The sequence below is a fragment of the Tachypleus tridentatus genome, chromosome 12, assembly GCF_004210375.1.
Source record: "Tachypleus tridentatus isolate NWPU-2018 chromosome 12, ASM421037v1, whole genome shotgun sequence".
Taxonomy (NCBI): Eukaryota; Metazoa; Arthropoda; class Merostomata; order Xiphosura; family Limulidae; genus Tachypleus; species Tachypleus tridentatus.
Window position 1 is genome coordinate 64,624,604 of NC_134836.1, and position 58,080 is coordinate 64,682,683.

Genomic DNA, 58,080 nt, shown 5'->3' on the forward strand with positions numbered 1-58,080 from the left:
AGGACAATGATCTGGCAATGAAAGATACTTAAATAGATGAATGTGGCGATGAAGCAATGTTCATGACAAAAGTTATAAAAGCTCATGAAGTAATCTAATACTACACTGATGGGTCATTTAAGAAAAACTGCCTAGAAATTTGTCCCAAATCATTTTATTCTAATCAATATCGCCACATAAGAACTGATTCATTTTAGTTGTAATCAATATAACACAAGAACTGATTCATTTTAGTTCTAACCAATATGACCACATAAGAACTGATTCACTTTAGCTCTAATCAATATAGCTACAGAAAAAATCTGCAAGAACACAAAGTCTTGAGGTAAGTAAATCTCGACAACGCCCAGCTGGTGTAATACAGCAGCTTCATTCAATGGAATATATGATTTCAATCTGCTCTCGAAGACAAAGCTCATGGATCTTGATTGTCTATTTACTTTCGATGGATAATTTATGAACATACATGTAACTGGAAAATTGTAGACAACTTGTTTAAGTCCAGACTGTCTGTTTTTATGACAGACTTGCCAAAATTTGAAAAGACATGGCGAAAGCTGCATGTCTGGAACTTGCAATTGATGCAGTATCTAACCTAAATCAGATTTTGAACTTCACCAATGTTTATTATTCTTTTCATTTTATTGCATATTTAAGTTGTAACTGAGCCTTTGGACAAGGTCACACTGTTTTCTTCGAGTCAGGTCAATACGAGTGTGATACCTGTAACACTGAAAACCATGGATTCTTACGTGTAAAAAGTTAACAGTTTACTTAAAAATGACTATTATGTGTTTATCTTGACCTTTAAAGGATCATAAGTGATCGGGCATGACAAGTTATAAGCAAAAATATTTACCATACTGAAGATACAATATTTTAATAACATATTATTCAAATAGGGGGCTTTCAAGAATTTTTCTCATACGTCTCTTTCTCCAGGTTCACCCACATTTTTTATGACCCTACATTAAATGAATGCTCTAAAACAACAATACATTCCTTAAATTTGGGCCAGGTGCCTGTATTCACTGTAGTCTAAGTATTTTTTAAGATTATGACAATATCCAGAAAAAATTAGCTTAATATATATGTAGAGCAGAAATTTGTTATTTATTCGGAGAGATACACATAGAGGCGGTTGCCAAAGAATAGTTAGGTGGTGATTTTTTATTTCTTTATTTTCCTTGAAAGCTTCATACATTATTTAAACCAGCCATACACATGTTGTTGTAGCTCGCAGTCTGTCTGTGTTGCAACGTCATACATACAATGAATACGCCAATAACCAAACATGTATACCATTTGAAATTCGTAAATAATGCATTGAGAAAGCTCATAAAATCGTATAGTTTGAATTTTGATTCATCACTATTGGACTCAAAGCCATATTGTATGTGAAATCCCTTCGAAAGGTCAATGTAGAACTTTATGTGGATGCGCTTAAAAGGCTGATGGCATGGTTCTTTGCCCTTTATCACATACACCATTTACGATGGTATTTTTTGATTCACATATGGAACAACAAACGCTTCTCAAACTCACTAATCAGTGTATTAAGACGATACTCGACACTAGTACATTTCGCTGGTTAACAGATGAAGGAAGATATAAGCATTTGAAGAAGTTGTTTTGTTCAGGTACAGCAATGACATTTGAAGGGCGTTTGACAAAGTACTTTCTTAAGTGTTCAGCTTACTTCTTTCATCGTGTCTTAATAATCGCTTGTGGGCCTTAGCATGGTATGGTTTGTTATCATGTTGCAATGAAGAATATGCTGAGAAAGTAATATTTATATCAAAGATGTCATTTTACGAAAGCAAAGTACTAATTCAGCATGCGAAGCAGACTGTACATCAGCCACAGCCACTAAAGTACTTCGTTGTGCTACAGCTTTAATATATTAATTTCAGAGTCTCTTTGTATGTAAACTTTTGATCGTTTCCTCTCGCATGATTTTAAAATAAACTGTGATGTATTGGTACTTCACATTCAACGAGCGCGTGATCACGTCTACTTGACTTGTAATCAGTCATTAAATTTGCATAATCTTTTATGCGTGTTTCTAGTCAATTTTTGTTAGAATTTCACGCAAAGCCACACGAGGGCTATCTGCGCTAGCCATCCATAATTTAGCAGTGTAAGACGAGAAGGAAGGCAGCTAGTCATCACTACCCACCGCCAACTCTTGGGCTAATCTTTTACTAACGAATAATGGAATTGATCGCACATTGTAATGCCCCCACGGCTGAAAGGGCGGACATGTTTGGTGCGACGAGGATTCGAACCCGCGACCCTCAGATTACGAGTCTAACCCATCTGGCTATGTCGGCCGCGTTTCTAATCAGGTTGATCTAATATACGTTGAACTACATTTACGATATTTAAATAAGTATGCAGCATTACAACATTAGTTGTTTCCAAGAATAGGCCTTCAGAAAATGCAATCTACTATCTAAATCTCTCACGATTTATTTATTTTTACATTCAATAAAGATTATTTAGTACCGTTTTATTTTAATAATTTATGATTTTTATTTTATTTTTCAAAGCTTTACGTTTGATTTCAAATCTTATTAATTATTTTGATATTGTGAATTTATTTTGATTGGTAAATACAAGCTATAGCTAGCTTTAAATGAATAAAATAAGTGTAACTTTATTATTTAAAAAAAAACATTCAAAGTTTTTGTTGCAAGCTACTTTCATGGTATTTAAAACGTATTTCCCTACTTGTCTGAATTGCAATTAAACAACTACCATATAAACTTTTATAGCAGTGGGATTATATTTATTTGCAGGATATTTAATTATATGGTTTATTATTATACTTATCCACAGGTAACGTAAGAGTTGTTTTAAACATGAAAGTAGATTAAAGCATTTTTTCAGGTTCAAAGCTAAAATATCATACATGAAAAACCGTAACTATAAATTAGTTACTGAGTAGTTAGGAATATGAATAAAAGAACGTGCAAATTTGAAGACTAATAACAAATCGGGTTTACGTGATTCACGCGCAGTGAACGTAATGAGTAATACATCACAACTTATTTAAGATTCTTGAGAGAGAAAGTGATAAAAGTTTACGTATGAAAGAGACTTTTAATTAGTAGATTAAGGCCCTAACTCAATGATGTGAACTCTGCAGTTAATGTATTGTTGCTGTTTATCAAAGAGGACATGCGAGCACATCTTGAAAATGTACAAAAGACCTTGCAATTGTTTTAAAGCAAAATTGGTTTGTCCAGAGCTCTGCACTTGTAATAAATCACAATTACTACAAGGATTATTGTGACGGACAAGGAGAGTTTGATACTAGATTTCCTACATCTTCAAACTGAATATATCTTCGCCTTTTATGGTAAAATATTAAATATAAAACCAATTATAAAGTGAACACAAAAATAAAATCATTGTTTGGTTTGTTCTGAATTTCGCGCAAAGCTGCACGAAAACTATTTTCGCTAGCCGTCCTTAATTTTACAGTGTAAGACTACAGGGAAGGCAGCTAGTACTCACCACCCACTGCCAACTCTTGGGCTATTTTTTACCAACGAATAGTGGGATTGACCGTCACATTATAACGTCCCCATGGCTAAAAGGGCGAGCATGTTTGGCGCGACCGGGTTGCGAACCCGCTACCCTCAGATTACGTGTCGAGTGCTTAATCACCTGACCATGCGGTGTAATGATTTCACATTACCCCCGTTTTCAAGTTAACCCCCGGTAATATGAAATCATTTTCAGAGTACCGGGGGAGTAACATGAAATCGACTTTAAATTATCCCCCCCTTGACCCCTTGATTTCAAATTACCCGCTCTTCTAACGCCAAAATGACAAACATAATGATTGCTTTTAATATTTGTAGCGCGTGTCGAGTACGTATCAGTGCATGATAATAGGCAAAAGGCCTATTATTTTTTTATTAAAATTGATGATTTATATAAGATAAAAGGTATTTTAAGGGCTCGTCCTTCATACTGCCTTCATTCAATATATTGTAATTTATACATATTAATTTTATATTTCTTTATGCGCACTGAAATAAAATGAGTGATTGAAAGTTTGTTTGTTTGTTTTGGAATTTCGCACAAAGCTACTCGAGGGCTATCTGTGCTAGCCGTCCCTAATTTAGTAGTGTAAGACTAGAGGGCAGGCAGCTAGTCATCACCACCCACCGCCAACTCTTGGGCTACTCTTTTACCAACGAATAGTGGGATTGACCGTCATATTATAACGCCCCCACGGCTGGGAGGGCGAGCATGTTTGGCGCGATGCGGGCGCGAACCCATGACCCTCGGATTACGAGTCGCACGCCTTATGCGCTAGGCCATGCCAAGCCCCGTGATTGAAAGCATGAGATATAGAACCTGATAAATATTCGAGTTTTTACATTATTATTAATGTGTTGATTTCATTTACACACACTGAGTGCGATAAAAACGTCTAGCATCTTAACAAACCGTTAAAACGTGTATATCGGGGATGAAGTATTTTGAAATTAAGGGGGGGTAAGATGAAATCGATTTCAGACTACCCCCGGGGATAACCTGAAATCGATTTTGTCCTACCTCCCAGTAATATGAAAACGAATTCAAACTACCGGGGGGTAATATTTACAGGGGGTAGTTTGAAATCGGTACACCGGGTCGAAAAATCATGGTAGACAATTGAGTTGTCAGACTATTCCTTAGGCTTAGACTAAACTTAACGATGAACATATATTGATACATTTGTTTATTTACAGTTACATGTAAGCACAAAGCTCACAATGGGTTATTTGTGATTTGTCCATCACGGTATCGAAACCCGATTTCGGGTATTGTAAGTCCATAGACATTCTGCTGTGGCACTGTAGGGCAAACATATAGGAGAATGAGAGGGCGACAACTGTAAATGTTTTTATTTTTATGGATGCTCTTAATGTTTATATAACGTAAGAGGTGTCACGCATTGTGCGTTTTGTACTTAACATAATAAAGTTAATATTGACTTTTCTGGTAAGTAATTAGTTTCATAAAAAAACATGTTAAATGTTCTAAAGAACAAATCACAGCAAATTCTATTTTGTTGACAACTGTTTAATCAATTCTTTCGGTTCGTTAAAATAACCTAATTGCAGAAATGTAAAAATAAAAGTTGTTTAAATTTTGAAAGTTTTTTACTGAAATTAGGTTTAATGCTATCATCTTAAAGATAGAAAACGTGAACATTTTGAAGATAAAAGTATCTGAATACATGTGGAAAGGTCACATGACTCTTTTGATTTTGTTTTCTTCCTTCCAACATTTTTTCTGAGGTCTTGGTCTTGAATGATACTCTCAGACTACTGGTGTATGGCAGTAGGCATAAATAAAACTGTGAAGTTGTCTTATTCTGAGGAGATGTTTGTTCTCTTCATTTTCTAACTCTTGATAAGTGATGTTAGGAGGTAAGGGGCCAATAAGAAGGTTATTTTTGTGTAAAATAGTAATATTAGCTTCCGATTCTATCTATTTAGAGCGATAGTAAAAGTCAGCATGATAATGACGATAGCTAATTAAAATATACGTTCCTTAAATACTGCAAGTCTATTCTATTCTACGCTTTGCTGACGTATGTGCTAGATTAACTCAGCTCGTTATCCATTAATTGGATGTAGATATCTTCTTTTAGTTTTCTTTCTATTGTAGTTCACATCTAATTATTTTTTGCGATATTGATTTCATTTGTTTGTTTGGTTGCTTTCAAACACAAAGCTATATAATGAGTTATATGTTCTCTGCCCACTGTGGGTATTAAAACCCGATGTTTGTTGTTATAAGTCCTCAGACTTAACACTAAGGCATTGAGAGGAATTATATTTTATTATATGATTTTCTTCTGTAACATACTGATCTGTTGAAAATAGATCAGCAATATAAAATCCTGTGTTGTTATCATACTCCTTAGCTTTGACTTCTTTTTTTTCTCTTATGTGTGTTGTATGTGTGTTTTGTTTTTGCAAAACCACATCGGGCTATTTGCATAGTCCACCAAGTGAAATCAAACCCTTGATTTGAGCGTTGCAAATCCGTAGACTTACCACTTTATTAGCGGGGGGCTTTTTCTCTTATGTATTAGACTATATTCACAATTAATGTTATAAATGTTATCTTTTGTTATACACTGAATATAACCGCAATTGCATTGCAGCTCCTGATGTCTGCTCCAAAGCTATGCTGTTTGCATATTCTCAGTACGTAGTAAAGAAAGTTTCTGTCTTACTATTCTGTTAAAGTATCTGATGGTTTTGCTTCCTAGGCAGGTGAGATAATGAGAATTTTGAGAAAATTGTTGTTCGGATTTCACAAAAAATGTTATTGAAAATCTACATCAGTCGTTATTTAACGTACTGTGGGTTATTATCAATGGAGTTCCGTTTAATTGGACTAATGTTCCAAGTTGTGTGCCTGAGGGATCTGTGTTGGTACTATTTCTATTATTTTGTTACTTTAAAGGCCAAGTTTATTGATGATACAAAATATCTGTCGTTTGAGTGACAAGCTATATGTAATGATTTTGCAGAAAGACATATGTGGGTTGGTTAGTTGGACAAACATGTAACAGATGGTATTTAATTACAATAAATTTAGGGTTATGTATGTTTGCTATCATAAAAATATTCCTAAGATACTTAATTACGTGGAAGAAGAAAGCAGTGTTTGGAGTTTTGTTTCATAAAGCTTTAAATAACAGAGTGGTAAAGCTGAGAATTATGTACAAGGACATTGAGTATAGACTCAGAGAAAATGTAACTTTATTGTCTAAGTCTCTAGTTAGGTCTCATTTAGAGATCTGTGTGAAGTTTTGACCCATAATATTATTTTTAGTTGTTAAAAATGTTTCAGAGAAAATATACACTCTATTACTAGAGGTTATGCAGAATATGTATTATTGAGTTAATTCTGAGTTTCCTACCTTACTGAATTGGGGGAAGAGATGATCAGAAGTTTTAAAGCAAAAAAACCTGATGTATCGGTATAAGGTTCAAAACAAACAAAAATGTCTCCGCCATAAACGACTACTTATAAAACAAAAAAAATACCATCCCTCTGTATAAGTAGAGAAAATGTTAACAAGAAGAACTTCTTTATCCTTGTCATTTGGTTATTCTATAAGTAAATATAGCAAGGGTATTCTGACCAGGTATTCTCAAATCTTTACACGACTAATCTTACTAGAGAACAAGTTTAAGAAATTTTTCAACGACATGTCATTTGGGAGAGTTCCAGAGCATCTAAAGGAAATGACTGTTTTAGTGTGTAACTAAAGAATTCTTCAGTAACCTCTTTCATTGGAGAGCTCAGATACACAAAAAGAGTGTATAAAAATTTGTTGAAATTTTGAAAATGTGTAATTACCTCAACAATAAGGTAGCCAAGTTCATGTGTGAATCTCTGTCAGTTGTCTGATGCATTTTGGACTGCCATTTTTTCCTCCTCATCAGCTAATTCGAGAACATCTGATACAATGCTCTGTTTGTCAGAAGAAATTATCTCATCCATGCCTGATTCATAGTAACTAGCTTTCAAGAGACTCATTGATAACGTAGAACAGCTTGTTGATGTGTTCAACATGTATATATATATACAACATATTAATACTGAAATTCGTAAGATCAAGTTGCTTGCATCCTGGCATTGCCTACCACAGCAGTACCCAATCATTAGGTTTAAGTTTTCACTTTCTTTATTATTAATCGTAACATCTCTAGTGATGCATTGTCGCTTTACCCATTCACTAGTGTCTAAATTTATGTGCTTGTTCTTTTCAGGTTTTGTACAGCCATCTTTAAATTTTAACTGATAGACTAGAGTGAACGCAATTAATCTACATATTTCAGTTAATACTTTTATGCATCTGCACTGGATAGGGGTCATACATAAGAACTATAGAGATCTTCATTGTTTTTTGTGTTGTTTTTTTTTTGCAAATTAAACAGGTTTTAAGAACAAATAGCTGATTACTGTTCAGTTGCATGGTATTTTATCATGATCTACAATAGATGCTTGGTTGTTACAATAATGCTTGGTCTGAGCAACACCCGAGAAGAAAATATACATGGAAACGTCTTGGAGATAGTGTTAGAAAACCAAATTGGTTACATCACCATAAGTAAAAGATTCACAAAGGCAGCAAAACAATAAAATCGAACGCAGGGGCTGATTGCAGGAGCGACCATGCACTGTTGTGTGCATCACCAAGAGAAGATTAAGAAAACCTAATAAACAAAAAGTAACAAAGAAGCTTGATTATACAGTTCCAATGGAGAAAAGATCCAATTAAAGAAAGGTATACAATTACAATTAAAAACCGTTTTATGAACTCGAAGGTAAAAGAAATATGTTCAAATGAGTAATTTTTAATGAATCACTAGTCGAATCAGCCAAGGAAGCTATTCCATTAAATTTAAGCAAAGTAAACATAAATGAACAATGTAGGAAATCCATGAGCCCATGGAAGATAGAATGGAGTTGAAACTCAACGTAAAGAAAGGTATAAGAAACGTGACAAAATAATTCGATCAATGTTCAATAAAGAACAGGAAAAATTACTTAATGAAAAAATGCAGAAATGTAAAACGAAAGGATAAAGACGTTGGATTAATGTATAGGAATATCAAATATATCCAGGTAAAGGAGAATGTACATTTGATACATCCTTTAATGGATGTATTAAAGGTAAGAATTGTGATGTAATTATGGAGTAAAAACAAGCACTGAAAAGATAGACGAAATATATCGAAGATTTATTCCACGACAGTTGTGAAGAAAAGTCATTTATTAAAGAGAACGTGGATGGATTGACAAATTTTAAGTCAGAAGTATGAACAGTTATGAACAGTTATGAACAAAATGAAAACGAATAAAGTTACACGAAAAAGATGAAATTGCTGTGGAACAAATAAACTGTTTGGAAGAATTTGGTTTAGAAAAGTTAACAACTGCTACCAATTAGTTTTGAGAAAGTGATGAAAAATCTGGGGAATTCAATAAACCTATCCTTATTGCACTCCTCCTAAACATGGAGTCATCGAATGTGAACACCATCTGACCACAAGCCATTTGACAAAGATTTTATTAAAGGTGTTAATGATGATAGCTAAAAGTAGAATAAGACTGAATTATGCAAAAGTTCAATGTTGCTTCATTGAAAATCGGGGTAAAAAAATGGTATCATCATGGTACAAATATTTTTGGAGAGGGAATAGACATGACGAAGGAACTTTTCTCATGTTTTATTAATTGTATAAAATATTCTGATACAGTCAAACATGTAGAGTTAATGAAAATGCTGGAAGAGCTGGACATCGATGGCAGAGACTTATGAATTTTAAGAAACCTTTATGAATACCAATCCGACGCAGTGAATACATAAAATGAATTAAGTGATTTCATCCCGACTAAAAAAGGCGTAAGGCAAAGATATATCTTTTAACCTGACTCATTTAATTTGTGCAGTGAGAAAATCCTGACGAAGATGAAGGACTTACCAAAGAGGATTATAATTATCGGAGGACAGAATTTGAACAATTTACTTTATATTGATGACATAGGTTTAATAACTGATTCAGAAAAAAAAAAGCGGTAAAACTTTTTGATAAAGTTGTTAGTAAAAGTGTGAAGTAAAGTTTAGGTATTAACTGAGTGAAAACAGAATTATGTAATTACGAAAATGATCATTTCTGTACACACAGAAAAGGAACAAATAAGACAGATTAATAAATTCCACTACCTGGAAAGCTGGATAGCGTCAGATGGTAAATGTAATCATGTGATAAAATGCGGAATAGGATGGCAAAAGATGCATTCCTAAAAATTAAAAAGATATTGAAAAATATTAAAATTTCTATAGGGATGTGGTTAAGGGTTTTGGATTGTTCTGTTATATCAATTATCATGCGTGCATTAAAATATTGAACAATATCGCCAAGTATGGAAAAGAGAATCGAGGCAATTGAGTTGCTGTTCCTAAGGCAGATCTTAAAGACCAGTTGGACAAGTCACATCTCAAGGGAAGATAGTCTCTCAAGAGCATATTGCAGGAGAAAACTGTTAACTAAAATAGGAAAAAGACAGTTGGAGTTTTGTGATGACGAGCTAGAATTTCTCAAACATGTAATGAGAAAAGAAGAAATAAAAAGACTGATTGTAAGTGGAAAGATTGAAAGAAAGAGAGACAGTGGACGAGAGACGCTGACTTATGTCAAGAGTCTGTCTAAACGAATGAATATATCAGCATTGGAAATTTTATGTTGAAAGAGAAGAGATCTGTAGAAAACCATATTCGTCAAGGTCCTGTTTATATATGGTATTGATATATATATACAGAGAGAGATCATATAGACTGCTAACGACGACAGTGATTAAAACAGATTGCCATCAACTTACACTTAGGAAGACAGCTAGTTAATTATGCCCCTTGCCCACATTTGTGCTACTCTTATTTGATTGAATACTGGGAACTGACCATCACTCTGACAGTGAACTCATGCTCCTCAAAGTACAAACATGTATCATATCAGTGGGTCGCTAACCATGAATATTCGGATTTACAGCCCATACACGCTAACCCTAAAGTCACGCCCAGCTCAAAGCAGCAATTACACACACACACACACATACACACACTGAAGCCCTTTCAGCCGTGGGGGCGTTATAATGTAACGGTCAATCCCACTATTCGTTGGTAAAAGAGTAGCCCAAGAGTTGGCGGTGGGTGGTGATGAATAGCTATCTTTCCCTCTAGTCTTACACTGCTAAATTAGGGACGGCTAGCGCAGATAGCCCTCGAGTAGCTTTGCGCGAAATTCATAAACAAACCAAACCAAACTTACACTAAGTACTTACTACTCTCGAATTGTAAGTGATTTAAGAAAGTGAAAATGTAAGTTACTTGAAGTAGTTGGTCATCTCAATTTCGTTCATAGATGTTGATAACACAGTGTAATCCATGAAGGACATGAAAACAAATTACATATCAGTGCGTCACAATGGTTAAAATTAAATAAGAAATTCAATAAAGCAAAAATAAGATAAAATGTCACTAATTAAATAAACTTAAGACATATAATAAGTTTAAAATTCTCTATATGAAGATAAATAATGCAACATACAAATAGGTTCTCAAGATATACACAGCAATTTAACATTTATATCCACAAACACAGTGATGTGTTAAAGCAGTTCACATGGAGAATTAGATTCGCTTATTTATTCTAAAAAAGAAACACTTAATTAGAATTACAATTACAGAAGATACTAACAACAGCTTATCAGAAGAAGACAGAAAAAAAAAGACTTCAAAATCAAAATGAGGTCAACAGACCAAAGAACTATGAAATGTAAACCCTTTCTATCGGAAAAACTGCTTTCAGAAACTCAAAAAATTACAACACAAAAACAATCCAACCATTAGACTAAGGTTACATTAATATGATTTAGATAAAAATCCATATAATTTCAAACCATAAAATAGTTGAAAATAGCTAATATAATAAAATAAAGAGTGATATAATTCAACAGCTGGCACAGGTATATAAGCTTAGCTAACTCGTCAAGAAAAAACCAAAAGGAAATGGGAAAAGAGACAACTAAATAACTAATAGTACCTACAACATGACCTTCTACGTCTGTATTTTATCTAAAATTCACATCTCACATTTAAAAGTATGTACATTCGTACACGCTACATTATTATTCCGGAGTTCATAAACCACCTTTTTAGGAAAGAAACAACAATATAATTTTGACAGAAACAGAAAAAGAAGTTCCCACTTCTAAACGTGTTAGTCACAAACTCAAATAACTCTTACATCAAGGGGGAGACAGGAAACGTACAGAATTATGTAAATATCTGGAGTTTAGATCAAATCACTCCAAAATTGTAAACGTGAGTGTTGTAGACTACTCTAGTGTCAACAGTGAACAAGATTTATAATGCATAAGATGACATGAACAATTTAACAACACGTCACCACTATCCTCCTTGACAATGGATGCATTTTTGATAAAAAAATTAAGACGATAAATAACGCATGGAAATGTAAAAAACCATACGTGCAAAATAATTTTAGAGGCCTAAACACAGTGCTGTCGCTGTTATGTACATCAACCCACCCTGAAACGTGTCGGAGAACAAAAATACAATTTACAATATCTCTTGTGAATACAGACTCAATACTTTTGGAGAAAATACCAACAAAAGTGACAGTTCAGTGGAACAATGGACATAAAAATTTGTAATACCAATCTAGATGTAACAGCCCATAATTTTTATGGAAAATTATGCCCTAAAATGTAGTGAAGGGAATGTAATAGAATATGAGAAACAAATGTGAAGGAGAAATATAAAATAATCCTTCAAAGGAACTATTGATTATCTTAGGCAAACTGGGTTAAGCCGTTAGCTGTACATGTTTATCTGAAGTGTGGAACCTTTAAGACCGAATTATTTCAAATACAGAGCCAGTATATTCAGATTAAAAAAAAGAAAAATAGAAATGTCGAGTTTATGTCGAAATAGCGTACAAATAAGATCATATGGAAAATTAAGATTTTTTTCTACACATTTAGAAAAATTGATCTGATTGCCAAAACGAAAGCTGTTTAAGAATATATTACTTATGGCAGTAGTAGTAAAGAATTCTCATGTATATTGAAAAGCAACAAAATCAGGCTGAAGAGATTTTTTATTAAGGATTACGAGATTACCTGAGCATCTAATTACTTTTCTTATCAGTTTGTACTTGAATGAAGTTAGGAGAAGTGAGGTAAAATAGAATCATACGATATTTATTCTTGGATGATTAGGAAATAAAACAACATATTTATTGGCCTTTAATTATATTTAATTATTCAATTAATTAAATTGCTAAAACTGTTCAATATCACATTAGTTTCTATGGACGAAGATAGAACAATATAGAAGTGATTAGAGGTCATCTACTCTTTTTTTAGTAGTTGGAAAATTATTAGTGTTAAAGAAAATCTACAGAAGTGTTTAGATAATTTTTCCACTATCACGGATTTAGAAAGGTAAGGTCATGTCTTAGAATCTGTTCGTTTTATTTTGAAATGTTACATATAATCAGTACATAGATAATGCAGGGAATTCTGCACTTGGTCTTCCAGAAATTTCAAGAACGTATCAGTGAAAGTAAAGTATAAGGTGTAATGATATGTGAAACGCATTTTATTTATTATATCAATTGTAGATATCAATTTCACTTAATAACTCGATTCATCAACGATTTGGATAAAAAGGTATGAAACGAAAGTATTTATACCATCTGTTTACATAAACAACTCAAATTTTTATCAAAATCTTTTGATAAGGTGCTACTTAAGATACTTCTTAAACAGATTCTATCTGTTAGGGCAGAAGAATAAGCTAGTTAAATAGAATGAGGATTAACTGAAAGGTAGAAGACATGAATTTGTTATAAGTGAAGTAACATGAATATGAATTCATGTTATAAATGATTTACTTTGGTATTCTGTGATAGGCCTACTTATGTGATATTTTCATTAATGACCTAAATAACTAGTAAATTCATATAATTTGTAGATAGTATTAACTTGCTGGACTTTCAAATCGTGCTAAAGTTGCTGTAAGTATACAGATATATTTCAACCATTCGGTGAGCTGAGCTAAAACTTGGCAGACACCTTTTAACTTTAATAAAGTTGGGTTTTGCATATTGGTATCACAAAACAAATTACTTTTATTTATTTCCGAAGAAAATCTAGGGAGAGGGAGTTAATGAAGAAGCACATCTGGATACAGCCACTATGGAGATTTCAAATCCTTCTAAACAATACAGATTGGAGAGTAATGAGAAAAATATTTCAGATTGCATATATTGAAGTACATTTGATTCACTTCAAAAGTTATTAGTTAAACGTTGTTTCCAGCTTATATTTAGTTTTAGTCAACTTATTTAAGAAAGATGCTGATTTGCTGTGTAACATTCAGAAAAGACTAAAAGAGGTTGTTGTATGAGGACAGGCTGAAATTTCTTGACAAGTCTTCACTGGATTGAGTAAGATTTAAAGCTCATTAAGACTTTTAGAATTCATTATTCTTTATAATGTTTTCTAAGCAGTAGAACTACAGAGTACAAATTTAAGTTAGGGAAAATTCACTCATGGTCCCAGCTAAGACATTGTTACTTTTCTAATAAGATCAGCCTATGAAATTGAGAAGATTGGATGAATACTTTGAGATCATAATTGGATATGAAAAAATATATATATTAACGAAAATTGTATTATAAAATGGGGTAGTCTTAACATATAACTTGTTTTTTCGCTAATTAGATTAGGAATGAGGTTTTTAAAGAACTACTTATAAGCCTAGTTATCTTTCCAGTGGCTCATCGATGAGTCTGCAGATTCATGATGGTAAAAACTAGGTTTCGATACACGAGGTTGGCACAGCACAAATAGATAGTTTTGTAGTTTTGTACTTAATAGCAAAGAAGCAATAATAACTTTAACTGAATAACAGATATTCAGAACCTTCTCTCAATGACAAAAATAAATATAGGAAAGCAGGTAATTCAACTGTTCTAAACCAACCATATAAAGTAAAGTCACAAAGGTGTATCATCATACCTAAGAACTACAGGGATCTAACTGGAGTAATTTTGAAAATTAATAGTGTCTTTGCAATTATTATTTCCCAGATAAATTTCTCGAGCCGAATTTTTCCGACCAAAAACAGTGTTTCTAAGATTGACCTTGAATATTATTCACAACCCCTGCCGATGTTTTTACAGGTAAAAATGACCGTCGAGAACAAAAAGCATCTTTTATGGATCCAGTTAATCAAACCAAGGAATTACTATTTCAACATTTATAGAGAAAGTTTAAAAGCTTGTTGTTCATTTTATTTTTCGAATTACTTTTTGACCATAATAAAGCTGTTATTATTTTAGTATAGCACAGTCACACGATCCTGCAAACTGAGACACATGAATTTTATTTATGTAATCAATCTTATGTTTTCAAAGAGAGACAAATAAGATAAATAAAACCAGTACCAGTAGAATATGGGTTTCAAATATCTTGTACCATTTTCACGTTTTACTAGATAAAATTAACGATTCTCAACATAAAGGTACCGATTGTGTTCACTTAGGAAAAGTTGTTTTATAAAGACATGGTCATCTTAAATCTGGGTTCTACTCAAAACACTTTACATTTGATGTACATTGAGGAATACTTAACAGAATGTTACACACAATTCTTGAAATTTCAAAACACCTTTTATTTTTTTGGTGCAAGATTAACATTAAAACAATATGTTCATTTATGTCAAACAGTGGTAGATCAGGTTGTGGAAAATTTCTCCCAGATGTTCATTGTTGCAATGGTTGTAATTTTTTAATGGTCTTTCTTAATATAAAAACATGCTCATTTTAGAAAGTATGACTTGCAATTATATTTTCACTTTATCTTTCCACGTTTCAGCTAAGAGTTCAAACGGACACATTTTTAGTTCCAATTAATTCCAATTTAACAATCTTAAAAATAAGTTAATAATATTTTAATAGAATGAAATAGTTTAATAATAATTTAATAAAATAAATTAATATTATTAAAATAATTTGATAGTAATTTAACAAAATTTCATTTCTTCTCTGCTCTTATTTCTTAAGTGTGAAAATATTATTGTTTAAGCTCACGAGTGTTTCAGAAATAAAAATATTATTGTTTAAGCTCACGAGTGTTTCAGGAATGAAAATATTATTGTTTGAGCTCACGAGTGTTTCAGAAATGAAAATATTATTGTTTATGCTCACGAGTGTTTCAGGAATGAAAATATTATTTTTTGCGCTTACGAGTGTTTTTTATTTCACGAACATGATATAATCACATTTGATTTTCTTGATTAAACTATTAATTGCATATTACCATTATAACTCAAAGGTCATGTATGAATGGTATTTTTTTATGCGTAACTCATCAGGTACCATCACTCAGTACATGTTCTAACCGAGGTCGATTGATTGACATGAGATTAAATAAGTTATTCTGCTCAGAACTTAAAGTCCGCCCATGTATTTAGAAAATCCAAACAATATTGTCAAGAGTAATTTTACTTGAACTACGGTGGTATAGTTCTAAATATTTAAAAAACAAACAAACTTGTAACTGATTAGTTTAGATAAACGAAAGCTTACATACTGATATAATGGAAACATAATTCCTATAAAAAATTTGTTTTTTACGAGATGACTTTAGGTATATGAAAAACAACTGACTTCTGTGGTATAATATATATATATATATATACTGGCTTGTTGATTAACGTCTAAGGGCTCTAGAGATACAGAACTAAGGATCCAGGGTTTGAGACGTAATGCCGTGAGAAAGGCTCTGTGTTTTCACCTCTAGTAACGCTATAAAAGTGTTGGTAAGTTTCTTTATTCAAATTAAAGAACCGGATAAGCCCTGGTGGCGGCATATTTTACTGAATTGTTGACTCGCCCCACTCTGATCAGTAGTTCAAAATTAGGGATGGTAATTATTGAGCCATAGAAGTATTATATCATATAAATTCCGTGTGTTAAAACAACATAACGTGATAAACCTACTGTGAAACATTAGGACTAGATACTGTAGGTGTCACTGATATGTCTGTGCATCAGTACTTGCGTCTGCAAAAGTATCAGCTCTTAAGACTAAATTTTACACAATATCCAAAGCGATATGGAAATCACAATCTAATTGCCAAGATTCATCAGTGTAAAATAAATAATGGGTAGAATTTTCAAAAGAGCTGAAAGTATTAAGTAAAATATAATGTATAAAAATAAATGTTCTTTTATAGATCCTGTTCTAAGACTTAATTACTATAAAATAATTATTTACAAATGTTACGTATTTTTCTCATCTTAAAAAGGAAAATACATCCAGATATCTTGGTAAATTTCCATAGAAATTTTATAAATTGTGTATGGAATTGAGTGATTAAAACTGATGTAATGTAATGTTTAATTGCTAGTGTTTTCTTATTTCATAAAAGTGTGCACATTGTAAGTAACCCATTATGTTAAGAATGAAAGATATCCTATTCGTTAATTTAGCCTGATATATCCAAGACAAGAATCCGCTAATCCTTGAATTATGCGTTACTGAAATACTATATAATAAAATCACGTAGCTAATAATTAATTTAAACTTAGAGTTTCCATTAAAATGATCCACATAATCTGTGATACGAGTGTATATTCTGCTTTTTGTAGATACTGTCTAGTGATGCTTATATTTTGATGTAAGTTATCTACATTTATAAACATTTATGAGGCTTTCTTACCTCCTCTACATCCCAATGTGCATTTATAAATGTATGTGACAATTAATAACTTTAATTAATATTACGAAAAAATGTCACAGGTCAGATGAAACTGTGTGTTTGGAAATATTATTTGATCACTAGACCTTGTGTAATTTTAAATATCTTAAATTATTTCACATTTAAATATTAACATGATGTGTGTGTTTGTTTTCGAATTTTGCACAAAGCTACTCGAGGGGCATCTGTGCTAGCCGTCCCTAAGGGAAGGCAGCTAGTCATCACTACCCATCGCCAACTCTTAGGCTACTATTTTACCAACGAATAGTGGAATTGACCGTCACATTATAATGCCACCACGGCTGAAAGGGCGAACATGTTTGGTGTAACCGGCTTTCGAACCCGCGACCCTCAGATTACGAGTCGAACACCTTAACCCGCCTGGCCATACCGGGCCATTTTTCCAAACGCTTTGTTTTTAGTCTGTATATTGATGAATAATTTCACCTTATGAATATTTTTATACAAAAATAAACAGTAATATTTGCCCCTTTATCCATAAATTACTTTAGCACCGTCGTACTGTCGACTGCTTGGGAATTTACTATGAATAAAATGTGTAGCTGCCACAAGCTTTCACCTCCCGTTTGGGTTTGCAAAAAGTAAAAATAGAAAAAATAAATGAGAATTCTCTGGTCTGTTTTGAATTCAGGACATAACTACAGGATGGCTATTTGCTCTAGCCGTTTCTATGTTAGCAAAGCTAGACTAGGGAAGGGAGCTAGTGAACATTACCCGATAACAATTTTTGGGCTACTCTTTTAATAACGAATACGGTGGAAACTGACCTCTTAATTTTCGTTTTATTTTCTAAAGATACATATGAATTTGAAAAACACTCTGAAACGAATAATTTTTACATATTCTCATTTTTGTCATGTTTGAGGTTGTTGTTATGTAAGATTTCCTAACACAGAAAGATATCTCACACCCTTACTGATAAACGAGAAGTAAACACTGTATTAGAAGATGGCAAATAATTAAAGCTGTAATAAATCACGCGCCGTGTATTTTACAATTGAAAAGAACAAAGCGCTAAAACTGACTACTATGAATTAAAATAGGCCATTTTATAGAATTAAAACAGGCTGTCCATGAGCGTGAAGTATATTTAGTGTTACTTAGCTAGGAAACTTGCATGTAGAGATAAACAAATATTTGAGGCTTTAAGCATGTACAATATGTGAAAGTTATGCGAGCAACTTTATTCACCAACTAGTTACATAAATTATTTTAGCTTATTAAAACTTTATTAATGATTTTGTTATCTTTATATAAGATTTATAGAAGGTGTATCCCCATCGCAGTGTGGATCCTACTTCCCCATTCACCTTCAAAACCGAGGGTGCATTTTATAATCTCATATTATAGCTTGTACCCTAGGATCTTTTGAATTAGTGCAGTGTTTTCTGTTTAATTTATTTTTGTTTCGTCTTGTTTTTCAGTTACAACAAACTAATACACACACACAAATAATTTGATGTTATACAGTATTTCAATAACGCTCTCAATTACGCTACATGTTAATTTTGTTTAAAAAGTATACGTAAAAGATTACAAAATGGTTTTTGGTTAAAGTTACAATATACATTTACAAATATTTCCATTAACATATAACATATATTATTTTAAAGTCTAATATATGAAACATTTTAAATAATTACATGCTACCGTATCGCAAAATTACACCGATATTTGGAGATTTTCAAGATATGCGTAGTTGAAATGTAATTGTATTTAAACAGAAGAGTTTTTCAAAACTATTACAATACTGTTTGAATATTATGGAATTATTGAAATTATTGTTTGTTGTTACTTATAAGATCACACAATTTGTGGTGTGCCAACCTCGGGTATAAATACTCCCTTTTTAATTTCATAAGTCCAGACACTTTCTGCTGAGCTAATAAACAATGTTTTTACATCAAGTGAGTCAGAAAGAAGCTTAGGTCTCATAGAACAATGTCTATATTTTATCTATTAAGTTAGATATTAGTCCACCAATAAGGAGCATGTTTAATTAATTGGGTTTTCTTTTACTTTTAACTAAGTAATTTTTGTTTTACAATTGTTGCGTAAAACTGATAGATCACAGGCTATTCAATAGCAGCCACCACGAATTCTTCGACTATTAACCTGTCCCCCGCTAGTAGAGCGGTAAGTCTACGGATTTACAACGCTAAAATCAGGAGTTCGATTTCCCTTAGTGGACTCAGCAGATAGCTCGATGTGGCTTTGCTAAAAGAAAACACACACGCATACACATTTTCTTTAACCAAATATTAAACAACGACACTTGATCTTCGCTTTTACAGCGCACAATTTTACAGTGCTTAGCGCTTTATTCGTTGCCGCAAAAGGCCCACTAAATACCAAATCTACCTTTTCATCTAAGTAATGAAGATTAAAAATGTGCCGTGCTAAATCATTCTTTTTAAGTTACCGCGATTCTGTTGAGATTAAACAGTAAATAAAAGAGATGCAGCAAAAGAACAGATGCACGTGAAGTGTTCTAGTGTTCGATAACTAAGTAGCTTTAGACACGATATTAAGACCAGCCCATAAATAGAATAAGCATCGTATATATTCTTTCATTTTTTCTGAACATTTTTATATAGCTTTCCAACCTTTTATAATTCTCCTTATTTGATCTAGTAGTTGATACAGTCTCGTTCGTTTTTGAATAAAAAGGATATTTTTTGGGATAGTATCTGATTCACTTCCATGTATAAGTAAGTCTGGATTTTCCAGGATGCTCGGCATGGCAAGAAGATTAGGGAGCTCTACTCGTAATCTGAGGGTCGCGGGTTCGAATCCCTCTCACACCAAACATGATCTGTCTTCTAACCGTAGGGGTGTTCTAACGTGAGGGTCAATCCCACTATTCGTTGGTAAAAGAGTAGCCCAAGAGTTGGCGGAGGGGGGTGATAACTAACTGCCACTCCTCTAGTCTTACACTGTTAAATAAGGGATGACTAGGGCAGGTAGCTCCCATGTGGCTGGTGCAAAGTAAAAAAAGAAAGGAACAGTTTTCCATCATATAAAAATGTGCTTATTATACATGCAGTTCTCTGTATATTTTAACATTGAAATATCTAATTTGTTTTAAAGTCATTTATGGAAAAATAAATGTGATTATTAATGCAATGTAAATTTAACTTAGTCTAAATGTTTTCTTTACTAAATTTCATACCCACTTTTTATTATACACATTTAAATAATACACATACGTCTAGAACAAGGCAAGCCTTTAAACAGATGTACAAGTTTTATTCGGACCTCGCTTTTCTCAAAAAAACTAACGCAGATATATCACAGGTCAAAATTATTTATTTATTTGATAACCGACTCTATAAGCACTTATTAACGAATGATCAAAACAATTGGTAACAGTAAAGAAAACAAAATTCTTTATCCATATTAGTTGACATGCTTTTCATCTACAAATTATCTTCAACGATGTCTCGTTTCACAAAAACCTGGAAAGGAAAATTGGTACAAATAACTTCTTAATGGTAACATAAAAAGGTGGCCTGAATTTAAAAGTTTTTTTTTCGGTTTTCAAACAGTTTGGTGGTTACTATGGTTTTAGAAGGTCATATTTGTCATCTAATTTCAATCCCTGATACATAAATGATTAACTTTCTGACAAAATTAAATTATATTTTAATGACATTGAGTTTTCATGGAAAAGTTTTTTGAATGTTAAAGATAAGTTTTATTTGTACATTTTAATCATACATAAAGACGTAATTTGTAAATAGTTTACTTCTTGCTCTCGAAGTAGATATCTAGTTTAAAAAAAGAAATGTATTATATCACAAATTCCTTGTCCATTTAAGTTATCGAGAAAAAACTTACAATTAAAAGTAAACCTAATACAAAGATTTCTGATAATATACTATCTCGAATCGTTCCAAGAAGTGCTAGAGCTGTTAAAGGCTCATATTTTATAGATTTTAGGCTTCAGTTGTATCCGAGATTAAAATTAATTATTGATAAAGAATAGACACTTGTATAAATATGATACCTTACGCATCCTTTGAATAAAGTTTTTCTGATGAAATGTGATATGTTAGGACGTCAAGGTAAGCGCAGCAAAAAAGAGAAGAAAACACCTCAAAGAGAAATTCCTTGATGTACCTGAAAATGGCAACACATCAAATTTGAAATTAAAACTTCGATGAAGAAACAAAAAAGTTATATTAGTAAACTATTATATAACATAAAAATATTTGCTTTAAGTCTATGATATTTATTGAAATACCACAACAATGAAACAGGATATCAGGCATTGTTGTTGTTGTTTTCTACAAAGAAAGAAAAACATAGAGATTTGAAATTCGGATCTTCGTTCAAAGTTCTGGAGTAGGGTGTTGTTTAGCGGTAACGTATCCCAGCAGTGAAACTGAACGTTCACGGTTCCCAATTTCTTGCTACAGAAACGTGGTCCGTACTTTGGGGCCGTGAGTGTGTAATAAAGATGTTTAAATCCCTCCGTTATATCAGACTAGAATAGCTCTCGAGTGCTCCTTTACTCATTAAAAACTGATTATTTTTATAATTGAATGGGCGAAAGAGAGGAAAAGGGCGTTAATGTGTTTTACATGAATCTCTTAGAACATAAGTATTTTATATTTTTCCCTTTTCTTTTATAAATTTGAAAAGTTTTTGGTCAAATATTATACACTAATGTAATTCATGCTAGTCTTTGTGTTTGATATTATTATTATTATTTTACTTTCTTTAAATGCTCAAATACAGATAGAATCCCCACTAAACACATTGCAGAATTCGTGGTGACGAGAAACCCATTTGAAGTTAAAATGTGTCTCAGGACAGCTGGGATGGGTATTAACACTTTTACAAATAAAGCAGCGAATAACGTTTTGACCTCCTTAGGTCATCTTCAGTTTAACAAAGAATTATGAATTTTATTTTTCATTTTGTAACATTTAAACTCTCTGAAGATGAATTTGGAAGGTTGAAACGTTGTTCTCGCCCTTATTAGTAAAAGTGTTAATACCCCTACCAGCCGTCCGGAAATACATTTCAGAATGGGTTTTAACATAACACATTTGATAAGATCGAACCTAAACTCATACTTACTTGTATTTACTTAAACTTTACGGTGGGAGCATGTATAAAAAATGTTTATTTTCCTAATTCCCTGTGATATATATTGACGTGTTGAGTGTAATTTAACAAAAAACTCTAAACCTATTTATATGACTGCTCTATTTGTTCGAGTACTTGGTAGCTATGACAGTGGTTGAACACGCAGTGGGGGCGTTATCATTGTGACAGTCAGTACCGATGTTGTGTTAAAAGTAGCATGTTATTATTAAATGTTGTTCCCCCTTCCTATCATTATTTCTAACCTGACCATCTAGCCCACAAAAATAACAACAACAGTCTCCATTAAAGGAATAGTAACTAAAACTGATTCATGATTGTAAATACTGACTAATGTATCAAACAAGAGCCACAGGATCGTTTGTCTTTAAAGAAAACGGTTGTACCATACACTGCATAATTTTCACACGTTGGAAAGCTTCTCTAAATTCTGGAATATTCGTGAACATCTGCAACAAAATCGTGGTGTATAAAAGATCTAAATGTCCGATCTTCGATGACATAACGTTATTTTTTATTTAATTGTACATTCCAAACTTTAAGGTTAAACGATCCACGGAAAAATGACAAAGAAATAGAGATTTGTTCATGACACACACACACAAAGTAATTTTAAAATGATTTATGTTCTCACCTCTGTTCACATCAGAAAGGCCTAAAGATAAAAACACGGGTTAGTCACTTTGTCAGAAAATTTTTTTTATAAGGTACAAATGATGCTTGATTTTATTGTAACATTCTAATTAAAAAGTTAGATTGAATAAAATAACGATCTTTGAAGTTAAAAGCGTTAACAGACATAAGATAATTAAATATTTCTGTAACTTAAATGAAATATATCATACGGTATTTTATACGTAATGATATATCAATAAGATTTACTATGCATCATAATTTTCATAATAAATTTTGTAATGCTTGCATCTAACAAAACAAGGAAAAAAGATTCACTAATTAAATTCAGGTTTGTTACAGTTTGAAATAAACATTTTTATAAGAAGCACATAAGCCTATCATGATGATTATTAATTTCGTGTTAAAACTATGATTTACCTTGGAACCTCAAAAGCACAGCATAAACGAGCATTTATTCTGATTACAACATATTATAAAACACATACAATGTGTTACTCACCAAAATGTCAAAGATAAACTTTTTAAAAGTTCTTTGATATAAAATTACCAACGGACATTTTAAGCAGTGATAGCTGAGTTGGATTCTGATGGTTTTGTAAAGGAAAAACTTGACAAAAGAAATATTCTTGGTTTCTAATGAGTATTATTACCTTTGCAACAAGTCTAGAAATAAGATTTCGACTACTTTCGTTTGTTTGTTTGTTTATTTTTGAACTTCGTGCAAAGCTACACGAGGGCTATCTGCGCTAGCTGTCCCTAATTTAGCAGTATAAGACTAGAGGAAAGGCAGCTAGTCATCACCAACCACCGCCAATTCTTGGACTACTCTTTTACCATCAAATAGTGGGATTGACCGTCACATTATGACGCCCCCACGGCTGAAGGGACAAGCATGTTTGGAGCGACGAAGATCGATTCCGTGACCCTCAGATTACGATTCGAACGCTTTAACAGCCTGACCATGCCGAGCCCGTCTACATTCATTTACTTTCTTCAAGGAATAGTGAAGTAGCTTTATAGAAGAGAACAAATGTCAATGTAAGAGATAAGTTCACATGTAAATTTAAACTTGTTACGTGATGTGGTCAGGTTTTGTTATAATAAGAAGTTGTGATAAAAACGATGAGTATATCTATATTTGTTTGATTATTGTTTAGCACAAAGTTACATTATGTTCTATTTTCACTACGGGTAGCAAAAACAGGTTTTTAGGTCTGTGTTCTCAGACGGTGTGTGTGTATGGGGGTTATTTTCAGCAGTATTTATAGCATTCGGTGGTCCCTCGCTGGTATAGCGGTTAGTCTACGGATTTACAACGCTAAAATCAGGGGTTCGATTTCCCTCGGTGGACACAACAGATAGCTTGATGTGGCTCTGTTTATTTGAACTCTTAGGTTTGATTTTACTTTAGGAGAATAATCGTTATATCATGATGACTCCATTGTTAAAATTTTCTTCATTTTAAAACGAAATGAAGATGCTGGCACAACCCGAGCACAACGATTTGTAGTGTATAAAGTTGGATATTTTATATTTTTACAACACTAGCTATGCAACATAAATTCCGGCCCTGCATGGCCAAGTGGTTAAGGCACTTGACTCTTAACCCGAGGATTGCACGTTCGAAGCCCCGTCACACCAAACGTGCTTGCCTTTTCTGCCATGGAGGAGTTATAATTTGACAGCCTATTCCACTATTCAAGTAGCCTAAGAGTTGGCAGTGGGCGATGATGATTAGTTGCCTTTCCTCTAGTCCTACACTGCTAAATTATGGACGGCTAGCGCAGATAACCCTCTTGTAGCTTTGCGCAAAATTAAAAAAACAAAGAAACATAAATTCTATAAAATAACACAGAACTTGTAATTATATATAAAAGTGCAACTTTTAGTGCACATCCAGAATTACGACATATTAAATTTTAGGGAATTATGCAATCATTTTCCAAATCTTTCAATATATAACTCATGCTATTTAACATGAAAAAGGATGGTTTGAGAGTATCTTTTTTACAGTACTGATGTATTGGTTGTTTGCGAAGAAAATTACATTACATTATCTGCTTTCTATTCACCGCTGGGAATCGAACCACAAAGTGAAGCGGTGTATGTCCGTAAATTTACTGCTGTCCCACCGGGAAACATAACCCATTTGAAACTTTGGCCTGCAAGATGGTTTAATTGAAAAATAAACGAGGTTACAAGAATGTACGGTTTATAAAAAACATTTATAAGATAAGAAATATGTGTGTGATATATATATGTATATAAATTTTGAAACATAGAAAATAGGAAAACAGAAATTCACAATGAATCGATCTTCAGTTCAACATTTTTTACATTTATCGCGCATTTTATTCATCGAAGACAACAATATGAGATTAAATCGGTAAGAAGTCGATTAATTTAAATTAACAGGGTTTGTACAATTTTTTCCTAGGTTCGTCGCATTGGAATAACGATCCATAACTGTAATCTCACAGTCGGGTTGAGTCCAAATGAATATTCTCTCACTGTCGGTTTTCCTGAAAAATTTAATTTTATGTTATGTCGTAAAGGGTGTCTATTTCGTCAGCACATCTTGAAAGCTGAATGTTCGGTCAACTGCAGTTGAAAGAGGTAAGGTCATTACGGAGATATCATGCGAGAAATTTAACTTTTCTGTTGCAAAGTATAGTGGTGAAGTTAACACTCATATGTAACACTGTAAAGAACTTGAATGTATATGAAGGGATATGTAGACTTAAAGCACTTTAACACGCTGTTATTATGTTTCTGTAGTGTTGTGTCATACAAAACATTCAGACAAAAACGTAATGGTTGAACATTGGTTGAGATTTTATTTTAAAATTAATAGCTAAGCTCCGCAAACTTAGCCACTTTTATGAAACAACAAAATAAACCCTAATAGAATGATAATAAAGGAAATATAGTTGCCGAGAGAAATTGACTGTAATGGTATAGCTTTTTTCATTTTCAGTTTTCCTTACAGGTAAGATAAAAATAATTATATTGATCAACTTTCGAACACACGACTTAAATCCCAAAACATTCGACTCGTATTTCTTTCCCCGTAGAATGTTTTAACTATCTCTTCGTATTTTTAAATTTTGTCACGATATAGTTGAATGTTCGTGTTGTTATTATACACACACAGAAGTTGGTGACAAGTTTGTTTACTTCGATTTTCGAGTAATCAATATCTTTAATTTGAGTTAGTTTTTTAAGTATTTTTTTAGTGTTGTGGTTGCTATTATGTTTTCGTATTTTGACAATTTGTATATGCTTGATCTGCTGGGCGTTAGATACCGTTAAACACAAAGTTTTGTAACGAAGCTGAATAATGTGTAGTGTAACCAGACATTACCATATATGTTATTCAGTGTCAGGCGTGTCTCGCATGCCTCGGTTGTAATGTGTTCTGTACTACGCATAAAAAGAAAATATCTTACAGTTTCATAAACTGAGTAAAGGACAAATTTTAGTTGTAAAATTTAAGAAATAATAAAATTAAAAAGTATTTAAAATGTTTAGAAATTGCAATCACCATTTAGGAGAAGTATATGAAAAAAAAATATTTTTACTACAATAAATCTGTTGCATTGAATATAGGAAATTTTAGATTTTAAATAAACGACAGTATTTCTCATTTACCATGCAGTTTCACTAAATATAATGTGAAAACACTATATTGGAAACTGTCTTGAAAGCGAAGAGCTGTATTAGATTACATGTACTATGTTTTGAATCTGTATTCTGTTTAATTATACAAAAATGTTAAAAACTTTAACTTTTTTTGCTTTTTTGTATCAATTCTATCACATATTTTTAATTTTGGTTTGTATATATACATATATATATAAATACACACATTTATGTATAAACAATGTAATCAACTTAGAAAATACATTAATTGGAGAAATATAAAGGAAAGAAGAAAGACAAGTACCTGCGTAAAAGGAAATTTCTTTCGTTATTTTGTAATTTGTTCCTGGAATGTAGACTTTGCACTCCAGAATAAGAACATTCGCTTTGGCTAAATCTCTTTCACTAAATCTCCTTGCAAGTAATATGGAATAGCTTCCATTTGTAAGGTTTACTTGCTTCTTAGTTCCCTGTAACACCGTGTGCTTCTGAATATCTGGTAGAACAACACTAAGAGATATCTCTGGGCGAGGATATAAACCAGTTGCTTCGCAAAATATGTCTGTTTCCGATGTTGCTACTTTGCTGTGAGATACGGAAAAATTCTTTGCTGGAGCTAGGTAAGAAGAAATAAACGACAATGTTTTACTGAATCCGAGATAAATTAAAAACAAGTAATTTCCAGCCAGAAGTTTATTATATCATTAAATAGATTTTAAAGGAATACAATTTGTTTACTGTTTGCTGGGCATGAAGTTATTGATACGCTATCTGTGGTTGTGCCAATGGTGTGTAAGGAAACCCAATTTTTAGTGTTATAAGCTTTCAAATTTACTACTAAGTGATTGAGGTAGGTCGATAAAAAATACATAATTCTGATTAATGAAATTAATACTAATAAAATTTCCGGTAATAATAATACAACTAGGAATAGTTTACTATAAAAAATTCAAGTTACTAACGACTTATAACACTTAAATTCTGCACTAACCATATGATGTTGAACTGGAAAGAATCGAGCCAGCAACTGTAATAATCACATTGTATGCTACCTCGTGTGTTTCATATATCGCAGTTGTCGTATTAAAACATAAAAATGTTGTTAGCTTTAAAACCATTTTTAAAATACTATTAATTTCGCGAGCTTATACTGCTTCATGCTGGTTCTATTATGAGTTTTAACATAAAAAAGTTACTTTTTCCAAGGATGTACAGTTATCATAATTTTACGTATTTAAATTCACAAATATAATATTTTTTTGCATATATTGAAAATATCGTTACAGTGCAGTATTATTGTATAGGTTCTTAAGATATCTGAATGTTCGTACTTCTTTAAACGGTAAACATATAAAGACACATTGCGTATAGATTACTTTCAATAAGAAACCATAATTTTGTTTCCCATCAACTGTAAATAACACCTAAAAGTGTCTTTCCAGATTTTAAAGTAATAAAATAAATATAACTAGCGTAATTTTAATCACGACATGCCATTACTGGCAAGTAGCTATGAACAATGTATTGAAGCATATAAATGCCAAGAAATTAATCACAAATTGGAAACCAGAAACATTATCAGGTTATTTTGATTGTTAAACAAGGTAACTTATAAACCTCACAAGAATGTGTAACTTCAGGACTATGTGCGTGTGTGTCACAATATCTGTTTCTTTCACCTTAGCAGATGATGATAAAAGTTATACTAATGTTGGATTAATTACTATATTTATTCTTGCCATTTAAAAAAAAAAAAAATCAGCCTTAGTGATAGTGCATATTACTAATGCTTACCATAAACCAGCATCTCTTTATGACGTAAGTCTTGACTAGCGAGTGACGTAACCACACATGTATATTTCCCACTTATTTCTAAAGTTGGTTTGAGAATATAAAGAGCACGGTACCGAGAGTAACGATCACTTGGATCAACTGAAAAATTGAAGTTGAGTCTACCTAACAAAATTCCTGACACATGTCGTTTCTCCAATCCAGGAATCCATTGGTAAACTGGCTCTAATTGGTCTTTGAAGAACCATTTTACGACAAGACGGACATCACTGACAGTGTAACTATACTCACAGTCAAGAATCACGTGATCCGTCCCATTCCGAACCCAACGTGGTACTGAGAGGCGTTTTATTTTTACAGGAAACGTAACTGAAACAAAAAGGAAACCATTCTTAAATTTTATATGTAATGCATAGAAATGAAAAAAAACAACAACAATAAATCATGGATTATTTTGATATTGTTGCTTACATCCGCTAGAGAAATGTAGTGATTTAAATAGTGTTTGCCATTTCTTTTTTGTGTGTACTTGATATATCTTGTGCGTAATTGTTGTTGAAACGTTTCGACAAATTTGGGGGACCTGAAGCTTGGATTGATCAACCCAAGTTTACTGAAATAATGTATTCATTAAGTTAGTAAATAACAAAATAATTTAGTTTTAGGCACACATGATATATTTGCATCGAGGCAAGTGAACAACAAACGTGCTCGGAAAATCTTCCATCGAGAAGGTTACTTTTCTAAAGAGGCAACAACTGAAAAGTAACAATACTGTTCTTTTATTGTGTGAACCATTATATGTAATGTAGCATTGTTTTCGGGTTATTGTTTGTATTTTATATGTCAGAATAATGCAAAAGTCAGTTGTCTTCCATGCCACTACAGCTGTTTGAAATGTTAAGTGTTCAGAACACGACATGACGTCACAACAAGATAATTCTAGCCCCTTGTTCAAGATTAGTGACATCGCAACACATTATTGTAATAAACTAATTTGTGACAATTAATGAAACACAACTATAGCGTCGATGAATCATACTAAGAGTAGAACTTAAAACATCATGATGATGCTCGACTTTTGTTTCATCATGTATTTAAAACAAGATTTTAAGACCGCTTATTTTATATGTTTGAAAAAGCAAATCATGGAGAAGACGTTTTGAAGATATCTGTATAAATATAGATATTCATTTTATCAGGTTTTATTGTCATTAGTTTAAGAGCTAAGAAATGTTTCTTTTATACAACTATGAAAATAATAAGTTAAACATTAATATGGTTTTTATTAATTAGTGTATTATAATATTCTGTACAATATGTATGTAGTAGCTTTTGTTGTTTACACGCATTATTAAGTAACGCACCACACGAGCTTGTGCGTATTTTATGAATATCAATTAATTTCCACATCTGCATTTTCTTTGGATAATTGAATTAATAATTCTAACGTCTTAAATTTCCTGTCTTCCTTTTTAACTGGGTATATCTTTGGTTATAAGTTTTTACCGTTAAATATCTGTTATAATCAACAGGCTCAGAATAACTATGTGAGCAAGAACTAAATAATTCATTGAATTTATCGTTTTAGCTCTCGTGCTTTTCTCTTTTTTAATCCTGTAGGTAGCGCTTTAAAATGTTTGGAATAGCAGGGTTTTTTTACTCTGTCATATAGTTGTACTTAAAATGGTATTTCATCACACTAGAAATTTTAATAAAACTAAGGATCTGAGCTGTTTAGAAAGATATGGTTTGGTGAACGTATCCAGGTTTGTACAGTGTTTTGGCAACAGTTATTTTCTTCTATCTCCAAGATTGATCCATACAACTTCAAACACAGGCAAGCATGAATTTGTATAGTTATATATATACATGTGTATATCGGCCGCGATTATAGCGACTCGTAGAATGGTTCTGTGTTGATTTTTTTCAAGTACAAATGTTTACCGCGTGGCTTCGTCATCTCTTGACCGATCAGAGATCTAATTACAGTTTTAGACTCAGAAAGTCAAAATTTTCTGATTGATGTATTTGATCACGTTCTCATAGATTACTTTAAGCCTGTGTAATATAATTTCAGTTTAAAAATAGGCATTTAGATAGCCTGATGAGTAATAAAATCGAATGGGATATACACACTCGCCCCATGCTTGGTATTGCTGGGGTATAAAAATATAGCTAATAAAATAAAAAATAAATATCTAATAGATAGATTTACTTTAATCCTGTCTAAAGGAATTGAGTGCCGCAGCTATTGAGAATTACTGCCTCTTTTTTGATAGCATTGAATTTGTATGACATTTTAAAACGTCTAAAATATATCGCTGGATATTTCAATATAATAACGTTATATTTTAAGCATCAAACTAAATTACAACCACACGAGGTTAAACGATGGTAATATAATAACGTTATATTTCAAACAACAAACTAAATTACAACCATACAAGGTTAAACTATGGTAATATAATAACGTTATATTTCAAGCAACAAACTAAATTACAACCACACAAGGTTAAACGATAGTGTAATATCACAGAACAGATATAAAATCCAATTAATATTAATGTTATAACAATAGTTCAGTTGCTTGAAATTAAATACTCAACCAAACATAAAACACTACCGTACTGAAACAGTTCTGTTACACATAGCACACGAAGTTCAAAAATAAATATAACCCGTTGAAGATACATTTTGTCAAGTAATATCACATATCATGAGTGCATCCAGTAGTTCATGATGAATGCCATATACATCACCAAACTATGCGTTTGATCATGTGTGCAGAACTACTTTTCAAAATTTGTGTAAAATAATGTAAATACATACTAAGTTCATCACACCGTAGGTACTTTTTTGCATAATTATACACACCTCTTTTTTTAAACAAATTTGTCCATGACAATGTTTCACAGTAGCCGTTGAAAATTAATTATTCAATGTCATAGCAAAGAAATTACTTATTAATTGCTCCCATGTTACATATTAAATCTATTACACATTGCTAACTAATTATTATTTAATGTAATTCACAAAATTTCAAATAACTAAACGTATATCAGATAGTAAATAAAATGTATGTCCCATAACATTTGTTCACTAGAAAGCACCAAAAGAGAGCGGTTACTAATGTTTTTAACATTAGTAACCAACCTAAAATACATACGAAACAATTAATCACCCTCAAAGTATAGTTCTTTTTCCTAAGATAATATTTCTATTTGATTTTATTGTCGAAGTTTGGTCATTTTACAAAATTATACCATTATGGCCCTGCATGCCCAGGTGGTAAGGGCGTTTGACTCTCATTCTGAGAGTGATGGGATCGAATCTCCGTCACACCAAACGTGATCGTCCTTTCAGCCGTAGGGATTTACAATGTGAGGATCAATCCCACTATTCGATGGTAAAAGAGTAGAGCAAGATTTGGCGGTGGATAGCGATGCCTAGCTGCCTTCCCTCTAATCTTATACTGCTAAATTAGAGGCGGATGGCGCAGATAGCTCTTGTGTAGCTTTGCGCGAAATTCAAAATATACTAACAAACACCATCATTAGATAAAAGTGGTTAACCTTCACCTTTAAACAACAATTGTCAAACTTTAATAAATTTGATTTTTTGGATCACTCATATTTTGTATCAATTGTGATTAAAATAAGATTTTCATGTTTCACACACAAACATAGAGAGAAGTTTAATCAATACCATTGCCGTCGAATGTGATTAAGTGTGTGCATGTTTTCTTATAGCAAAGTAACGTTGGGCTATCTGTTGTGTCCACCAAGGGGAATCGAACCCCTAATGTTAGCGTTATAAATTCGTAGACTTACCACTGTACCAGCGTTGGACATGTAAGTATAATTGACTAATAGTTTAATAGTGGTTAAACGTACCAATTAGCACCTTTACAGTGCAAAATATATCGTTAACCAATCAATGCATTCTTATCACAATACGAATAACACAAACTATTGGTTTTATTAAGCATAAAGTTACACGTAGGAGGCCCGGCAAGGCCAGGTGAGTTAAGGCGTTCGACTCGTAATTCGAGGGTCGCGGGTTCGAATCCCGGTCACACCAGATATGCTCGCCCTTTCAGCTGTGGGGGCGTTATAATGTTACGGTCAATCCCACTATTCGTTGGTAAAAGAGTAGTCCAAGAGTTGGTGGTGGGTGGTGATAACTAGCTGCTTTCCCTCTAGTCTTACACTACTAAATTAGGGACGGCTAGCGCAGATAGCCCTCGAGTAGCTTTGCGCGAAATTCAATAAACAAACAAATACACGTAGGATAACTCTGCCCATCACGTATTTTAGTGTTATAAGTCCGCAGAGATATAGCTGTTCTATTTGGGCACTTAGTAACAGAGAACCCATGCTTCTAGTCAATCCGTAAATATTATCAACTAATTTAATTTTATAGTTATAATGTATAAACAAAGGTGTTTGTTTCTCGTGCAGTAGATGTATTGTTTCAGATCGCGTATCAAAAATTAACAAATGAACGTATCTGCGTTATATAGTAAGATTAAGAGTCTAAGAAAGAATTCAATACTCTTATGATAAACAAAGAGTTAACGGAAACTTCACGTAACAAACACAGTGTCATCAAATCTTTGTGTTTGTTTTAGTTTGTAAACCAAAAACAAAATTTCGACAGTCGTAACAACAATAAATGCTTTCTAATTTTGTATGTATGATCACATTTTACTTGTGCTTTGATTGGTAGACTGGGAAGACACGAAAGTTGTAGAAATTATATTGCTATTCATCACATTGTTACCACACGTTCATTCATTCTAATAAGTAGGATTTCGTAGTGAAGGAATCCAAACACAGTAGTTGATTGCCTGGCTGCTCATCAGATACAGGAGAGACAATAATAAAGACGTAACTGTATTTGTATGTATATATACAGTAATACATCAATCCATCTATTCAGTCAGCCAGCCATTCATCACTCTGTACATCTATTGTCACCTTTAAATATGTGAAATGGAGATGGATACACAATAACTGACATTTTTTTATGTATTTTTTCTTAATCTAACTACAAATCGTTTATTAATTCATCTGTGCAACCTTGAATATATTCAGATAGCTAATCATTTGTATTTGAGAAAGAAGGACTCAACATGGAGCCCGAAACAAGGCAATAATACATCTTCCCCCAAAACACAAAAAAAAACCTGGAGATATCGATCTCCCTGATCACAGCTATTTTCAAAGGATAAGTTTTATTCTATTATGTATATTAAACGGGTGCGAACTTTGGCTGCTAAAAGACACGACTGGTTCTTTTTGCAAATACAAGTTTATACCAAAGATATAGTAGCATACAGCTTCGAGACTAATATTTAATAAGTTTTTATGTGAAAGCTAACATTCTAATTAAACATATTCTAATAAAAAAAACAATCAGCTATTTAGAACAACTTGTTAGTGCTCATTAAATAAGTATTTACATAATTTAGAATAAATGTGATGCTGTGGTGTATTATACATTCTAATTAAACATATTCTAATAAAAAAACAATCAGCTATTTAGAACAACTTGTTAGTGCTCATTGAATAAGTATTTACATAATTTAGAATAAATGTGATACTGTGGTATATATTTTGGAAGTTTGTTTTAGATTATTTGCTCAAAACTGGAAAAAAGCAGTCATCTTATAGTTGTTTTTTTCTTAAGTTGATAGGCTAGAAGGGTCACAACATTTAACTGTACAAATCGAAAACTCGAATTCCATTTGTCTAACCATAAAAGTGGTATTTAACAGTCATTTCTACTACACATAACAAGACGAGAGACACGAACATTTGGATTTAAAGTCCTCACACGATAATCCTTAGGTCATACTTGGCCCATATTTTGGAAGATTAATGTTTGAATTAGAAATAGGTTAGTAAGCACTATAATTTCATTCATACTGATATATTTGAGGCAGTACAAACTTACAATGATTAAACTGAGTTGAATCATCAATTGTGTTCTCAGACTGTTGCGTAAAATCTCAATTCATCAAGTGTATAAGAATAAAACCAGAATAGGCTTAACTTCGAACTTAGTGTCTGGCTCTCTGTTATTAGTTAATAAATGACGCTAAGCAAAATTTTCAAACACTAACCCAAGAGTTATTTCCAATTAAGACAGATGAGCAATATTTACACATGAAAAATAAGCACGAACAGTTTACTGTTACTTAAATCTAGCGACCGATTCGTTTTTTTGCAAGGACTTGAATTTTATTTGGAAAGTTTTTAAATGTTTTTAAGGATAGTAACTTCACAATTAGCCGTTTTTGTTTTTCCTGCGTGAAAAGGCGCGACATGGCCAGTTGGTTAGGACGCTAGACTCGTAATCTGAGGGTCACGGGTTCGAATTCCCGTCACACTAAACATGCTCGCTCTTTTAGCCGTGGGGGCATTATAATATGACGGTGAATCCCACTATTCGTTGGTAAAAGAGTAGCACAAGAGCTGGCGGTGGGTGGTGATGACTAGTTGCCTTCCCTCCAGTCTTACACTGCTAAATTAGGAACGGCTAGCGCAGATAACTCTCATGTAGCTTTGCGCGAAATTAATAAACAAACAAACAAACCTGCGTGAAAAATTGTCTTTGCTACCTTTATTTCCACCGTGAATGAGTTATACTGTGAAAACTTATAACTAAATTGTAGTTATTTTTACAGCACGGTCTTAGCAAACCGTAACTTTACACAAGTTAAACAATACGGCTAATCTGTAACTGTTACGTAAAATAAATTTTCGTTTGCTACAATTACATTAGGTTGAGTAAGTTACCATAACAGAAATATACATCCATTGGTTAAAATATAAGAAACCCTACTCCCAGAATAGACCAGTCCTCGCTTCATGTTAATATAGAACAGGGTTCTCATTAATGATCGTGGTAAATTACATGAGCTTCAGTTGTCGCAGTAATGGGAAGGTTTGTTTTTTGTGTTGATTTTCATGCAAAAATACTCGAAGGCCATCTGTGCTAGTCGTCTTTAATTTTTAAGTGATAGATTAGAGGGAAGGCAACTAGTCAACGCCGGCCACTTTTAACTCTTTGGCTATTCTTTACTAACGAACAATGAGATTGATCTTCACGTTTTAATGTTCCCACGACTGAAAGAGCGAACATGTTTCGTTATGGGATTAGAGCTCGAGACGCTCAGATTGCGTCACAAGACCATGCCAAGGCATGTAAAGAGGCCTCCCAGTGGTACAGCGGTAGGTCTGTCGACGTACAACGGTAGAAACCAGGTTTTGATACCTGTGGTGAGTAGAGCACAAATAACTCCTGGTGTAGCTTTGTTCTTGACTTCAAAAAAACATACAAGCCGTATAAAGGGAAGAACGGAAGGCATAAAATGTGAACGAAGTTTTATTTTGGGGGATCGATTGATGGGTACCTCAATTCCGAGATAAAAAAATATTTTAATAAGAGAAGTTGTGGTCAGAATAAGGATATCATGTAGGAATAGGAACAAAGTTCTGAGGACTGTTCGAGCTAAGAGATATTTAATAGTATATGAAATGCAGAATAACTTTAATAAGAGGCCAGGAACATTCATTTTCACTAGATTAATGAGTAAAGAACTACAGGAAGCTAAACTTTATGAGTGTTAGCCCTTATGTAAGCCACCACTTTTACCAATAATCGAAAGAAACGTCTCCTGTGGTTCCAAGATAATTTGGATTGGATCATTGACCAATAGTATGATTTGTTTCGAATTTCGCGTAAAAGCTATAAAGGGCTAACATCGCTAGCCGTCCCTAATTTAGCAGTGAAAGACTAGAGGTAAGGCAGCTAGTCATCATCACCCATATCAGACTCTTGGACTACTCTTTTACCAACAAATAGTGAGCTTGACTGTCACATTATAATGTCCCCATGGCTAAAAGGGCCATCATGTTTGGTGACACGAAGATTCGAATCCGCGACCCTAAGATTGCGAGTCGAGCGCCAATACCACCTGGTCGTGCCGGACTGTTGCTCTCCCCAAAATGTAGAATATGGACAAATTAATCAAACGTCATATTATTGTGCTATGGTAGTAGAGTTAGAGCGTGTGACAGCTCAATGAAATCATGAACCCATCATACAAAGCTTTCGCTGTGTATGGTCCTGGAGGCAGTATGACGCTTTGAAGCCTATTTACATACTTATGCTAAAAGTTCTGGTTTCTCTGAATGACACAAATTTTCTCGTGAATACGTTTGGCCATTCAAACTGACGAGGTACACCCATCAGTGCTCTATTCCTACCCAACCTGAAATGATTACTTCCAGGAGGATAATGCAATAAGTCATGGAGTTAAAACCATTTAATTGGATCAATGACAGAAACTTCCAACATTTATTCTGTCTTACATAATAATGTGATCTCTATCCCGTCAAGAATATATGAAATGTTTAAAACCAAATTATCGCGAAACATAGCCTATCATCATCAACGTCATTTAGATTGGAGATTATATTGATTAAGGAATGGTCAAAAGTTCGAGATGGATACTTGCAAGAAAGTAATGAAGTCAGAACCATATCGTATCTAAGCTGTAATCAAGCATATGGTAGTCCATCTCGTTATTAGGTTAGGGTTTCTTATAAGTGTAAGTGCAGGTTGTTAAAGTATGCTTTTCAGCTGGATTATACAAAAATGGAAGCTATTTTGTTTTAAGCGTGTTTAATTTCTGAAAAACTTTTTCATAACTGATTTTAATTTTAGAAACGTGCAAAATAAAGGTTTTTTTTTAGAGTTCATTAATTGTTTTCATAAACGTTTTCAAAAGATATCCTCTATTTTTCTCCTAATAACCCCAAATTAATATGCAATAAACGGTCATATTCTTAAAATAAGCTTTTAAAATAATCATCTCTTAAATAAAACATTCATTTGTTTCACTTTTATATGTCAAAAATGTTCTAAAGTATTATAAATAGAATTAAGTGTTATTATTATTTTCATGTTGTGCAGACAAAAAAGAACGTTTCGAATTTCTTCTCTTTAAAATTACCTTCATTACTATAAAATGTTTTCGCATGACACAATTCAAGGCATACCTTATTATATGGTAGGAAAATAGGCCTTTTTATACTAGAGCATAGGATGTTATATTTCAAACATCGTTATAGGAATTGAAAACAATAATGTACACATTACACAACATATACCTATGAAAGCCCTTAAATTTTTTATACTATTGTTCTTAAAATTAAAATGCAGAGACGAGTGTTTTCAAAATAGTTTTTAAATGTAGGGCTATAAGTACCCCAAGAGAATAATTTTACTACAAAAGTACCTGAGAAAACTGAGTCTAAAAATAAGATAAATTTTACACTTATCAGCTTATTGAAACATTTCACGAGCGTTATTTTAGATAACTATATAAAGGCAAATAACATTATTATGTTAATTTGCGGCCCGGCATGGCCAGGTGGTTAAGGTACTCGACACGTAATCTGAGGGTCGTGGGTTCAAATCCCCGTCGCACCAAACATACTGGCCCTTTCAGGCGTGGGGACGTTATAATGTTACGATCAATCCCATTATTCGTTTGTAAAAGAGTAGTCTAAGAGTTAGCGGTGGGTGGTGATGACGAGCTGCCTTCCCTCAATCTTACACTGTTAAATTAGGGACGACTAGCGCAGATAACCTTCTATGTTAATTTGTCTTTACTTGTTTCGTGCCTTTTCAAACATTTTATTTAAAAAGAATGTTATTTAACGTTATTTCCTCGACATAAGAAACTAAGTTTGTAGTTAAAACTGGTGTCTTAAACTATCACATAAAATATTTAAGACAATGCAAGATGCCACAAGTTCGTTAGTGTATTCAATATAATGTCAATTTATAAATATTGGAGATCAAAATAATATTGGTAGCAATCAAAATCTAGATTCGTTACGAATAAAGATGCTTCAAGTTTTTCTGTCGTGATGGATTTGCAATTGAAGTAAAGATGTTTGTTTTTTGGAATTTCGCACAAAGCTAATCAAGGGCTATCTGTGCTAGCCGTCCCTAATTTAGCAGTGTAAGACTAGAGGGAAGGCAGCTAGTCATCACCACCCACCGCCAACTCTTGGGCTCCTCTTTTACTAACGAATAGTGGGATTGACCGTGGCATTATACACCCCCACGGCTGGGAGGGCGAGCATGTTTAGCGCGACGCGGACGCGCGACCCTCGGATTACGAGTCGCACGCCTTACGCGCTTGGCCATGCCGGGCCTTGAAGTAAAGAGTAGAATGTTATGTTTCTTTTATAATGATATTACCAGCTCGGGTAACTTAATCGTCATGAATTATCAAACTGTGAACAGACACATATCATTATCTTTATACCGAGCTCTTATTTTTCACAAATCTCTACATTATGTATTTTAAATTAGGTTGTTTTAAGCTGCTGGTTTCAAAAAGTTGAAGTTTCCTAATTTAAAATTTCAAGTACTTTTAGGGAATTAATGTCCCCCGCTAGTATAGCGTTAAGTCTACGGATTTACAACGATAAAATGAAGTGTTCGATTCCCCTGGGTGGGCTGAGCAGATAGCCTGATGTGGCTTTACTATACAAAAACACCTACACCGGTTGGTTAATATTCTTTGACTACTACTTTCTGGTTATTCTATAATAATATTTCGTATTCATTTTATTTCTTCGTCTAGAAAAACAGGTATAATTATTTGAAATAGCAATGAAGTAAAATGTTATAGTGCTATAACTAACGTGACTCAGCCTAGGACAAGGATTACATTAAAATTAAAGCATTATCCAAAATGCTAATAAAACATATCAGTGTTTCTCAGTCTGATTTGTCAGACTGCCCCCCTCGCCCAAGGATTGGTCTTTGCAGCCCTCATAGTCATAAAATTCTTCACAAGTTTCGATGTGTGGGTGAGCCAGATCTTGCTGAAAAATGCCAGATCCATCTGGATATCTCTTTTTAAATTCTGGAACGACTCTTCTCTACAAAACTTCGATGTACTGTGGTCCTCGCATCATACCTTTTCCGATATGTAAGCCTCCGACGCCATAGTAGCTGGAAAAGTCCCAAAACATCTCCTTCAAGGGATGTTTTACGAACTGATTGATGTGAGATTCTCAAAGTTTCTCACCTGGAGGTCTGCGAACATGCAGACTTCTTTGGCCCTGTACGAAGAAATGAGTCTCATCACTGAATAACACCTTCCTCCATTGTTTTTCGTCCAGTTCTTGTATTTCAGACCCCATTGATACCGTTTTTTATTCATTGAGTTGGTAAGAAGTTGTTTTATGACTGATCTGCTTGCACTTCTAACGCAATTTCGAATGACGTCATATATCCCAAAAATAGATCGACCGTACTGCAAAACACAGCTAATGACGCCGTCTGTGTTAAAAAATGACTATTAAAGGAAATCAGCGGGTCCAGCGAGTCTACACCGGCCGCCATGCTAAAAATATTGTAAAATGACCATTTGTTTCAATTAATTTGCACAAGAGTGTATATATTATACGTGTGTGTATTATAAATTTCTCGGAGTTACGTGTTTTATTTTTAATTAATTTACGGGCAGTTGTTACTGACCCGAAATATTACTTAAAAAGACACAATTATGAGTCATCAGCAATGCTAGTCAAGTTAAGGCCGCTTGAAAAGCCTGTAACAAAAACTAACTAAATTAATAAAAAATAGAAATTAATTTGTTTATTGTTTTTCTTACAGCTACATAAATAGGCTATCTTCGTACGTCATTGTTAGTAGCAAAATATCTAATTTTTATCGTTATAAACGTCAAACTTACTGATCAGCCATTGATGTGGAGTAGGATAGAGAAAGCACAAAAAGATGATTACACACACACACACACACACAGGGGTCGCGGGTTTGAATCCCGGTCGCACCAAACATGTTCGACCTGTTAGCCGTGGGGGCGTTATAATGTGACGGTCAATCCCATTATTCGTTGGTAAAAGAGTAGCCCAAGAGTTGGCTGTGGGTGGTGATGACTAGCTGCCTTCCCTCTAATCTTACACTGCTAAATGAGAGACGGCTAGCGCAATTAGCTCTCGAGTAGCTATGCGCGAAATTCAAAACAAACAATATATATACAGTTGTTGTACTTACAAACTAAAGTCAGTAATATCACAAAGATTAATTTACACACAGGCAAATAAAAGTTACCTTAAAGAAACTTTTCATTTTATGAAAAAAAGATATGTTAGTTCTCAGCAATTAAAAATTAGATGGGTCTTCATTAAATGTGTTTCTACAACGTTTCATAGGCTTACGTACAGGGTGAAACAGGAATTACCATTCAATAATAGACGAATATTAGATGTCTGTAAAACGTATAATACTCAACATGTTGTACATTACATACACTATTGGTGTCTTTAGAAAGCCAGCCTATATATTATCAGGGAAAAAATGTCACAAAACAACTCATAAGAATCATTTTGTAAATGTAAAATGATGTACAGATGGCAATGTTAAAACTAGTGTAATCGTGAATATGAGTATGATACGACTACACATTTTTCATATATTATTTTCTTACTATAAGTTCCAAAACAAGAATAGTACGACCAGTGATGTTTAACAATCTACTGTAGTCAAGTATATGGTAAAATATCAATATCTGAAGCTATTCTACAAGTGCAACAGAGAAAATGATATGATATTAGTAATATATATTATCTTTGAATAGAAAAATAAAATAAATACTCACTTATGAATCTACCTCAGTGAAATTGTTTTAAAAAATAGAAAGCACACAACAAAATGCCAAAAAGTAATAAATAAGATATAGGGGTGAATATATAAAAATATAAAAATCATCACATTTTTTAAGAAGTAACTTGTATGTATAACAAAGTGTTGAATTTCTGTCAGTTATATTAATTTAGATTGAAATATAAGTATTTGAACTAAATGGCACTATACAGTTTTACAAAAACCATAAACTTGTATGTTTTACTCATGTGACGTTATGTGAGCCATTATTCAGGATAAAATACGAGACTTAATGTTATTTTATAAATCTTAAAAGTTAATTTTAGATATCACGAAAGCTGTCAAAATGAAACGTTTATTATTTGATTTCTTCTTTCGAGCGACATCAAAATTATTGACTATGATTTGCAGATATATGTATGCATACAGTGCTACCAAATTATTATGCAAGTTTTGTTTTTACTAATATCGCAGTCACCCGTTAGTGCAGCGATGTGTCTACATATTTACAACACTAAAATCAGCCGTTCGATTCTCCCCTGTGGGCTCAGTAGATAGCAGGATGTGGTTTTGCTGTAATAAAACACACGCACACACCATTAATATCTCAAAAAAGCACGTTTGATTTTGGATGATAAAATTTATAGATTAATTACCATTCAAAACTTTCGTAATTGTCATTCATACTTCTTACAAAAAGTTATAAGAGGTTTTCGAAAATGCCATTAAAAACAGCATATTGTTGAACCTATAGCAAAGGACGAATATGTCATAAATCTCAAAACTTTTGTATTCTGTGGTAAAAACAGGAAATATGGTATAATTATTATCTGTTAAGAACTAGTTTACTTCAGCGTTAATGTCATCTCATATATTTGTTTTGAATTCGTGTGTATGTTCACACCTAAAAAGGAATAATGGTCATGCCAGCGGAATAAGACTAGTAGGGTTAAAGAAACTTTCAACTGGAAATGAGACAGGAGAACACAAGATGTAGCACTTCTAGGAGAAAACATAGAGAGTGTAACTTAACAGTGTTTTTTTAGTGTGCTGGTTGGAAAACTGACTTTCTGTACGAAGAAACAAATGTTGGTATTGATAAGTATATTTGTTGAAACCCAATAAAGCTATAAAACCTAAGGTGGCTCACAAATGCGTGTTGGTGACAGTGACGTATTGAAAATACTGTCTCGTTTAAACATATTGTGACAATAGCAGAAAAAATCAGGAAAGAAGCTAAATAGTGATGCATTATTTTAAGTTGTAACCGATGTAGAATATTAAAAAGATTATATATTTTCTGACGTTATCTCGAGGACGGCAGACCTCTTCCAATTATACTTAGATCGTGTCAAAGAACTTGTTGAAATTGTGATGAGCTGCATTCAACGAAACTGATAGATAGCATCCTCGAGAATGCACCAGTAGGTTTCAGCATATGTAAACAAGGATGGGACATTCTATTGAACTTTGAAGAGGACAATGATCTGGCAATGAAAGATACTTAAATAGATGAATGTGGCGATGAAGCAATGTTCATGACAAAAGTTATAAAAGCTCATGAAGTAATCTAATACTACACTGATGGGTCATTTAAGAAAAACTGCCTAGAAATTTGTCACAAATCATTTTTATTCTAATCAATATAACCACATAAGAACTGATTCATTTTAGTTCTAACCAATATGACCACATAAGAACTGATTCACTTTAGCTCTAATCAATATAGCTACAGAAAAAAACTGATCTGCAAAAACACAAAGTCTTGAGGTAAGTAAATCTCGACAACGCCCAGCTGGTGTAATACAGCAGCTTCATTCAATGGAATATATGATTTCAATCTGCTCTCGAAGACAAAGCTCATGGATCTTGATTGTCTATTTACTTTCGATCGATAATTTATGAACATACATGTAACTGGAAAATTGTAGACAACTTGTTTAAGTCCAGACTGTCTGTTTTTATGACAGACTTGCCAAAATTTGAAAAGACATGGCGAAAGCTGCATGTCTGGAACTTGCAATTGATGCAGTATAAAACCTAAATCAGATTTTGAACTTCACCAATGCTTATTATTCTTTTTCATTTTATTGCATATTTAAGTTGTAACTGAGCCTTTGGACAAGGTCACACTGTTTTCTTCGAGTCAGGTCAATACGAGTGTGATACCTGTAACACTGAAAACCATGGATTCTTACGTGTAAAAAGTTAACAGTTTACTTAAAAATGACTATTATGTGTTTATCTTGACCTTTAAAGGATCATAAGTGATCGGGCATGACAAGTTATAAGCAAAAATATTTACCATACTGAAGATACAATATTTTAATAACATATTATTCAAATAGGGGGCTTTCAAGAATTTTTCTCATACGTCTCTTTCTCCAGGTTCACCCACATTTTTTATGAACCTACATTAAATGAATGCTTTAAAACAACAATACATTCCTTAAATTTGGGCCAGGTGCCTGTATTCACTGTAGTCTAAGTATTTTTTAAGATTATGACAATATCCAGAAAAAATTAGCTTAATATATATGTAGAGCAGAAATTTGTTATTTATTCGGAGAGATACACATAGAGGCGGTTGCCAAAGAATAGTTAGGTGGTGATTTTTTATTTCTTTATTTTCCTTGAAAGCTTCATACATTATTTAAACCAGCCATACACATGTTGTTGTAGCTCGCAGTCTGTCTGTGTTGCAACGTCATACATACAATGAATACGCCAATAACCAAACATGTATACCATTTGAAATTCCTAAATAATGCATTGAGAAAGCTCATAAAATCGTATAGTTTGAATTTTGATTCATCACTATTGGACTCAAAGCCATATTGTATGTGAAATCCCTTCGAAAGGTCAATGTAGAACTTTATGTGGATGCGCTTAAAAGGCTGATGGCATGGTTCTTTGCCCTTTATCACATACACCGTTTACGATGGTATTTTTGATTCACATATGGAACAACAAACGCTTCTCAAACTCACTGCACAATCAGTGTATTAAGACGATACTCGACACTAGTACATTTCGCTGGTTAACAGATGAAGGAAGATATAAGCATTTGAAGAAGTTGTTTTGTTCAGGTACAGCAATGACATTTGAAGGGCGTTTGACAAAGTACTTTCTTAAGTGTTCAGCTTACTTCTTTCATCGTGTCTTAATAATCGCTTGTGGGCCTTAGCATGGTATGGTTTGTTATCATGTTGCAATGAAGAATATGCTGAGAAAGTAATATTTATATCAAAGATGTCATTTTACTTACGAAAGCAGTACTAATTCAGCATGCGAAGCAGACTGTACATCAGCCACAGCCACTAAAGTACTTCGTTGTGCTACAGCTTTAATATATTAATTTCAGAGTCTCCTTTGTATGTAAACTTTTTTGATCGTTTCCTCTCGCATGATTTTAAAATAAACTGTGATGTATTGGTACTTCACATTCAACGAGCGCGTGATCACGTCTACTTGACTTGTAATCAGTCATTAAATTTGCATAATCTTTTATGCGTGTTTCTAGTCAATTTTTGTTAGAATTTCACGCAAAGTTACACGAGGGCTATCTGCGCTAGCCATCCATAATTTAGCAGTGTAAGACGAGAGGGAAGGCAGCTAGTCATCACTACCCACCGCCAACTCTTGGGCTAATCTTTACTAACGAATAATGGAATTGATCGCACATTGTAATGCCCCCACGGCTGAAAGGGCGGACATGTTTGGTGCGACGAGGATTCGAACCCGCGACCCTCAGATTACGAGTCTAACCCATCTGGCTATGTCGGCCGCGTTTCTAATCAGGTTGATCTAATATACATTGAACTACATTTACGATATTTAAATAAGTATGCAGCATTACAACATTAGTTGTTTCCAAGAATAGGCCTTCAGAAAATGCAATCTACTATCTAAATCTCTCACGATTTATTTATTTTTACATTCAATAAAGATTATTTAGTACCGTTTTATTTTAATAATTTATGATTTTATTTTATTTTTCAAAGCTTTACGTTTGATTTCAAATCTTATTAATTATTTTTGATATTGTGAATTTATTTTGATTGGTAAATACAAGCTATAGCTAGCTTTAAATGAATAAAATAAGTGTAACTTTATTATTTAAAAAAAAACATTCAAAGTTTTTGTTGCAAGCTACTTTCATGGTATTTAAAACGTATTTCCCTACTTGTCTGAATTGCAATTAAACAACTACCATATAAACTTTTATAGCAGTGGGATTATATTTATTTGCAGGATATTTAATTATATGGTTTATTATTATACTTATCCACAGGGTAACGTAAGAGTTGTTTTTAAACATGAAAGTAGATTAAAGCATTTTTCAGGTTCAAAGCTAAAATATCATACATGAAAAACCGTAACTATAAATTAGTTACTGAGTAGTTAGGAATATGAATAAAAGAACGTGCAAATTTGAAGACTAATAACAAATCGGGTTTACGTGATTCACGCGCAGTGAACGTAATGAGTAATACATCACAACTTATTTAAGATTCTTGAGAGAGAAAGTGATAAAAGTTTACGTATGAAACAGACTTTTTTTAATTAGTAGATTAAGGCCCTAACTCAATGATGTGAGCTCTGCAGTTAATGTATTGTTGCTGTTTATCAAAAAGGACATGCGAGCACATCTTGAAAATGTACAAAAGACCTTGCAATTGTTTTAAAGCAAAATTGGTTTGTCCAGAGCTCTGCACTTGTAATAAATCACAATTATTACAAGGATTATTGTGACGGACAAGGACAAGGAGAGTTTGATACTAGATTTCCTACATCTTCAAACTGAATATATCTTCGCCTTTTATGGTAAAATATTAAATATAAAACCAATTATAAAGTGAACACAAAAATAAAATCATTGTTTGGTTTGTTCTGAATTTCCCGCAAAGCTGCACGAAAACTATTTTCGCTAGCCGTCCTTAATTTTACAGTGTAAGACTACAGGGAAGGCAGCTAGTACTCACCACCCACTGCCAACTCTTGGGCTATTTTTTACCAACGAATAGTGGGATTGACCGTCACATTATAACGCCCCCATGGCTAAAAGGGCGAGCATGTTTGGCGCGACCGGGTTGCGAACCCGCTACCCTCAGATTACGTGTCGAGTGCTTAATCACCTGACCATGCGGTGTAATGATTTCACATTACCCCCGTTTTCAAGTTAACCCCCGGTAATATGAAATCATTTTCAGAGTACCGGGGGAGTAACATGAAATCGACTTTAAATTATCCCCCCCCTTGACCCCTTGATTTCAAATTACCCGCTCTTCTAACGCCAAAATGACATACATAATGATTGCTTTTAATATTTGTAGCGCGTGTCGAGTACGTATCAAAGTGCATGATAACAGGCAGAAGGCCTATTATTTTTTTTATTAAAATTGATGATTTATATAAGATAAAAGGTATTTTAAGGGCTCGTCCTTCATACTGCCTTCATTCAATATATTGTAATTTATACATATTAATTTTTATATTTCTTTATGCGCACTGAAATAAAAATGAGTGATTGAAAGTTTGTTTGTTTGTTTTGGAATTTCGCACAAAGCTACTCGAGGGCTATCTGTGCTAGCCGTCCCTAATTTAGTAGTGTAAGACTAGAGGGCAGGCAGCTAGTCATCACCACCCACCGCCAACTCTTGGGCTACTCTTTTACCAACGAATAGTGGGATTGACCGTCATATTATAACGCCCCCACGGCTGGGAGGGCGAGCATGTTTGGCGCGATGCGGGCGCGAACCCATGACCCTCGGATTACGAGTCGCACGCCTTATGCGCTAGGCCATGCCAAGCCCCGTGATTGAAAGCATGAGATATAGAACCTGATAAATATTCGAGTTTTACATTATTATTAATGTGTTGATTTCATTTACACACACTGAGTGCGATAAAACGTCTAGCATTTTAACAAACCGTTAAAACGTGTATATCGGGGATGAAGTATTTTGAAATTAAGGGGTAGATGAAATCGATTTCAGACTACCCCGGGATAACCTGAAATCGATTTTGTCCTACCTCCCAGTAATATGAAAACGAATTCAAACTACCGGGGGGTAATATTTACAGGGGGTAGTTTGAAATCGGTACACCGGGTCGAAAAATCATGGTAGACAATTGAGTTGTCAGACTATTCCTTAGGCTTAGACTAAACTTAACGATGAACATATATTGATACATTTGTTTATTTACAGTTACATGTAAGCACAAAGCTCACAATGGGTTATTTGTGATCTGTCCATCACGGTATCGAAACCCGATTTCGGGTATTGTAAGTCCATAGACATTCTGCTGTGGCACTGTAGGGCAAACATATAGGAGAATGAGAGGGCGACAACTGTAAATGTTTTTATTTTTATGGATGCTCTTAATGTTTATATAACGTAAGAGGTGTCACGCATTGTGCGTTTTGTACTTAACATAATAAAGTTAATATTGACTTTTCTGGTAAGTAATTAGTTTCATAAAAAAACATGTTAAATGTTCTAAAGAACAAATCACAGTAAATTCTATTTTGTTGACAACTGTTTAATCAATTCTTTCGGTTCGTTAAAATAACCTAATTGCAGAAATGTAAAAATAAAAGTTGTTTAAATTTTGAAAGTTTTTACTGAAATTAGGTTTAATGCTATCATCTTAAAGATAGAAGACGTGAACATTTTGAAGATAAAAGTATCTGAATACATGTGGAAAGGTCACATGACTCTTTTGATTTTGTTTTCTTCCCTTCCAACATTTTTTCTGAGGTCTTGGTCTTGAATGATACTCTCAGACTACTGGTGTATGGCAGTAGGCATAAATAAAACTGCGAAGTTGTCTTATTCTGAGGAGATGTTTGTTCTCTTCATTTTCTAACTCTTGATAAGTGATGTTAGGAGGTAAGGGGCCAATAAGAAGGTTATTTTTGTGTAAAATAGTAATATTAGCTTCCGATTCTATCTATTTAGAGCGATAGTAAAAGTCAGCATGGTAATGACGATAGCTAATTAAAATATACGTTCCTTAAATACTGCAAGTCTATTCTATTCTACGCTTTGCTGACGTATGTGCTAGATTAACTCAGCTCGTTATCCATTAATTGGATGTAGATATCTTCTTTTAGTTTTCTTTCTATTGTAGTTCACATCTAATTATTTTTTGCGATATTGATTTCATTTGTTTGTTTGGTTGCTTTCAAACACAAAGCTATATAATGAGTTATATGTTCTCTGCCCACTGTGGGTATTAAAACCCGATGTTTGTTGTTATAAGTCCTCAGACTTAACACTAAGGCATTGAGAGGAATTATATTTTATTATATGATTTTCTTCTGTAACATACTGATCTGTTGAAAATAGATCAGCAATATAAAATCCTGTGTTGTTATCATACTCCTTAGCTTTGACTTCTTTTTTCTCTTATGTGTGTTGTATGTGTGTTTTGTTTTGCAAAACCACATCGGGCTATTTGCATAGTCCACCAAGTGAAATCAAACCCTTGATTTGAGCGTTGCAAATCCGTAGACTTACCACTTTATTAGGGGGGCTTTTTCTCTTATGTATTAGACTATATTCACAATTAATGTTATAAATGTTATCTTTTGTTATACACTGAATATAACCGCAATTGCATTGCAGCTCCTGATGTCTGCTCCAAAGCTATGCTGTTTGCATATTCTCAGTACGTAGTAAAGAAAGTTTCTGTCTTACTATTCTGTTAAAGTATCTGATGGTTTTGCTTCCTAGGCAGGTGAGATAATGAGAATTTTGAGAAAATTGTTGTTCGGATTTCACAAAAAATGTTATTGAAAATCTACATCAGTCGTTATTTAACGTACTGTGGGTTATTATCAATGGAGTTCCGTTTAATTGGACTAATGTTCCAAGTTGTGTGCCTGAGGGATCTGTGTTGGTACTATTTCTATTATTTTGTTACTTTAAAGGCCAAGTTTATTGATGATACAAAATATCTGTCGTTTGAGTGACAAGCTATATGTAATGATTTTGCAGAAAGACATATGTGGGTTGGTTAGTTGGACAAACATGTAACAGATGGTATTTAATTACAATAAATTTAGGGTTATGTATGTTTGCTATCATAAAAATATTCCTAAGATACTTAATTACGTGGAAGAAGAAAGCAGTGTTTGGGAGTTTTGTTTCATAAAGCTTTAAATAACAGAGTGGTAAAGCTGAGAATTATGTACAAGGACATTGAGTATAGACTCAGAGAAAATGTAACTTTATTGTCTAAGTCTCTAGTTAGGTCTCATTTAGAAATCTGTGTGAAGTTTTGACCCATAATATTATTTTTAGTTGTTAAAAATGTTTCAGAGAAAATATACACTCTATTACTAGAGGTTATGCAGAATATGTATTATTGAGTTAATTCTGAGTTTCCTACCTTACTGAATTGGGGGAAGAGATGATCAGAAGTTTTAAAGCAAAAAAACCTGATGTATCGGTATAAGGTTCAAAACAAACAAAAATGTCTCCGCCATAAACGACTACTTATAAAACAAAAAATACCATCTCTCTGTATAAGTAGAGAAAAATGTTAACAAGAAGAACTTCTTTATCCTTGTCATTTGGTTATTCTATAAGTAAATATAGCAAGGGTATTCTGACCAGGTATTCTCAAATCTTTACACGACTAATCTTACTAGAGAACAAGTTTAAGAAATTTTTCAACGACATGTCATTTGGGAGAGTTCCAGAGCATCTAAAGGAAATGACTGTTTTAGTGTGTAACTAAAGAATTCTTCAGTAACCTCTTTCATTGGAGAGCTCAGATACACAAAAAGAGTGTATAAAAATTTGTTGAAATTTTGAAAATGTGTAATTACCTCAACAATAAGGTAGCCAAGTTCATGTGTGAATCTCTGTCAGTTGTCTGATGCATTTGGACTGCCATTTTTTCCTCCTCATCAGCTAATTCGAGAACATCTGATACAATGCTCTGTTTGTCAGAAGAAATTATCTCATCCATGCCTGATTCATAGTAACTAGCTTTCAAGAGACTCATTGATAACGTAGAACAGCTTGTTGATGTGTTCAACATGTATATATATATACAACATATTAATACTGAAATTCGTAAGATCAAGTTGCTTGCATCCTGGCATTGCCTACCACAGCAGTACCCAATCATTAGGTTTAAGTTTTCACTTTCTTTATTATTAATCGTAACATCTCTAGTGATGCATTGTCGCTTTACCCATTCACTAGTGTCTAAATTTATGTGCTTGTTCTTTTCAGGTTTTGTACAGCCATCTTTAAATTTTAACTGATAGACTAGAGTGAACGCAATTAATCTACATATTTCAGTTAATACTTTTATGCATCTGCACTGGATAGGGGTCATACATAAGAACTATAGAGATCTTCATTGTTTTTTGTGTTGTTGTTTTTTTGCAAATTAAACAGGTTTTAAAACAAATAGCTGATTACTGTTCAGTTGCATGGTATTTTATCATGATCTACAATAGATGCTTGGTTGTTACAATAATGCTTGGTCTGAGCAACACCCGAGAAGAAAATATACATGGAAACGTCTTGGAGATAGTGTTAGAAAACCAAATTGGTTACATCACCATAAGTAAAAGATTCACAAAGGCAGCAAAACAATAAAATCGAACGCAGGGGCTGATTGCAGGAGCGACCATGCACTGTTGTGTGCATCACCAAGAGAAGATTAAGAAAACCTAATAAACAAAAAGTAACAAAGAAGCTTGATTATACAGTTCCAATGGAGAAAAGATCCAATTAAAGAAAGGTATACAATTACAATTAAAAACCGTTTTATGAACTCGAAGGTAAAAGAAATATGTTCAAATGAGTAATTTTTAATGAAGCACTAGTCGAATCAGCCAAGGAAGCTATTCCATTAAATTTAAGCAAAGTAAACATAAATGAACAATGTAGGAAATCCATGAGCCCATGGAAGATAGAATGGAGTTGAAACTCAACGTAAAGAAAGGTATAAGAAACGTGACAAAATAATTCGATCAATGTTCAATAAAGAACAGGAAAAATTACTTAATGAAAAAATGCAGAAATGTAAAACAAAAGGATAAAGACGTTGGATTAATGTATAGGAATATCAAATATATCCAGGTAAAGGAGAATGTACATTTGATACATCCTTTAATGGATGTATTAAAGGTAAGAATTGTGATGTAATTATGGAGTAAAAACAAGCACTGAAAAGATAGACGAAATATATCGAAGATTTATTCCACGACAGTTGTGAAGAAAAGTCATTTATTAAAGAGAACGTGGATGGATTGACAAATTTTAAGTCAGAAGTATGAACAGTTATGAACAAAATGAAAACGAATAAAGTTACACGAAAAAGATGAAATTGCTGTGGAACAAATAAACTGTTTGGAAGAATTTGGTTTAGAAAAGTTAACAACTGCTACCAATTAGTTTTGAGAAAGTGATGAAAAATCTGGGGAATTCAATAAACCTATCCTTATTGCACTCCTCCTAAACATGGAGTCATCGAATGTGAACACCATCTGACCACAAGCCATTTGACAAAGATTTTATTAAAGGTGTTAATGATGATAGCTAAAAGTAGAATAAGACTGAATTATGCAAAAGTTCAATGTTGCTTTATTGAAAATCGTGGTAAAAAATGGTATCATCATGGTACAAATATTTTTGGAGAGGGAATAGACATGACGAAGGAACTTTTCTCATGTTTTATTAATTGTATAAAATATTCTGATACAGTCAAACATGTAGAGTTAATGAAAATGCTTGAAGAGCTGGACATCGATGGCAGAGACTTATGAATTTTAAGAAACCTTTATGAATACCAATCCGATGCAGTGAATACATAAAATGAATTAAGTGATTTCATCCCGACTAAAAAAGGCGTAAGGCAAAGATATATCTTTTAACCTGACTCGTTTAATTTGTGCAGTGAGAAAATCCTGACGAAGATGAAGGACTTACCAAAGAGGATTATAATTATCGGAGGACAGAATTTGAACAATTTACTTTATATTGATGACATAGGTTTAATAACTGATTCAGAAAAAAAAAGCGATAAAACTTTTTGATAAAAAGTTGTTAGTAAAAGTGTGAAGTAAAGTTTAGGTATTAACTGTGTGAAAACAGAATTATGTAATTACGAAAATGATCATTTCTGTATACACAGAAAAGGAACAAATAAGACAGATTAATAAATTCCACTACCTGGAAAGCTGGATAGCGTCAGATGGTAAATGTAATCATGTGATAAAATGCGGAATAGGATGGCAAAAGATGCATTCCTAAAAATTAAAAAGATATTGAAAATATTAAAATTTCTATAGGGATGTGGTTAAGGGTTTTGGATTGTTCTGTTATATCAATTATCATGCGTGCATTAGAATATTGAACAATATCGCCAAGTATGGAAAAGAGAATCGAGGCAACTGAGTTATTGTTCCTAAGGCAGATCTTAAAGACCAGTCGGACAAGTCACATCTCAAGTGAAGATAGTCTCTCAAGAGCATATTGCAGGAGAAAACTGTTAACTAAAATAGGAAAAAGACAGTTGGAGTTTTGTGATGACGAGCTAGAATTTCTCAAACATGTAATGAGAAAAGAAGAAATAAAAAGACTGATTGTAAGTGGAAAGATTGAAAGAAAGAGAGACAGTGGACGAGAGACGCTGACTTATGTCAAGAGTCTGTCTAAACGAATGAATATATCAGCATTGGAAATTTTATGTTGAAAGAGAAGAGATCTGTAGAAAACCATATTCGTCAAGGTCCTGTTTATATATGGTATTGATATATATATACAGAGAGAGATCATATAGACTGCTAACGACGACAGTGATTAAAACAGATTGCCATCAACTTACACTTAGGAAGACAGCTAGTTAATTATGCCCCTTGCCCACATTTGTGCTACTCTTATTTGATTGAATACTGGGAACTGACCATCACTTTGACAGTGAACTCATGCTCCTCAAAGTACAAACATGTATCATATCAGTGGGTCGCTAACCATGAATATTCGGATTTACAGCCCATACACGCTAACCCTAAAGTCACGCCCAGCTCAAAGCAGCAATTACACACACACACACACACACACACATACACACACTGAAGCCCTTTCAGCCGTGGGGGCGTTATAATGTAACGGTCAATCCCACTATTCGTTGGTAAAAGAGTAGCCCAAGAGTTGGCGGTGGGTGGTGATGAATAGCTATCTTTCCCTCTAGTCTTACACTGCTAAATTAGGGACGGCTAGCGCAGATAGCCCTCGAGTAGCTTTGCGCGAAATTCATAAACAAACCAAACCAAACTTACACTAAGTACTTACTACTCTCGAATTGTAAGGGATTTAAGAAAGTGTAAATGTAATTTATTTGAAGTAGTTGGTCATCTCAATTTCGTTCATAGATGTTGATAACACAGTGTAATCCATGAAGGACATGAAAACAAATTACATATCAGTGCGTCACAATGGTTAAAATTAAATAAGAAATTCAATAAAGCAAAAATAAGATAAAATGTCACTAATTAAATAAACTTAAGACATATAATAAGTTTAAAATTCTTTATATGAAGATAAATAATGCAACATAAAAATAGGTTCTCAAGATATACACAGCAATTTAACATTTATATCCACAAACACAGTGATGTGTTAAAGCAGTTCACATGGAGAATTAGATTCGCTTATTTATTCTAAAGAAGAAACACTTCACCTTAATTAGAATTACAATTACAGAAGATACTAACAACAGCTTATCAGAAGAAGACAGAAAAAAAGACTTCAAAATCAAAATGAGGTCAACAGACCAAAGAACTATGAAATGTAAACCCTTTCTATCGGAAAAACTGCTTTCAAAAACTCAAAAAATTACAACACAAAAACAATCCAACCATTAGACTAAGGTTACATTAATATGATTTAGATAAAAATCCATATAATTTCAAACCATAAAATAGTTGAAAATAGCTAATATAATAAAATAAAGAGTGATATAATTCAACAGCTGGCACAGGTATATAAGCTTAGCTAACTCGTCAAGAAAAACCAAAAGGAAATGGAAAAAGAGACAACTAAATAACTAATAGTACCTACAACATGACCTCCTACGTCTGTATTTTATCTAAAATTCACATCTCACCTTTAAAAGTATGTACATTCGTACACGCTACATTATTATTCCGGAGTTCATAAACCACCTTTTAGAAAGAAACAACAATATAATTTTGACAGAAACAGAAAAAGAAGTTCCCACTTCTAAACGTGTTAGTCACAAACTCAAATAACTCTTACATCAAGGGGAGACAGGAAACGTACAGAATTATGTAAATATCTGAGTTTAGATTAAATCACTCCAAAATTGTAAACGTGAGTGTTGTAGACTACTCTAGTGTCAACAGTGAACAAGATTTATAATGCATAAGATGACATGAACAATTTAACAACACGTCACCACTATCCTCCTTGACAATGGATGCATTTTGATAAAAAATTAAGACGATAAATAACGCATGGAAATGTAAAAACCATACGTGCAAAATAATTTTAGAGGCCTAAACACAGTGCTGTCGCTGTTATGTACATCAACCCACCCTGAAACGTGTCGGAGAACAAAAATACAATTTACAATATCTCTTGTGAATACAGACTCAATACTTTTGGAGAAAATACCAACAAAAGTGACAGTTCAGTGGAACAATGGACATAAAAATTTGTAATACCAATCTAGATGTAACAGCCCATAATTTTTATGGAAAATTATGCCCTAAAATGTAGTGAAGGGAATGTAATAGAATATGAGAAACAAATGTGAAGGAGAAATATAAAATAATCCTTCAAAGGAACTATTGATTATCTTAGGCAAACTGGGTTAAGCCGTTAGCTGTACATGTTTATCTGAAGTGTGGAACCTTTAAGACCGAATTATTTCAAATACAGAGCCAGTATATTCAGATTAAAAAAAAGAAAAATAGAAATGTCGAGTTTATGTCGAAATAGCGTACAAATAAGATCATATGGAAAATTAAGATTTTTTTCTACACATTTAGAAAAATTGATCTGATTGCCAAAACGAAAGCTGTTTAAGAATATATTACTTATGGCAGTAGTAGTAAAGAATTCTCATGTATATTGAAAAGCAACAAAATCAGGCTGAAGAGATTTTTATTAAGGATTACGAGATTACCTGAGCATCTAATTACTTTTCTTATCAGTTTGTACTTGAATGAAGTTAGAGAAGTGAGGTAAAATAGGATCATACGATATTTATTCTTGGATGATTAGGAAATAAAACAGCATATTTATTGGCCTTTAACCGTTATATTTAATTATTCAATTAATTAAATTGCTAAAACTGTTCAATATCACATTAGTTTCTATGGACGAAGATAGAACAATATAGAAGTGATTAGAGGTCATCTACTCTTTTTTTAGTAGTTGGAAAATTATTAGTGTTAAAGAAAATCTACAGAAGTGTTTAGATAATTTTCCCACTATCACGGATTTAGAAAGGTAAGGTCATGTCTTAGAGTCTGTTCGTTTTATTTTGAAATGTTACATATAATCAGTACATGGATAATGCAGGGAATTCTGCACTTGGTCTTCCAGAAATTTCAAGAACGTATCAGTGAAAGTAAAGTATAAGGTGTAATGATATGTGAAACGCATTTTATTTATTATATCAATTGTAGATATCAATTTCACTTAATAACACGATTCATCAACGATTTGGATAAAAAAGGTATGAAACGAAAGTATTTATACCATCTGTTTACATAAACAAGTCAAATTTTTATCAAAATATTTTGATAAGGTGCTACTTAAGATACTTCTTAAAGAGATTCTATCTGTTAGGGCAGAAGAATAAGCTAGTTAAATAGAATGAGGATTAACTGAAAGGTAGAAGACATGAATTTGTTATAAGTGAAGTAACATGAATATGAATTGATGTTATAAATGATTTACTTTGGTATTCTGTGATAGGCCTACTTATGTGATATTTTCATTAATGACCTAAATAACTAGTAAATTCATATAATTTGTAGATAGTATTAACTTGCTGGACTTTCAAATCGTGCTAAAGTTGCTGTAAGTATACAGATATATTTCAACCATTCGGTGAGCTGAGCTAAAACTTGGCAGACACCTTTTAACTTTAATAAAGTTGGGTTTTGCATATTGGTATCACAAAACAAATTACTTTTATTTATTTCCGAAGAAAATCTAGGGAGAGGGAGTTAATGAAGAAGCACATCTGGATACAGCCACTATGGAGATTTCAAATCCTTCTAAACAATACAGATTGGAGAGTAATGAGAAAAATATTTCAGATTGCATATATTGAAGTACATTTGATTCACTTCAAAAGTTATTAGTTAAACGTTGTTTCCAGCTTATATTTAGTTTTAGTCAACTTATTTAAGAAAGATGCTGATTTGCTGTGTAACATTCAGAAAAGACTAAAAGAGGTTGTTGTATGAGGACAGGCTGAAATTTCTTGACAAGTCTTCACTGGATTGAGTAAGATTTAAAGCTCATTAAGACTTTTAGAATTCATTATTCTTTATAATGTTTTCTAAGCAGTAGAACTACAGAGTACAAATTTAAGTTAGGGAAAATTCACTCATGGTCCCAGCTAAGACATTGTTACTTTTCTAATAAGATCAGCCTATGAAATTGAGAAGATTGGATGAATACTTTGAGATCATAATTGATATGAAAAATATATATATTAACGAAAATTGTATTATAAAATGGGGTAGTCTTAACATATAACTTGTTTTTTCGCTAATTAGATTAGGAATGAGGTTTTTAAAGAACTACTTATAAGCCTAGTTATCTTTCCAGTGGCTCATCGATGAGTCTGCAGATTCATGATGGTAAAACTAGGTTTCGATACACGAGGTTGGCACAGCACAAATAGATAGTTTTGTAGTTTTGTACTTAATAGCAAAGAAGCAATAATAACTTTAACTGAATAACAGATATTCAGAACCTTCTCTCAATGACAAAAAATAAATATAGGAAAGCAGGTAATTCAACTGTTCTAAACCAACCATATAAAGTAAAGTCACAAAGGTGTATCATCATACCTAAGAACTACAGGGATCTAACTGGAGTAATTTTGAAAATTAATAGTGTCTTTGCAATTATTATTTCCCAGATAAATTTCTCGAGCCGAATTTTTCCGACCAAAAACAGTGTTTCTAAGATTGACCTTGAATATTATTCACAACCCTGCCGATGTTTTACAGGTAAAATGACCGTCGAGAACAAAAGCATCTTTATGGATCCAGTTAATCAAACCAAGGAATTACTATTTCAACATTTATAGAGAAAGTTTAAAAGCTTGTTGTTCATTTTATTTTTCGAATTACTTTTTGACCATAATAAAGCTGTTATTATTTTAGTATAGCACAGTCACACGATCCTGCAAACTGAGACACATGAATTTTATTTATGTAATCAATCTTATGTTTTTCAAAGAGAGACAAATAAGATAAATAAACCAGTACCAGTAGAATATGGGTTTCAAATATCTTGTACCATTTTCACGTTTTACTAGATAAAATTAACGATTCTCAACATAAAGGTACCGATTGTGTTCACTTAGGAAAAGTTGTTTTATAAAGACATGGTCATCTTAAATCTGGGTTCTACTCAAAACACTTTACATTTGATGTACATTGAGGAATACTTAACAGAATGTTACACACAATTCTTGAAATTTCAAAACACCTTTTATTTTTTGGTGCAAGATTA

The 58,080-nt window shown here is 33.0% G+C and overlaps 1 protein-coding gene across 1 annotated transcript; it reads right to left on the reverse strand.

The window, feature by feature from the left end:
• Positions 1–20,701: 20,701 nt before the first annotated feature.
• Positions 20,702–50,305, reverse strand: LOC143235644 (uncharacterized). Its single transcript, XM_076473871.1, has 7 exons — positions 50,163–50,305; positions 43,293–43,360; positions 28,598–28,963; positions 27,108–27,419; positions 23,160–23,180; positions 21,420–21,532; positions 20,702–20,868 (listed from the first exon to the last, which is right to left on the reverse strand). Exons 1-6 carry the CDS (start codon positions 50,303–50,305, stop codon positions 21,465–21,467), a joined length of 978 nt encoding a protein of 325 aa, XP_076329986.1. The 3' UTR covers positions 20,702–20,868; positions 21,420–21,464.
• Between the last annotated feature and the right edge of the window lie 7,775 nt (positions 50,306–58,080).

Bases quoted from the DNA above. Each gene is read 5' to 3' on its own strand.
- LOC143235644 (XM_076473871.1), bottom strand. From the start codon at position 50,305: ATGGATGAGATAATTTCTTCTGACAAACAGAGCATTGTATCAGATGTT. The intron at 43,361-50,162 runs GTAATTACACAT...AATCTGATTTAG, and splicing joins TTGGCTACCTTATTGTTGAG to GTTTTATACTGCATCAATTG. The intron at 23,181-27,107 runs GTACTTGTCTTT...TTTTATCTTTAG, and splicing joins AGAAATTTCCTTTTACGCAG to GCCTTTCTGATGTGAACAGA.